This window comes from Pan paniscus, chromosome Y (genome assembly GCF_029289425.2).
Source record: "Pan paniscus chromosome Y, NHGRI_mPanPan1-v2.0_pri, whole genome shotgun sequence".
In the NCBI taxonomy this organism is placed as follows: Eukaryota; Metazoa; Chordata; class Mammalia; order Primates; family Hominidae; genus Pan; species Pan paniscus.
The window spans coordinates 11887668-11959756 of NC_073273.2; the positions used below are offsets into that span (position 1 = coordinate 11887668).

The 72089-nt window shown below is 36.2% G+C and overlaps 1 protein-coding gene and 1 pseudogene across 1 annotated transcript; one reads left to right on the top strand and one right to left on the bottom strand.

Moving 5' to 3' along the window:
• Window positions 1-8376: 8376 nt before the first annotated feature.
• LOC100967633 (XK-related protein 3) lies at window positions 8377-49565 on the bottom strand. Its single transcript, XM_034948476.3, is given in 6 exon segments — window positions 8377-8411; window positions 25375-25459; window positions 25462-26150; window positions 41241-41459; window positions 41462-41490; window positions 49231-49565. Coding segments are annotated over 6 exon segments (1392 nt in total).
• Window positions 49566-69015: 19450 nt separating this feature from the next.
• On the top strand, window positions 69016-70680 carry LOC100967976 (heat shock transcription factor, Y-linked-like; annotated as a pseudogene).
• Window positions 70681-72089: the final 1409 nt, after the last annotated feature.

A 72089-nucleotide genomic window follows, 5' to 3' on the forward strand; every position in this document is an offset into this window, starting at 1 on the left:
TGGTGCCACTGCACTCCAGCCTGGGCAACAGAGCAAGACTCTGTCTCCAAAAAGAAAAAGAAAAAAAAAAACATGGACAGTTTTTTCTTTCACATGGGGAAACACTCGGGCATTAACAGGCTCACTCTTGAAATGCATCCTAAGACATTGGTACCAATTTGATCATAATCCCTGAAAAAGAGGCTATCCATTTTTTTCTGCATTATGGCCTGGCCCCAATAATCTCTCTCTGATGGGTAAAAATGGCCATGTGAGGGAAGTATAAATTATAATACTATCCTGCAGCTTGACCTTTTCTGTAAGAGAGAAGGCAAACGGAGTGAAATACCTTATGTCCAAGCTTTCTTTTCATTGAAGGATAATCCACAACTATGCAAAGCTTGCAAATGAAACTTATACAGGATTACAGGATATTGTTAGACCTTTAAAAGCTCAAGCCTTAGTAAGAAAATGCAGCAGTCCCTGTGACACCCCAATTCTAGAAGTACAAAGACCAAACGATCAGTGGAGACTAGTGCAAGATCTTAGACTCATCGATGAAGCAGTAATTCCTCTATATCCAATTGTACTCAACCCCTATACACTGCTCTCTCAAATACCAGAGGAAGCAGAATGGTTCCCAGTTCTGGACCTCAAGGATAACTTCTTCTGTATTCCCCTGCACTCTGACTCCCAGTTTCTCTTTGCCTGTGAGAACCTCACAGACCACATGTCCCAACGTACGTGGATGGTCTTGCCCCAAGGGTTTAGGGATAGCCCTCATCTCTTTGGTCAGCACATGCCCAAGATCTAGGCCATTTCTCAAGTCCAGGCACTCTAGTATGTAGACGATTTACTTTTGGCTACCAGTTCAGAAGCCTCATGCCAGCAGGCTACTCTGGATCTCTTGAATTTTCCAGCTAATCAAGGGTACAAAATGTCTAAATTGAAGGCCCAGCTCTACCTACAAAAAGTCAAATATCTAGGCCTAATCTTAGCCAGAGGAACTAGGGCCATCATCAAGGAACAAATACAGCCTAAACTGGCTTATCCTCACTCTAAGACATTAAAACAGTTACAGAGGTTCCTTGGAATCACCGGCTTTTGTCAACTATGGATCCCCAGATACAGTGAGATAGACAGGCCCCTCTATACTCTAACCAGGGAGACCCAGAGGGCAAATACTCATCTAGTAGAATGGGAACTAGAGGCAGAAATAGGCTTCCAAATCTTCAAGCAGGCCCTAGTACAAGTTCCAGCCTTAAGCTTTCCCAGAGGACAAAACTTCTCTTTATACATCACAGAGAGAGCAGGAATAGCTCTTGGAGTCCTTATTCAGACTCTTGGGACAACCCCACAACCAGAGGCATACCTAAGTCAGGAAATTGATATAATAGTAAAAGGCTGGCCTGACTGTTTATGGGGAGTTGTGGCAGTGGATATGTTAGTATCTGAGGCTATAAAAATAATACAAGGAAACTATCTCACCATCCGGACTACTCATGATGTTAATGGCATACTAAGTGCCAAAGGAAGTTTATGGTTATCAGATAAGCACCTGCTTAGATACCAGGTGCTACTCCTTGAGGGACCAGTGCTTCAAATATGCATTTGTGCAGCCCTCAACCCTGCTACTTTTCTCCCAGAGGATGGAGAAGCAATTGAGCATAACTGTCAACAAATTATAGTCCAGACTTATGCCACCTGAGAGGATCTCTTAGCTGCCAACAAATTATAGTCCAGACTTATGCCACCTGAGAAATTCTCTTAGCTAATCCTGACCTTAACCTATATACTAATGGAAGTTCATTTCTCAAGGATGGGTTATGAAGGGCAGTTTATGCAATAATGATGTAATAGTATTTGAAAGTAAGCCTCTTCCCCCAGGGACCAGCACCCTGGTAGCAGGGAGCAGAACTTAACTTTAACCAGGTAGCAGAACTACTGGCACTTACCTGAGCCTTAGAATTGGGAAAGGGGAAGAAAATAAATGTGTATACAGATAGCAAGTACACTTTTCTAATCCTACATACCCATTCTGCAATATGGAAAGAAAGGGAGTTCCTAACCTCTGGTGGAATCCCCATTAAATACCACAAGGAAATCATGAAGTTATTGAATGCAGTGCAAAAACCTAAGGAGGTGGCAGTCTTACACTGCCAAAGGCATCAAAAAAGGGAAGAAGAAGAAAAGACAGACAAAGAGGGAGTCAGAGAGAAAGAAAGGGAGATAGAGAGAGTGAGAGAGAGAGGAAAACGCACACAGACAAAGAGGGAGTCAGAGAGACAATCAAAGAAGGAAAGAAAGTGAAATAGAGAGATGTATAAAGAAAAAACAGTGTGCCCTATCTATTCCTTTAAAAGCCAGGGTAAATTTAAAATCTATAATTGATCATTGAAGGTCTTCTCCATAACCCTGTAACACTCCAATACCACCCTGTTGTCAGTGTAAACAAGAGCATAGCCTCAAATCACTGAGGCCAATGACAACCCATAACTTTCCTATCAAAAATCCTTAACCCAGCAGGTTTCCTAACAGGGGATCTAAATCTTAATTAATTACCATACAAAGTTCTGACCAGATCTAGGAGGAACTACCTTCAAGATAGGATGATAGATGGTTCCTCCTGGATAATTAAGGGAAAAAGACATAATGAGTACTCAGTAAGTGATAAGGAAACTCTTATAAAAGCAGAGTTAGGAAAATTGCCTAATAATTGATCTGCTCAAACATGCAAACTGTTTGCACTCAGCCAAGCCTTAGAGTGCTTGCAGAATCAGGAAGGAGCCATCTGTACCATTTCTAAGTTAATATGGACTGAATGAGGTCGTATTAATAGCAAAGAATAATTGAAATCCCAAACTTACTAGGTTTCCAACAAAAGTAAGCTTTGCTAAAAGTTAACAGTGTAAATGTATTATCCTAACATCTAATCTTGTGGAAATCAGACCCTATCAGTTCCCCTCAAAGCCCCTGTCAGCACAAGGCCATACAACTAATACTCCTACTTATAGTGTTAGGAATGGCCACCACTACAGGAACCATAATAGCAGGTTTATCTACTTAATTATCCTACTACTACACAATCTCAAAGGATTTCTCAGACAGTTTGTGAGAAATAACAAAATCTATCCTTACTGTAAATTCCAAATAGACTCTTTGGCAGCAGTAACTCTCCAAAACCACTGAGGCCTAGACCTGCCCACTGCTGAGAAAGGAGGACTCTGCACCTTCTTAGGAGAAGAGTGTTGCTTTTACACTAACCAGTCAGGGATAGTAAACACTTGGTGTTTACAGGAAAAAGCTTCTGAAATCAGACAACAACTTTCAAACTCTTACACCAACCTCTAGAGTTAAGTGGCATGGCTTCTTTCCCTTTATAGGTCCTGTGACATCCATCTTGCTATTACTCACCTTCGGGCTCTGTATTTTTAATCTCCTTGTCAAATTTGTTTCCTCTAGGATCCAGGCCATCAAGCTACAGATGGTATTGTAAATGGAACCCCAAATGCGCTTAGCTAACAACTTCTAATAAGGACCCCTGGAGCAACCCATTGAACCTTTGGCTAGCCTAGAAAGTCACCCTCTGGAGGACACTACCACTGCAGGGCCCCTTCTTTGCCACTATCCAGCAGGAAGTAGCTAGAGCACTCATAGCCCAATTTCCAACAGCAGTTGGGGTGTCCTGTTTAGAGTGGGGATTGAGAGGTAAAGACAGCTGGACTTCTGGGTCAGCTGGGGACTCAGAGAACTTTTCTGTTTTACCAGAGGATTGTAAAATGCACCAATCGGCACTCTGTAGCTCGGATTGTAAAACACACCAATCAGCTCTGTGTGGCTAGCTAGAGGTTTGTAAAATGCACCAATCAGTGCTCTGTAACAACACATCAATCAGCGCTCTGCGGCTAGCTGGAGGTTTCTAAAATGGACTAATCAGTGCTCTGTAAAATGGACCTATCAGCACTCTGTAAAATGGACCAATCAGTAGGACATGGGCAGGGACAAATAAGGGAATAAAAGCTGGCCACTCCAGCTGCCAGCAGCAACTGCACAGGTCCCCTTCCACACTGAGGAAACTTGGTTCTTTTGCTCTTCACAGTAAATCTTGCTGCTGCTCACTCTTTGGGTCCATGCCACCTTTAAGAGCTATAACACTGCAAAGGTCCATGGCTTTATTCTTGAAGTCAGTGAGACCAAGAACCCACCTCAAGGAACCAACTCCAGACACGATTTAACTATATTTGTTTTTTTTTTTGTATACATGTGCAAACATCTGTGCAAATCTATTTCATTTTTCATTTCATATTGAGAACTTCCACACTGGCCTGCCATATAGCATCTTCCATTTAAGGAATGTACAACTCTACTTTCTCCAAATGGTCTGTGACTCAGGGAAAAGCTAAAAACCATTGCTTCACAAATAAGTATGTAATTTTCTTTGCTGGAGGATGAGTCACTGAAAATGGTATTTATGAAATATTTACACAATAGGAATGAGGGGTCAATTTTTACTTAAGAAAAAAAAAGCAAACCATGAGGTAAAAATATACTTATGGGTTAAATTGTATTATCTATTAACAAACCTTAAAAAACGTAACATTTCATTTGGAGTTTGAAGAAGTAGATATGTAATTCATTGGAGACATTTTCATTGTAAGAGACAGAGCTTTGTGTCTTTTTTGGTCACAGATGATCTTGAGGGTGAAGTTTAATAATACTCTGCCATATATGAGAACGTCCTTGTTGTTACCGGTGACACAACCCAGGAATTGGAATACATTGTACATTTTTTGGAGATATATCAACAAATATTTTCATTATTTAATATGCAATTCTTAAAGATTATTAAAATTGAGCATAGCCTAAGCTGAAATTTACTGTTTCATAAGGGAACTGTAAGAATTCTAAACTATGTTAATAAATTTTACAGATAATGTATTTTTCTTTTTCTTTTTTTTGGGGGGGGGGTGGGGAGGGAGGAGTCTTGCTCTCGCCCAGGCTGGATTGCAGTGGTGCAATCTCGGCTCACTGCAAGCTCCAGCTCCTGGGTTCACACCATTCTCCTGCCTCAGCCTCCCAAGTAGCTGAGACTACAGGCGCCTGCCACCAAGCCTGGCTAATTTTTTGTAATTTTAGTAGAGACAGGGTTTCACCATGTTAGCCAGGGTGGTCTTGATCTTCTGACCTCATGATCCACCTGCCTCGGCCTCCCAAAGTGCTTGGATTACAGGCATGAGCCACTACGCCCAGCCAGTATGTGGTATTTTAACTGTCCATCATCACCCACTCCATGGCTTCATGGCAACAGTGAAGAAGACTAAGTTCTAGGTGCAGCTTTTAATGCATGTGGGAAAAATATGGAGCTAATCTCAAAGAATTGTGGTTGTCATGGTGAATCCCTGTCTCTACTAAAAATATGATAATTAGCTGGGCCTAGTAGCAGAAGCCTGTAGTCCCAGCTACTGGGAGGCTGAGGCAGGAGAATCACTTGAACCTGAGAGGTGGAGGTTGCATTGAACTGAGATTCTGTCACTGCACTCCAGCCTGTGCAACAGAATGAGACTCTGTCTCAAATAATAATAATAATAGTAATAATAATAATGGTTGTATGATTCGAACTCTCTGAAGTTCTCTTGAAGATTATTAGCTCAGAATCTTTAGTCCACCTCATAGATTTCTTGGGATGAGAAGTCAACTCCCAAGGGGCCTTTGTGGAAGGGAAATATACCAGTCAGAGCCACCTGGCAGTCAGATCAAGCAGTTCACAAAGAACATGCCTGGAAGGAAGAGGCTGGGGGAGGAAATTGCTGTGGAAAATCAGCTTTGAAAAACTCTCACAGTTTGTTGTTGTTGTTTGCTTAGGTTTTGTTTTAAATAGAGACAGAGTTTTGCCCTGCGGCCCATGTTGGAGTCATGTGGCATGATCGTGGCTCACTGCAGCCTCAACTTCCGTGGGCTCAAGTGATTTTCCCACCTCAGTTTCCTCAGCAGCTCAACCTTTCTGGATTCCGTGATCCTCCCACCTCAGCCTCCCACAGTGCAGGCATGGGTCACCACACACAGCTTATTTTTGTATTTTTTATAGAGATGAGATCTTGCCATGTTGTCAAAACTGGTCTCAAACTTCTCCGCTCAAGCAACTTGTTCACCTCAGCCTCCCATACTGTTGGGATTACAGGTGTGAGCCACCAAGCCCAGCCCAGATAATGTATTTTTCTAAGGTGTCACTTTTTGATTCTGTAAATATTGAGTTTCTCTGAGTGGAATTTGGTTTAGTTTTATGATATGTTTTGACAAATCTTTCTTCATACCAGAATGATATGAGCAGTTATTTATCATAGATCTCCTTATATTTTTCCTTGATCCAGATTATATTTAGACAGATTTCTGCTCTCTCTTTACTCTCCATTTCTCCCATATCTCTCACCCCAATATATAATGATTCCTGATTATTTTTATAGATTTTCTAAATGGACTTCTATTGCATGAATTACACTAATTTTGTATACAAATGCTAAATTGTATTAGTTTTGAGAAATGTGCAGTTTTAAGATTACAATATGTAGGGAACATTTATAAACATCTAAAACTTAACCATTTAAAACACAGGGATGTTTCTCAACTAAAAAGATATTTTTGAAACACAGATGAGGGTAGATACACTCTTGATCTCAACATGAGTTCTTCTAGGGGAATGTTTGGAGTTAAAAGACGTCCATCTTCAAGAATTGGAAGTCCTTCCAAATCATCTGCTCCTTCGACTGTGGCAAGAAGCAGTAGTGGGGCCTGGGCACAGTGGCTCATGCCTAATCCCAGCACTTTGGGAGGCCGAGGCAGGTGGATCACGGGGTCAGAGGGAGATCGAGACCATCCTGGCTAACATGGTGAAACCCCTCTCTACTAAACACACACACACACACACACACACACACAAATTAGCCAGGCAATGTGGCGGGCACCTGTAGTCCCCACAACTCGGGAGGCTGAGGCAGGAGAATGGCATGAACCCGGAAGGCAGAGCTTTCAGTAAGCTCAGATCATGCCACTGCACTCCAGCTTGGGCGACAGAGTGAGACTCCATCTCTAAGAAAACAAACAAACAAACAAACAAACAAACAAAACAATAGTGGGATGAAGGCCAAGATAAATGCTGAAATGTCTGAAAATGAGCTATTTACCTGAATGGTTAACTTTAGCATTGAGAAACATATTAGAATTGACACATACATGGACATATTTATTGATTGATAGCTTTTATTATAATTTCCATCTCACTAGGTGAATTTCAAATTATTGTGAATAAATACTTGACCCTCTAATTGCAGATCAAAGAAGTGATTCCAGTAAGGCAAATATTCCATTTAATGCTTTGTTTGCTAGAGAATTCCTCTTAATTTTTCTTAAAGGTCCTGGCAGTATTCTTTGATGGGAGGCTTCTTAATCTAAGGATTCCTTCCATATCGTAGGTCCTTTTCTATTTGACCGCTGGTGTTTCATGGTAAAAATTGCATGTTTACTTTCTTTGTCAGGTTAGAGTCTTGCTCTCACCAGGCCAGCTTGCACTGGTGAGACGCTGGCTCACTACAGCCTCAAATTTCTGAGCTTATGCAGTTCTACTCTTGAAGCCTCCTGAATGCTGTGACTAGTGGCATGCACCACAATACCTATCCAGTTTTTCTTTCCACATTTCTGTAGAAACAGGATCTCACTACATGTCACTAATGACATATCTGACATTAAAGCCCTGGACTTAAGCAGTCCACCTGCCTCAGCCTTCCACACTGGATAGCAAGGTGAGCCACTGTGCCTGGTCACCCAGTTTCTGTGACCTCGGTAATGTGTATGGGCAAGGCATTCTTACTAATTCTTTGAGGATACTATGAGAACATTTAGCAGAAAACAGTCACTGGACTTAAATACTATTTGTAAGAAAAGTAAGAGTTGAAATGTAGACATGAAGGAGTCTAACATTTTTCAGTTAAGTGGATGTCACAGGATTGCAGTGTTGTGAAATACAGGAGGCTGTATATTTAACATTAAGATTGTACAGGGATGTTTAAACCTTAACAAAGGATCCTTAGTGCAGGATTTGAAATTATTTGAGGAGAGAATTTAGAACTAAGCCATGTGAGATAAGCAGTAGGATTGAATAGAAGTAACAATTTGGAGAAGGAGAAGGGTAAGAACAGACTGAACAGAAGAAGGCAAGACAAAAAGTAACAGTTCTCAGCAAAGAAGTTTAAGCAGAACAAACTACATTTCTTACTAAAGACTGCATCATAATATGGAGGAAATGGAAACCTTCCATTTCAATTTTACATTTCATATTAGAGGATTGGTGAAGTCACGTAGTAATTGAGTTCACAATACTTATGCTAGCACATTTCCACTCAAAGATTAGCCAGTGAACACATCATAGGTGAGAGACTGACCTGTCAGAAATAGCACATGAAGGGTATATTAAAGGAAAAACGGTTCTATTTTGAATGAGGCACAATGATGTAATGATTCTTTTACCAGTATTTCATATTCCATGTAAAATAAATCTTAGCCATCATTAGAAAAGCTTGATTAGCATATTATAATTTGTCCTCATTTAAGATAGAGCCAACTACTTAGAGATAAAGGAGAACTTTTATGTATAAATTTCACATTCAGTAATTCACGGGTTGCAGTACTTGTGTGTGAGAGATGGATTGAACGAGATGGGTAAATTTAGTTTCTTTAGCTGAGATAAGACAATACATGTAAACTTAAAAATCAGTGTAAATTTTAATGGTTTTACACATTTTCCCTCTGTCATTAATAGTCATCAGTAATTCATATGAAAAGGAAAATAATAACTAAGTAGTTATTAACAGTTAAAAATGAACTTTTACCTGAGAATTAATGTTTGGCTTAAGCTGTGTTTAAGAAGAACTGGCCTTGCAGGATCCAAGAGATTATACAAAGCTGTAAGCTGTAATGAAGGTGTAATGAATGTCTAATAACTCAGGGAAAGAGAAAGGGAGTCATGAGAGAAATAATTTTTAAAGTTGTTTTAGAGAAGAAACAATAGCTCTTCAAATTTACTATACTTTACATAATATGTAATCATGTTAAATTAAAGATCCCGTTTCACATGGAAGAGAGAACTATGCAGGTCCTTCACACAGTGAGCCATTCTCTTCCTGGAGAAACAACAATAAGTCACCAAGAGATGATGTTTTGCAACTAAGGATAGGTAGAGGAAAATTGAAAAAATAGTTGATTTTTGTTGTGGTGATGAAATTTACATAACAAAATTAAACATTTTAGGTTAGCAATTACGTGGCATTTAATACATTCTGTGTTGTGCAACAACCACCTCTATTTAGTAAAAAAAAAGTTTTCATTACTCCAAACTACAACTCCACTGCCAGTTAAGCAGTCCCTTTCATTTTCCCCCTTCCTGCAGTCACCAGGAAACACCAATCTGAGTTCTGTTTATGAACTTACCTGTTCTGGGCATTTCCTTGTATTGGGCTCAAACTCTACATGACTTTTTCTTTCTGTCTCGTTTCCTTCTGCCAGATGCCCTGAGGTTCATTTATGTCATTGCACTTCACTCCTTACACAAGCTGTTAACCCATTATTTTGTTTGCGTTGTTTCCACCACAGTATTTCTAGGCACAAATATTAGTTTGAGTACACTTAGTCAATTCTGGCTATATATGTGTGGAGTTGTTTGATCATATGATAATTATGTTTGTTTTCTTGAGAACCCACGATCTGTCTCCATAGTAGCTGCATCGTTTTCCCTTCCAACAAGCACTGTATCAGGGTCCCAGTTTTTACCTACAACTTCTCAAAGACTTGATATTACAGCTTTTCACAATTTATAGGCATTCCAGTATGTGGGAAGTATGGTATCATATTTTGGTTTAGAAATGAGTTTTCTGAATCCCTATTATGAGTATCAGTTCCACATGTTTTGTGGTATTTGCATATATTGTATTTGGAGAAATATCTGTTTAGATGTCTGGCTCTTTACTTTTTTTAGTTGTAAACAGGTTATGTTTTGGATACTAGAAGTTGATCATTTAAAATTTTTTGCTTTAACTAATGCAAAGAGAAATCATCGAAGTTCCTGAGACACCAGGGATTATACTCCACCACATAAAGACTATGCATGGCATGATTATGGTGGTTCTCACCATGATGAACATTCCTCTAGAGGATACAGGTACTATAACATTTTCTGATTTTGTCCAATATATATCTTAAATTGTTCATTCTGACACTAACAAAGTTTTCTTTCTTTATTTATTTAATGTAGTGATCATGATGGCCATGGTAGAGATCATTCAGAATGGCCTGTGGAAGTTCTTACAGAGAAGCATATCAGAGTTATAGTAAGACTCCAGGTATGATTTGTAAATTATAGAATTACATTTAATAGATCAGATCATTGTTTTAATAAAATTTTAAGGAAAATTACAAAGAAAAAATAACAATGTTTAAATATTTGGAAATGTTAACAGTATAAAGCATAGGAATTTTTATGAAGATTAGAACTTCAATTCATTTTCAGAAAAGATACCTCAACCTTTATTTTAGAATAAACTTTCTTAAGCTTCAAAATACTAATCTGACACTTCCTTTAAATAAAACATTTTGAATATTGCAGTCACAATTAATATCCTGACAACAGAGTCAGAGGAAAACAGATATTTCCAAATAGTACTTTAACTGATTCATAGTTTAGTGATATCAGTAAAAATGTTTAAACGTAGTTCAACATAAGTTCTATTATTTTATCAAACCTGCAGGGACCTCTCATGGTGCACCAACTGCACCAGGTCCTTGGATGACTTTCAGTGGAAGCAGTCACCATGATTATAACAATACATAAGATAGATCTGACAGAAGTCAGGAGAGGTACTCAAGGAGCTGTGGTGATTTCTACTCCAGTGGTCATGAGCACGGTGGCAGAAAAGAATGAACATGTCTACCTTCAGTGGATAGGTGCACAGTGATCATCATGAAACATATGGTAGCTTGAATAACAGGGCTTCTAGAAAATGTGATGGGGAAATCCGATGAGAAAAAGGAGACTGAATCAGATATTTAAAATAATAGTTCTTGCATATGAAACCTTGTTTGCATATTGAAAATTAAAATGTTGTTTCTGCATTATTATCTGAGTATCACCACCAGAAATAAGTTAGTTTTATGTGGAGAGGTAGATACTAACTTGCTCCATGAATTTCTTGAGGTATTCGGATGAAAAGGAATTTTTTTTCAAAGTAATTTCATGATCTTTAATGCTATTTGAAAACTATCTCTTTGGGTGTAATGTCTGTAGTACAATTAGCAGAATACATTTATAGATGGAATGCAAAATGCCTGATTTTATTGCTACACATGCTCAAAAGCAAATTCAATAGGAGAGTAAATTGTGTTGCTTGTAGAAAATTGTCTTTGTTACTTTGCACATAAGTAGATATAAAAGTAGGCATATGTGAAGTCTCTGTTGGAAGCTGAACAAGTTTCCTAATTAGGCTGTGTTTAAAAAAAAAAAAAAAAAAAAACTTATCAGCCACAGCCAGGCAATGTGGCTCACTTGTCATCTTGCAAGATTGTACTCTTGCAAGGTGGCTCCCTTCACTTCTAGGTACCCAGGTGGTTGAACCAAGAATTCAGGTTTCAGAAGACTTCAGAAAGACTACAAAACTGTCTGTCTAACCCCAAAATGTTTAGATGTCAGAGGAATAGTAAAGGTCAAAGGAAACAATTAGATATGGTTGATACTGGAGTTTAAAACATCCAGAATATTCTTCTTGAAGCATTCTGTGACTGAAGCAGGACAATGGTAATGAAAACACATTTCCACTGAAATCAAAACTGAACCACCTAAGTTTCCAGGAACATAGCTTAATGAAATTAAATGGTCCTAGTTTACATACTGAAAAATGAGTGTTTAGCTTTGGGAGGTACTCACATTAATATGATTAATATGGTCTTCAAATATTTGACAATGGATGCTCTAAGTGATGTTTTAGCAATATATTTCTGCAAATATGAATAATCTAGGAGGGTTGGGAATTTATCAATTTTATTTAAGGCAATTTTGCTTTATTGCCTAAGCCATGGTGCAGTGACTGGATCCTGACTCACTGCAACCTCCACCTTCTGGGTTCAAGTTATTCTCCTTTCTCAGCATCCTGAGTAACTGGCATTAAAGGTATGTGCCACCACAGCTAGCTGAAATTTTGTATTTTTAGTACAGACAGCATTTGACTATGTTGGCCAGGCTTCTCTGAAAATCCTGATCCACCCTCTTCTGCCTCTCAAAGTGCTCCAATTACAAGCATGAGCCATCACGCTGAGCCTATCGGATAGCAATGAAGATATGAATAGGAATACTTTAAATCTTCTGCTTTTTGGAAAGTTAAATGTATAAAACAACAGCATAAAATTTCTCATAGGGGATGGCTTAAATATTTGAGAAATTATCTAATGATAAAAATATAAAGAATAAGTACCAAATAAGTAAACCAATTAACTTTCCTGAACATAAAACTTACAGAAATGGAATATATGAAGTTCCAGAAGTTTTGTAATTCATAATTCTTATAACTAATGGAGTAATATGTAAAGAGGAAGCATTTTCATGAGAATATGTTGACAAGATCGTCAGTGTTTAAAGAGAAAATCTGCAAATAATTTTAAAGGAGAAGTTAACAACTTTGATTTTCAGATGAGTTATTTATGTTATGAAGTTACATTATCCTTCACTTATAATGTAGGACTGTGAGGATTAAATGAAAAGATAAAACTCCCTAGTCTTGTCTATCTTCACAGTGGCATCTTAAGAAATAATGTCTGTCAAGGTGTGATGGTTCAGGTCTTTAATCCCAGCATTTTGGGAGGCTGAGGCAAGCATATCTCTTTAGCTCAGGAGTTTGAGACAAGCCTTGGTAACATGGAGAAATTTTGTCTGTATAAAATAGACAAAAAATTGCTGGATGTGGTATTGCATCAGTGCAGTTCCACTGCTTTGGAACTGAGGAGGGAGGATCACTTGTGGCCATGAGGACCAGGCTGCAGTGAGCGTGTTTTCTCCATTGCATTTTTGTGTGAGTGATAAAGTGAGACCCTATTAAAAAAAAAAAAAAGACAAACTGTCTATGATACTCTGACCTGGGAGTTTTTAACCCCAATTATCTCCATGAGGCATTCTGTCATAATGGTTTAAAGGAGTGGGAAACAGGGGTATAATCTGTAAGATACAATGTAAGATACAATTTATCAACCTTGGAATAGGGGCTGTGTTTCAGCAAGGTAGAGTAAAAGGTGAAAAGCCTTTATATAACAAGAGCTAAAGCCTTATTCCTTAATTTTCATAGGAAAATTATGCTTTTTAATGAATAATATAATATATTTTATCATCTTTGGCCTCTAGGATTGCTATGAGAAAATACCTGGACTTGGTGATTTATAACAAACATTTCCTTTAAAGCCAGAGCCTGGGAAGCCCAAGATGAAGTCATCAGCAAATACATTGCTTTGGTGAGGGCCCACTTCCTGGATTTTAAACAGCCCTCTTGCTGAGACTACACATTATAGAAGGGGATTGGGAACCCTTGGGTTTCTCTAATTAGGAGGGTGCTAACAACATGTATGAGGGTGCTGTCTTCCTAACCTGATCACTTGTAATCAAAGGCCCTGTTCCCCTTCCAGAGGGCATCCAATTGACATTTCCCTGTGTTGAGCTCAAAGTATATTTTAGATGGTGGAATGATGATGGCAGTGATGATTGAATGAATTCCCTGGCTTGCAGTTTTTAGTGTCTCTGGTGTTGCCATCAAGTATTAACAGCATGAAGATGATTTCTTAAAATGTTGATACCTAGTTATCCAGCTTCAGCTTACAAGGTTTGGGGAAAATCGGGCAGTTTTAGTTTTCAGTGATGCGAAACCATGAAAAGCGGGACACAATGTTGAAATTTTAGTTTAGAGAGATGTAGCTATATATAGAATAAAACAAGAACTGAAAAATGTAGACTAATAAAATTGGTAAAACATCTCACGTGGGTGTCCTCTAATTTTCCATTGAAACAAAATTCTCGCTGTGGTACTTCTCTTCACTCTTGTTCAGAAAATCAGTCTGGCCTTACTAGTTTGGGCATTATTTACCCAAGTGCAATAAGAATGGTCATTGACCACAAATGCCTTCCTTAATTTCTTCATTTATTCATTATACAATTTTTAATTTAAAGACAGTGTCTGGCTCACTGCATTCTGAACCTCCTGGGCTCAAGTGATCCTCCCACCTCAGCCTCCTGAGTAACTGAGATCATAGGAGCACACCATCATGGCTGGCTAATTTTGTGTTTTGTTTGTTTGTTTGTATCTGGATATGGGGTTGCACCATGTTGTCTAGGCTAGTCATGAATTCCTAGGCTCAAGTGCCTCTCCCACTTCAGCCTGTGAGAGTGCTGCGATTACAAGTGTGAGCCACCATCCTGGCCACAGAGGCTTTTCCAGTTTCATTTTTCAAAATTTCTGTAACTAGTCTCAGATTATATTTTTTGAAGCCTTGGGACTAGAAGCCAAGCTAGGAACTTGCCACCAGACTTCCCTATCAGAACCTGTAGATTTGGTTGAATTCCACTCCTCTCAAAGTCTTCAAATATCGTGAGGTTCCAGAGCTTGCCCAGAAGTGACCTTTCTTCTCTTGTAGGCTAGGAACTCTGTAACCAATTACCAGGCTGGTTTTTCCAAGAGGGCTTTATAAGTATTGCCCCCACAGCCAACTTTAATTCCTAATACTACCTGGTTATATCTGATTCTATGGAAATAATTCTTAAACACATTTGATATTTCAGACAAGACTTGGTTATAAAACCACTTTCCATTTATGTTCTATTCAAATGCATTTTTACTAAACTGCAGAAATGCCTTTATTGCCATAAAAATTTTTATGAAATCTTAAATGTCCAATGAGTGTACCACAGCTCAATTAGTACATTAGGAAATCCAATAAGTATACAAATAAAATGTACTCCCTTTTTTCATGGGAATTCCCTTTTTTTTTTTTTTTTTTTTTTTTTTTTAGTTTTGGTTTTTGTTTTTTTGTTTTCTGACAGAGTCGCCCTCTGTCATCCAGGCTGGATTGCAGTGGTGTGATCTCAGCTCACTGCAACCTCTGCCACCTGGGATCAAAAAATTTTCCTGCCTCAACCTCCTGTGTAGCTAAGATTACAGGTGTGCACCACCTTTCCTGGCTGACTTTTGTATTTCTAGTAGATATGGGATTTCAACATATTGGCCATGCTGGTCTGGTCTCCTGACTTCAGATGATCCACCTGCCTTGGCTTCCCAAAGTGCAGGGATTACAGGCATGAGCCACCATGCCTGGCCTGCAAATGTAGTCTTGCCGTTAATAAGAACAATAACTTGTAATATGTGGCTGTGTGCAATAAACTATTTTAAACTAATCTCATTTACTAAACATTTTCATGAGTCATGTGAACTTGATTGTCTATTTCAAGGATTTTTAGGAGTATGTAATTCACAATAGTGCTCATTTATCTCTTAGCCAATTTGGATAGCACCCTTTTAAGTGATATTCAAAATTAACTTGGTACTAACATCCAGAGGTAGAAATATATCACACACAGTTAATCTATATGCTAAAAATATAGATAAAGGCAAGCAGATTTTATAGCCCTGACAAAATTTACTCATGAATAAGGCAATAGAGAAATATAAAACTCACTGGTTTATGTCCATTTTATATTTTATCTAAATTGTGCTTCTAGCAAATGAGACAAGATTACTGATTCTATAGGAGATCTAATACCTAGCTGGAATTACAGGTGTGCACCACCATGCCAAGCTAAATTTTTGTATTCTTAGTAAAGATGTGGTTTCACCGTGTTGTCCAGGCTGGTCTTGAACTCCTGACTGCAAGTGATCCACTTAAACCTCCCAAAGTGCTGGGATTACAGGCGTGAGCCATGACAACTGGCCCTAATAACCTGTTTTAGAGCTTACTGATTTTTTATTGTTTGATCTGTTTTGCTGGTGAGAGTCTCTTGAATTTTTCACTTCAGCTGATGTATTTCTTAGTTCCAGGATTTTTTAATTTTTTAATTATTTCATTTTTAAAATTTTATCTCAGAAGTTTATTGTTCCTTTTCTGTCATTTTAGAGATCTGAGTTTCCTGAAAACCACCATTTTGAATTCTTGATTAGAGAACTCACTGATAACCATCACATTAGTTAGCACTGGTCAGTGGTTTAGTGCTTTGTCCATTTCGGAAGGTTATGATTCCTTGTTTGGTATTATTTCTAGTGGTTATACATCTATATCTTTTTGTTGAAGGACTTTATTTAGTTCATTCTTTTCTCTGTATTATTTCGTGTTTTATTGAGTACATTTGCGTTGAGGTTTTTTTAGACACACCTATTGTGGGGTTTTGTTTGCTTGCTTTGGCTAGGTCAGTTCCTTTGTTTTGACAGTAGTTGGTGCCTTAAGCCCAGGTTTGCCTCAGCCCTAGCAAGTTTAGGATTGCTGCTAGTCCCCTATCAGAGAGATCCTGAAGGGGATATGCTAACAGTGAGGGAAGGCTGGCTATGACTTTGTGCCTAGGGAAATTATGAAATATACCTCCTACCTCATGGTACTGCTGCACAGGCACTCTGGTTTGGCATCTCCTATGGCTGAGATATCAAGGCTGGAGGTGGTATTCCTGCCTTTCTGCCTTGTCCCTGGTTGTCCTCAGGAATTCTTCTTTCAGGCATTCACAAGGCTTCCTGTGGGTTAAGACAGGAACAGGTTTCCTGCCAGGAAATCAAAAGTGGCTTGTGTTGTCCACCTCAACTTTATTTAATCCAGTGTAGTAACCATGAGACAGAGGATTTTTTTTTCACACTTGATTGCCAGCAGACAAGGGGAAGAGTGTCATAAATATAAAAGCCAAATTTTCTTATCACCTTCCTGGTTTCTTCACTTCTCTGTCACCCTAGGAGCTGTCTCATCCTCATATTTGAGTTCTGAGGTATTGCTGGTGATAACCTCTGCAATGTAGATTGGCTTTTGGTTTCCTGTATGTGTTCTTGCAGGGAGGGGGAACTAGGGTTGGTGAGGAAACATGCTAGCTTCTTTTACTATGTCATTTTTTTTGTAAAAGTACTCTTCTCTAGTTTACACTTTTTCTACTTCCCTGTGCGTGATTTATGTTATAATTTTACATTTATTCTTTATGCCTCTATATGTTTGCAACTATATATTTCTCAGTATTGATTTTGCTGCATTCCAGAAGTTTTAATATGTTTTAATTTTTCATTTATCTGCAAGGATTCTTTAATTTCTTGCAGATTCTTCAGTTAGCCATAGGTTGTTGAAGAGTGTATTGTTTAGTTTCCAAATATTATACATTTTTCAGTTTTTAGAAAATGGGGCTCAGGCAGTCACAGTGGCTCATGCGTGTAATCCCAGCACTTTGGGAGGCTGAGGGGGATGGATCACTTGAGGTCAGGAGTTCAAGACCAGACTGATCAATATGGTGAAACTCCATCTCTACTAAAATCACAAAAATTAGCCAGGTGTGGTGGTGGGCACCTGTAGTCTCAGCTACTTGGGAGGCTGAGGCAGTAGAATCACTTGAACTTGGAAGGCAGAGGTTGCAGTGAGCTGAGATTGTGCCACTGCAGTCCAGCCTCGGTGACAGAGCAAAACTCCGTCTCAAAAAAAAGAGGGGAGCAGTCTCTAGTTTTATTCCATTGTGGTTGGAAAAAGCATTATGTGTGATTTCAATAACTTTAAATATGAGACTTGCTTTGTGGCCTACCATAAAGACTATTCTGGACCTATAAACCCATTAGAAGAATATTTAATCCACTTGTGTAATGGAGCGTTTTGTATATGTCTAATAGCCTCATTTGGTTTATAATGCTGTTTAAGACATTTGTTTTCTTATTGAACTTCTGTTTGGTTGTTTCATCCACTGTTGAAAGTGGGATGTTGAAATCACCAACTATTATTGCAGAACTGTCTACTTCTTCAAATCTGTTTGTCTTTGTTTCATATATCCTGAGGATTTTTTATTAGGTAAACATGTAAGGATAATATATTTTTGATGAATTAAACATTCTTGATATTTGCATAGTACCTCTAGCTCTTTTTTGGTTACTGTTTAAATTAATTTTCCCATCCCTTTTAAAACATGTAAAAAGTTATTCTGTCAATCTTTGACTTTTAACTAGAGTTCAGTTTATCTGCATTTAAGGTGATTATTGATAAGAAAGAATTTATTTTGCTATTTTTGTCCTTGTTTTCTACAAGTTTGTTGCTGTTGTTGTTGTTGTTGTTGTTATTCAATTCCTCCAAAAACTGCTCATTTTTACATTTGATTGTTTTTCTAGGGCACCATGTTGACTGTCTCATTTCTCTTTAGTATATTTTAACAGTTATTTTCTTAGTGGTCATTAAGGGTATTATAACTAATATCTTACATTTATAATAATACAGTGTGAATTATAATAATTGTTTACATTATATAAAAATATTTTCCCATACTGCTGTCCCTCCATTCTTATGTTTTTTTTGGTCAAAAAATGCTTCTTATTCAATATGTGCCAACAGCACAGATATATAATTCTTGTTTTATTGTATGTCATTTCTTTATTTTATTATTTTATTTTATTTTACTCTACTGAGACATGGTTTCAATCATGCAGGCTAAACATGTTTCACTACAGCCTCGAGCTCCTGGCCTCAAAGGATCCTCCCACTTCCGCCTCCCTTGTAGCTGGGGCTAGAGGTTCATGCCACCATACCTGGCTAATTTTATTTTCTGTAGAGACAGGGTCACACTTTGTTGCCCCAGCTGGTCTCAAACTCCTGGGCTCAACCAATCCTCCCACCTTGGTTTGGATTACAGATGTGAAATACTGTGCCTTACCACTTGTCATTTAAATCTAGTAAAAAAAGTCCCAGAAACCCCAAATACAATGATATTGGCTTTTCTATTTCCTGGTGTAATTACTTTATTGATGTTATTTATTTATTTATTTATTTGCACATGGGTTACTGTGTATGGTTCTTTTATTCCTTACTTCCTTTATCATATTTTGTAAGGCCAATCTAGTACTGATGTACTGTCTTTACTTCTGTTTGCTTGCAAATGCCTTATTCATAAATAGAGTAATTGAGTTTGGTTTTGCCAGATATTGAGTTTATGACTGACCTATGTTTTCTTTCGGTACTCTAAATATGTCACCCCAGTGACTTCTTTCCTCCATAAATTTCAATGAGAAATTGACTGTTAATGTCATTGAGGATAACTTGCATGTGATCAGTTACTTCTGTCTTGCTTCTTTTAAAGTTCTCTATTAATTTGTCTTTTGTTAGTTTCAGTGTACGTGTTTCAGCATAGATATCTTTGAGGTTATTCTTCTTGGAGTTTTTTTTTCTTCTGGGATTCTTGAATAAGTAAATTTGTATCTATCCGCACATTTGGGAAGTTTCAGCCATTGCTTCTTCAAATTATTCTTTTTATCTCCATGTCTCCTTTTCATGTGGGGTTCCCATTATGAATATGTTGATATACTTGATGTTCCATGGCTACCTTAGTTCTATTCATTTTTCTTGTTTTTCTCTTCTTGTACCTTCCTTAGACTGAATATCAAACAATCCATCTTCAAGTTCCTTGATTATCCTTCCTGCCTGCTCATGCATACTCTTCAGTCTTTCTAGTTACAGGGTATGAATTTCATTTTAAAAAATAATTTGTAGGTATTTATTGGTATTTTCCATTTTTGAAACACTGTTCTCCTGGCTTCTCTTAGGTATTTGAGAATATTAAAGTCAAGTAAATTAAAATATTTGCCTAGTAAATACCATGGCTGGGATTCCTGAAGTACAGTTTCATTATTGAAATGGCACGTTGAGGGTGCCATTTTTTTTGTCCTTTTGAATGTCTTGTATTTTATTGTTGAACACTGAACACTTCGGATATCATTCAGCATATCCAGAAAACATATTCCTGCCCTCCACAATTGGTCAGTTTTGGGGGTCACTTACTTGTTTTGAAACCCTCTAAAGTTATTTTTGTATCCTGTATTCTTTGTCACGTATGGACACTTAACCTGTGTTCTGTCACTGTATTTGCCATCTACTGTTTTTGACAAATTTTTAGAAAACACTCCAAGCAAAGAAAAGGAAAAGGAGAAAAGAAAGAAAAGAAAAACTGCCCAGACTTTGCAGATTGACTCTTTGAGGAACTCCACTTTTTAGCCCGAAGTCAGGGAAAAGTGAAAGCTTCAGGAGCTTCTCTGTGCATACATCCAGTACTGGAAATATTTATAGCCTTCTAAATATACCAGTAGGAGGCTGGGCATGGTGGTACATACCTGTAATCCCAGCACTTTGGGAGGCTGAGGTGAACAAGTTGCTGGAGCGCAGAAGTTTGAGACCAGTTTTGACAACATGGCAAGATCTCATCTCTAAAAAATACAAAAATAAGCTGTGTGTGGTGACCCATGCCTGCACTGTGGGAGGCTGAGGTGGGAGGATCACGGAATCCAGAAAGGTTGAGCTGCTGAGGAAACTGAGGTGGGAAAATCACTTGAGCCCAGGGAGGTTGAGGCTGCAGTGAGCCACGATCATGCCACATGACTCCAACCTGGGCCACAGGGCAAGACTCTGTCTCTATTTAAAACAAAACCTAAGCAAACAACAACAATAACAAACTGAGAGTTTTTCAAAGCTGATTTTCCACAGCAATTTCCTCCCCCCAGCCTCTTCCTTCCAGGCATGTTCTTTGTGTACTGCTTGATCTGACTGCCAGGCAGCTCAGACTAGTATATTTCCCTTCCACAAAGGCCTCTTGGGAGTTGACTTCTCACCCCAAGAAAGCTATGAGGTGGACTAAAGATTCTGAGCTAAAAATCTTCAAGAGAACTTCAGAGAGTTCAAATTATACAACCATTATTATTATTATTACTATTATTATTATTATTTGAGGCAGAGTCTCATTCTGTTGCACAGGCTGGAGTGCAGTGACAGAATCTCGGTTCATTGCAAACTCCACCCCCTGGGTTCAAGTGATTCTCCTGCCTCAGCCTCCCCAGTAGCTGGGACTACAGGCTTCTGCTGCCAGGCCCAGATAATTATTGTATTTTTGGTAGAGACAGGGTTTCACCATGACAACCACAATTCTTTGAGATTAGCTCCATATTTTTCCCACATGTATTAAAAGCTGCACCTAGAACTTAGTCTTCTTCACTGTTGCCATGAAACCATGGAGTGGGTGATGATGGACAGTTAAAATACCACATACTGGCTGGGCGCAGTGGCTCACGCCTGTAATCTCAGCACTTTGGGAGGCCAAGACAGGTGGATCACCAGGTAAAGAGACTGAGACTATCCTGGCTAACACAGTGAAACCCTGTCTCTAATAAAAATGCAAAAAATTAGCCAGCATTGTGGCATGCACCTGTAGTCCAGCTATTCGGGAGGCTGAGGCAGGAGAATCGCTTGAACCCAGGAGGCAGAGGTTGCAGTAAGCCAAGATTGTGCCACTCCACTCCAGCCTGGGTGACAGAAAGAGAGTCTGTCTCAGAAAAAAAGAAAGAAGAAGAAGAAGAAAAAAAGACACATACTGTCTTGCCCAAACTCAGGGGTAAGGTCTTCTTTAACCACTCCCCTGAGTTATGTTATTAGACTCCAGAGCTCCAAGAGTCAAGTCTGAGGTTTCTTTCTCTGCTGTATACCCTTAACTTTTAACCCAATTAAATGTAATGACAGCATAAAATATAAACTTGCTTAAATTTACCTTGCTTTTTAATGTTAAGGCGGTGTTCAGCCTGTTTAGTAAGATTTCATACAAGGCTGCTTCCAACATTATTATGAGACCCATTCTCTCTTTCATGTAATAACAAATAGTTGGCTGGTCACAGTGGCTCATGCTTGTAATCCCAGCCCTTTGGGAGGCTGAGGCGGGTGGATCACAAGGATGAAGACCATCCTGGCTAACACAGTGAAGCCCTGTCTCTACCAAAAATACAAAAAATTAGCTGAGCATGGTGGTGCATGCCTGTAATCCCAGCTACTCAGGAGGCTGAGGCAGGAGAATCACTTGAACCGGGGAAGGTGGGAGGCAGAGATTGCGGTAAGCCTAGATCACACCATTGCATTCCAGGCTGGACATCGAGAGTGAAACTCCTTCTCAAAAAAAAAAAAAAAAAAAAGAAAGAAAAAAAAAGTAATGATACAAGGAGATAATAAATAATAAGTAAATAAGTGTTTTAAGAAGCTGTGAAATCTAAAGCAAAGGTCAAGATGGTCATAGATAGGAGCAGGAAAATTTACACAGATCCACACAAGCTTAATTTTCGGTGACGATTTCTCATCAGAAAAAAAAACATAAAAGAAAGTATGAATAAGAAAATTGTCTACATTGCTTTGGTAGAAAAAAGTAGGAGGAAAAACAAAAACAACAAAATAATGAGAATAATATAATATTAAGTTTTAGTGTTCTTCATCATTTATCATGGTGATTGTTTCCCCAAGAAATAACAGAAGCAAAATAGTCAAAATAGAAGGACACATAGGCATATATTACTGTCTATCAAGCCAAGTTTAATTTTAATTCATTCTTTTAGAAATTTTATTTTAAATTAACAATTGTAAATATTTATGGGACACAAAGTGATTTTATAATACATGTACACACTGCAAAATAATTAAATTGGGCTAGTTAACATATACATCACCTCACACACTTATCATTTCATTGTGGTGAGAATATTTAAACTCCACTTTTCCAACTTTTTTTCAGATGGAGTTTTGCTTTTGTCACCCAGGCTGAAGTGCAGTGGCACAATCTTGGCTCATTGCAACCTCCACTGTCTGGGTTCAAGTGATTCTTCTGCCTCAGCTTCCTGAGTAGCTGTGACTATAGGTGTGTGCCACCAAACCTGGCTAGTTCTTGTATTTTCTGTAGAGACAGTGTTTCACCATGTTGGCCAGGCTGGTCTTGAACTCCTGACCTCTAGTGATCTGCCTGCCATGGCCACCCAAAGTCCTGGGATTACAGGCATGAGGCACCATGCCTGCCTTTTTCAGCAATTTTCAAGTGTACATTTTTTAACTGTGATCACCATTCCATGCAACAGATCACCAGAACTACTTCCTGCCTCACAGAAATTTTTTACCCTTTGACAAATGTCGTCCCTTTCTGTATGTATTCCTATTACTATCCCACACTCCAATCTTTGACTACTTTCTGTGTATTTGTATAAAGAGTGAGGGTCTTGCTGTGTTGCCCAGGCTGGAGTGCAGTGGCACAATTATGGCTCACTGTGGCCTCCAACACCTGAACTCACGCGATCCAACCACCTCATCCTCCCAAAGTGCTGGAGATAACAGACATGAGTCACCACACTTAGCATATTCACTATTTTTATGAGTTCAACCTTTTTACATTTTACATGTAATTGTGACCATGCTATATTTGTTTTTCTGTGCCTGTCTTATTTCACTGAGCATAATGTTTTCCAGTTCCATTCATTTTATCATAAATAAATAACAGAACTTTCTCCTTTTTTTTAAGGCTGTATAGTATATTTCATTGTGTATATGTTCCATACTTTATCTGTTGATGAGCACTTGGGTTGTTTCCTTATCTTGGCTATTGTGAATAATGCTGACATGAATACTGATTTATATCATTTATATCATTATATTTATATAAATACTGATTTATATCATTTGAGTACATATTCAGAAGTAGAGTATGTGGACCATGTTGTAATTCTATTTTTAATTTAATTTTATTTTTGAAACCTCAGTTCTATCACCCCAGAAGCACAGGCTACAAAAGCACAAGAAAAACAGCAATTGGATTGCATCACATCAAACTAAAAAGTTTCTGCACATCAAAGTAAACAATTAGCAGAGAGGGTGATGAAACAACCCCCACACTGGGAGAAAATGTCTGCAAATCATATATATGATAAATGTGAATAATAAATACATACAAGAAACTCACACCACTTAACAACAACAAAAATCAAGTAAGCCTATTAAAAATGGGCAAAGGACCTGAATTTATGTTTCTAAAAAAAGACAAAAATGGTCAAGTCTATGTTTAACTGTGTTTAATTTTATTTATTCATTTATTTTATTTATTTATTTAATTTATTAATTTTGAGATGGAGCCTCACTCTGTCACCCACGCTGGAGTGCAGTGGCATGATCTTGCCTCCCCACAACCTGCGCCTCCCAGGTTCCAGGGATTCTCCTAGCTCAGCCTCCTGAATAGCTGGGACTATAGGTGCATGCCAACACACCTAGCTCATTTTTATTGTATTTTTAGTAGAGACGGGGTTTCATCGTGTTAGCGAGGATGGTCTCCATCTCCTGACCTCATGATCTGCCCATCTTGGCCTCCCAAAGTGCTGGGATTACAGGTGTGAGCCATCAAGCCCGGCCTTATTCATTTATTTTTTAATTTATTTTTTGGAGACAGAGTATCACTTTGTCACCCAGGCTGGAGTGCAGTGGTGCGATCTTGGCTCACTGAAACCTCCACCCTGTAGGTTCAAGCAATTCTCCTGCCTCAGCCTCCCTAGTAGCTGGAATTACAGGTGTGCGCTACTATGCCTGGCCAATTTTTGAACAACTGTATATTTAATGATGCTTCTCCACCAATCATTAGGGAAATGCAAATTAAAACCAACAATGCACCTTCTCTCAAAAATGTTAGAACAGCTATTATCATGAAGATGAAAGATGAGAAGTGTTATTGAGAATGTAGAGCAAAGAGAATCCTTGTGCACTATTGGTAGGAATGTAAATTCATATTTCAAATTATTAACATGATTATTTATTTTAATTGAAAAGTTTTTGTGCTTTAAAATGCATTAATATGAGTTGCTTTCTGTTAGTCAAAGTTCAATGAGAAATACCTTAGTTACCCTAAATTAATATAAATAGGAGCAGTCTCATAAGACTTGCCTTTCGGGTTCTCCTTAAGTACAGAATAAAGCCTGTGGTAAATACTCTTTCTGAAGAAAACATGTTCACTGATAATGTATATGCTACAAACACCTGTTAAAGGCATAGTTTCCAAAAACATACTAGGTGAAAAATGCATTATGGTTATTTTTCCTGCTCAGTTTTTGGATCCAGATGGATTTTTCATTTTGTTTTATTTAATGAATTGTATAATTATAGTTAAGAAAACAAAAATTACGAAGGCACATTCACAGGAGATAAATGAATTTTATTAGAAACCACTTCGAACATTTTGCTGTGTATATATTTTTTTAATTTAAGAGCCTCTTAACAAAGTCACATTCAGCATCTTTACTCATTGTTCTGTGAAAGTATATATGTATATTTTATGAATATGTCTACTTTTTTTGATTGAAAAATATCCAACCCTACTCCAGGAGTGATAGTAATTCCTCAGCTGTTTACTTTTATTCTTTTGAGTTTTTTCTAGATGTTTACATAATATTACAGTGCTTCTGGCTGATTTTCAGTATGTCCTGGCAACACTTTGCCTGACCACCTTGGGCACAAATACTGATAGAAGAGGAGCATAAAGCCAATGGCCAATAGGTAGGTTATGATGAGCTGCATGGCATTTAATGAATCACAACAATTCAGCAAAGTTTTCCCTCCGAAGAACCTAAATACCAATATCACTATCACATTTTCTGAAAACTGAAAGCTGTAGTATAGGATTCTATGGCCCCACCTCTGTCTCCTGTCAATTATTTCCTCATCTGACAACTGCAGTTTCACTGCTGACCAGCAGGAGAAGTTGATGACAGCATATAGTAGTGTGATCAAGACAAGCATCAGTGCTGTACCCACCATGCTGGAATTATTTTCTGTGTTGCTAGGAAGATGAGCTCCACTTTTCCAAAACTCCAGCCATGGTGCCAAGAATGATACAAAATATATGATTAACAAAAAGGGTAGGCTCTTCAGTTTCAGAGATGCAGTGAAAAATGCCAGAGTCACTACACGTGAGATAACCTCCAAAAAATGTCATATCATGACACAGATGAATTCTATAGGCTGTAGCTTAATGGTAGTATCATCATTGCTGATCTGGATGGCCAGTATATTGCAGTGAATGGCCCCATAAGTAACTGATAACAGGGAACATGTCATCAGCAATGCTATTAAAGACAAACATGAAAATGTTAGAGAATATTTTTCATTAGTAATGGCCACTTTCTTTTTTAAATTTGCCATTTTAAGATACATTCTTCCTCACCCGCCTCCTTTAGAAAACCATTTACTTATAAAAAAAAAAAGGTTTATTAATCTTCCATTTTCAGGGATACAGTAAGTATAGGCATGAAAAACATATACTACACCTTGGAAAAACAAATAATAAGCAAATACATACATATCTACATTTATACATGTATATACACATGCCCTCAAAGAGAAGACTGGCACAGATAAAATGGGAGAGACACATTCAGATCTGATGCTATAAGGTGTGACAACACATAGAAAGCAGTCTCAATTTAAAAAATTACCTGAATTAGACATTGAAAAGACAGTTCCATTCTTTATAGAAAGTTAAGAGTGTCAAGTAGGAAGCTAGCATGTGAAATAGGAGACTAATGTAATATAAACTGTGTTTTAGACTATGGTGGTAACAGAAAAGAAGAAATAAGCTGTGGAGTTAAAGTAAATCCTGGAAGTGGAGCTGACAGATTCTGCTGAGTGATGGAATATAAGGTACTACAGAAGCAGAAAAAATAAAAAGTTACAGAAATTAAGAAGTGTGTGTGCATATGTGTGATTGTATGTATCCACACAATTTTATGAGAAACTTTTTCATAAGCAAAATTAATTTAATTTCAACATTGTTCTCTCAGTAATTAGACAAATAAGCACATGGAAGAAAACTAAAATTATGAAGTAGTTGAATAATTGGTTTAAGCACTTTTGTGCTACATTCAGTTGAAAGAGAAAAAATTCATTTTACGTATACATGCAGGTTAAAAAAATATACTCTTCAGCTGGGCACCGTGGCTCACACCTGTAATCCCAGTACTTTGGGATGCTGAGGTGGGTGTATCACGATGTCAGGAGATCAAGATCATTTTGGGTGACACAGTGAAACCCCATCTCTACCTAAAATACAAAAAAAAATCTGCGCATAGACCCAGCTACTCGAGAGGCTGTGGCAGGGCAATTACTTGAACCCAAGAGGAAGAGGTTGCAGTGAAACAAGATAGTACCACTGGACTCCAGCCTGGGTGACAGAGCAAGACTCCATCTCAAAAAACAAACAAACAACAAATAAACACTAACAAAAAACACGCTTCATACACAATGAACTTAAGCCAGAAAACAAAAAGAGGCCAAATAGTAAAATAGTCATTCCTCATCTAAATTTATTATTCACTTTCTAACACCGTTTAGAAAATGAATATTAACACACCATGTATTCCTTCAGGAATACTCAAAGTGAAACTCTAAAACATTAGCATTATAACTGCATTTATGAGAAATGAGACTGAATATAATAAATGATCTACAAATTAAATGTTTGAAAGTAAAATGTGGCCAGGTATGGTGACTCATACTTGTAATCCTACCTTTAGGAGGCTGAGGTGAATGGATCACTAGAGCCCAGGAGTTCAAGAACAACCTGGGTAACATGGTGAAAACCTGTCTCTACAAAACACACACACACACACACGCACACACACACACATACACAAATTTAGCCAGGCATGGTGGCACATGCCTGTAGTCCCAGCTATTCAGTAGGCTGCAGTGGGAAGACTGCTTGAGCCCAGGAAGTAAACATAGGACTTTCACTTGGGTCTTTATTTGTCTGTCCCTTCACCCCAGCACTTTGGGAGGATGATATCAAGGGGCAAACTTCTAGACCCCTCCTGACAGATGAGAAACTGTGGCCTCAGCAGGATGGAGTCGAGTTCCAGTCAATATTCCTACTGGTTGACTGAATAAACCTCAGAGGGAAGACCATGGCAGCTGCAGGCCTTGAGTGCATCCAGTGCTCTACTGTGGGCTACAGGTGCAATCTGGCACTGAGTCAGCTTTGGTGGTCAAATTACTTCAGCCACCAAAGTCTAGGCATTACTTCTTCTACCAGCAGTGAAGCTATCATAGACTTAAAGACCTTAGTTTCCTTCTTCTTCTTGCCATGAATCTCTGGACAGGCTTACTGTAGAAAGAAGTTTCCAAACAAAGCCCAACCATGAACACTGAATCAGGCACCTACATCATTGTGCAGACAACAATGCATAGTCACAAAGATCAGGATCAATGACGAGAACATCATGGCACCAAGTGGACAAAATAAGGTGCCAGTTGTGAGTGACCTGAAAGAGATGGGCATGGACACATAGCCTGACAAAAAAATTCAAAATACTTATTTTAAGACAATGTAGTGGACTTAAGGAAAACACAAACAATTCAGAAATTTATCAGAGAAACTTAGCAAGGAGATTGAACAAATGGGAGGAAAAAACTAACAGAAATGTTGAAGATAAAAACACAATAAAATTTAAAAAATGCAATTTAGAGCAATGACAGAAGTGGTCAAGCAGAAAAACTCAAAGACAGGTCAATTAAAAATATACAGTCAGAATAAAAAATAGAAACCTACAAAGTTCATAGGATTTATGGGATAACATCCAAAGAACAAATGTATTAGTCACTGGTGTTCAAGGAAAGGCTGGGTACAATGGCTCATGCCTGTAATCACAGCTATTTGGGAGGCAGAGGCGGGTGGATCACATGTGGTCAGGAGTTTGAGAGCAGAGTGCCCAACATGGTGAAACTGTGTCTCTACTAAAAATACAAAAATTAGTCAGGTGTGGTTGGTGGACACCTGTAATCCCAGCTACTCAAGAGGCTGAGGCAGGATAATCATGGAATCCAGAACATGGAGGTTGCATTGAGCCAAGATCACGCCATTGCACTCCAGCCTGGGCAACAAGAGCAAAACTCCATCTCAAATTAAAAAAAAAAAAAAAAAAAAAAAAAAAAAAAAGCATATTGTAGGAAAAAAAGTAAAAACCTATTCAGAGAAATAATAACAATAAAATTTCTAAATCTAAATAAAAATATAAATGTTCAGGTAAAGGAATATCGAAGTCTTCCAATAAGATTAAATCCAAATAATATCGCCATGGCTTAATATAATCAAATCAACAAATATCAAAGACAAGGAGAGCATACAGAATTAAGCAGGATAAAAAAGAAAATATCAGGAATATGCCTATATATTTGATATATGCATATATATATATAATGTAAATATTAATAGATGCAAAGGGAGAAAAAAACTACAAGGCATTAATAGAAAACTTCAGCACCTTACTTTCAGCAATGTATAGATCATGCAGACAGAAAATCAGTAAGTAAACATCAGATTAAAATGCACTGTAGGGCAAATGGACAAAACAGTTACAGAACTATCCATCAAAGAGTTACAGAATACACATTCTTCTCTACTGCATACATGGAACATTTTCCAGGATATATCATACATTAGGCCAAAAAACACATCTTGATGAATTTGAAGAGATCAAAGTCATACAGGGTATTTCTTCTGATATCACTAATTCATAAGTAAATGAAAATTAAATAACATACTCCTGAACAACCAGTGAGTCAATGAAGACATTACACAGAAAATACCATATTTCTTGAGACAAAAATAGAAACAGAACACATCAAAACCTACTGGATACGACCAAAGCAGTTTTAAAGGGAAAGTTATGGCAATAAATGTCTTCATCAAAAGGAAGATACCAAATACACCAAACCAAAGAATTAGAAAAACAAAAAGCTAAAATCAAAAGTAAAAAAAGTCCCTAATAAATATAATCAGAGACAAAAAAAGAGATGTCATTACTGACACCCAGAAACAAATTAATGGTAAGAAATCAAATCAGCAATAAAAAGTTACCCATCAAAGAAATGCCCAGGACCTGATAGACTAACTGCTGCATTCTACCTACCACTAAAAAATGACTACTATCAATTCTTTTTAACCTAGCAGAAAAAATAAAAAAAAGAAGATATGTGAACTGTTTCAGTTCATTCTGTGGGGCCAGCATTATGCTCAATACAAAACCAGACAAGGACACAACAAAGAAGAGAAAACTACAGGCTAATATACCTGATTAACATATTATAAAAATCCTCAACACAATACTGGGAAACTGAATTATAATGCACATTTAGAAAATCATTCATGATTTTCCATGATCAAGTGAGATTGCAGGAATACAAGAATGGCTTAATACACAAGAATCATTAAATGTCATACATCAACAAAACAAATAACAAAATCTAGGTGGTCATTTCAATAAATAAAAAAGCCATTTGACAAAATTCATCATCTTCTTATAATAAAATCTCTCAACAAATTATGCACAGAACAACTGTAACTCAACACAACAAATGACATAAACAAGAATAACCAAATAATGCGTTACATGACAAACCCATAGCTAACATCACACTCAATGGGAGTTCAAAGTTGAAAGCTTCTCTCTGAAGATCTGAAAGGAGACTAAGAAGTTCCTTTTAACTGCTTCTATTAACATAATCCTGAAAGTCTTTAGCCAGAGCAACTGGAAAAGAGAAGGAAAAGGTACCCAAATTGAAAAGAAAGAAGTAAAATTGACCATATTTCCTAATGATATAATGTGGAAATCCCTAAATACACCACTAAAAAGCAGTTAGAACTATCTCAGAAAATCAGTTGAGTTTCAGTTTACAAAATCAACATACAAATTAAGTAGCATTTTCATATACTAATACCAAAATGTCTACAAAAAACCCTCAAGAAAATAATCCCACTTACAATAGCTATGGGAAAATGAATGAATAAACAAAAAACCTTTGGAGTAAGTTTTACCAAGGAGGTAGAAAATAATCTGCATTCTGAAAATTATGAAGTATTAATCAAAAATTAAAATAACATAAATCAATGGAAAGATATCTATGCTAATTGATTGGAAAAAAGTAATGTGGATAAAATGTTTATAGGACCCAAATAAGTCCACAGATTCAATGCAATCTCTATCAAAACACCAATGGCATTTTTCACAGAAATAGAAAAAATTTCAAAATTAATATGAAACCACAGGAAAAAAAAGCCCTGAATAGCCAAAGCAATCCTGAAGATGGCCATGGGTTTGGGGAATGAACCCATAGAGCTGGAGGCATCACAATGCTATAAAACAATGCAACTGAATATAGTGAGCACAAATAAATCCACACATGGATAGCCAACTGATATTCTACAGAGGTGCCAAGAACACAAAATGAGGAAAAGTCAGTCTCTTCAATAAGTGGTGCTGGGAAAACAAGAGAGCTACATGCAGAAAAACAAAATCAGAACCCTATCTCTTACCACACACAAAAAATAACTCAAATACACTAAAAAGCCTAGTGCAGTGGCATGTACTTACAGTTCCAGCTACTCAGGGGTCTGAGTGAGGAGGATCACCTGAACCTAGGAGTTCAAGGCTGTAGCATGCCACACTCATGCCACTGCACTAACCCTAGGCAATACAGTGAGACTTCATCTGTAAAAATACATTTTTAAAAACATTTAAAAATAAATATGTAGTGAAAACCCTAAACTGTCAAACCTAATAAAACACAGGGCAGACATAATGACCTTGGTCTGGGCAAGGATTCTTTTTTTTTTTTTTTTTTTTTTTGGATAAAACTTCAAAACCACAAGCAACAAAACCACCAACATACAAATGAGGTTTCATCTACTAGAAAGCTTCCACACAGGAAAAAAAAAAAAATCAGAGTGATAGAATGAGAGCAAATATTTGCAAATTATACATCAGACAAGGGGTTAATTAAAATATACAAGGAACTTTAAAAATATTCAAAAGCAAAACAAACAAATACCACATGTTCTCACTTATAACTGGGAGCTAAATTATGATTACACATGGACGAATAGAGGGAAACAACACACACTGTGGCCCGTTGGAGGCTACAGAGTGAGAGAAGGGAGAACGTAAGTGAAAACAACTAATGGACACTAGGCTTAATACCTGGGTGATGAAATAATTTGTACAACAAACCCCTAGCATACAAGTTTACTTATATAACAAATGTGCATATGTAGCCCTAAAACTAAAATAGAAGTTAAATTTTAAAAATTAGAAAGAAAAAAATAAACAATTCTCTATAAAGAAAATAGATCTCTTAATAGGCCTTTCTCAAAAGGCATTATTCAAAAGAAGAAGTGCAAATCAAAACCAGTATGACAGTTCACCTCATCCTGGTTGGAATGGTCATTATTTAAAGAATAAAAAGAAAAAAGAAACATTGAAATAAAAAACAAAAACAAAAGAATATGGAGGAAGGAAAACTCTTGCACACTATGGGTGATAATGTAAATTATTACACCCATTATACATCACTAAACCCATTTTACTCCATGAACAGTTTGGAGCTTCGTCAAAAATTAGAAGTTAGTACTAATGCATTATCCAGAAATTCCACTTTTGAAAATGTATCAAAATGAATTGAATCCAGTATGTTGAAGCGATATATACACTCTTATGTTTATTTCAGCATTATTCACAGTAAGCAAGATACAGAATCACCACAAGTGTACATCAGTGAATGAATACATAAAGAAAATGTGGTACATATACACAGTGGAATAGTATTCAGCTATAAAAAAGAAAGAAATTCTCATCTGCAGCAACAGGGATGAACCTGGAGAACATTACGTTGAGTGAAAAAAAAGGTCTCACTTTTATGACAAAACTTACAAGAAAAAAAAAAGGCTCTGTGGATACAGAGAGTGAAACAATGGTTACCAGAGACTGGAGTGGTTATAGGAAAAGAAAGAATGAGGAGAATTTTAACAAAAGATTTATAATTACAGTCAGATAGGAGTAATAGATTTAAAGAGATCTATTGTATAGGAGGGTCACTACAGTTAGTGAAGGTATATTGTTGAAATATATACACAGAATGGATGTTAATTGCTCTTACCAAAAAAAAAAAAAAAGAGATAACTGTGTGAGAAAATGCATTTGTTAATTTTCTGGATTTAACTATTCCATGTCATATATATACCTCTAACATCATCTTGTACACAATAAAAACATACAATGTAACCTGTCGATGTAAAAAAAAAAATAGAGAAAGAAAGGAGGCGGGGGGAGGAGAGAGAGGGAGAGAGACAGGCAGTGAGAGAGAGAGAGAGAGAGAGAGACTGACTCTGAGACTAAAGGGGAAAAACAGCCACACCATAAAATTGTATTACACTGACCACTGGTACCATTTTCTTTTTGTTTTTTTCTTGTTTTTTTTTTTTTGCTTTTGTTGTTGTTGTTGTTGTTGTTGTTGGAGGGGATGGAGGTTTGCTCTTGTTCCCCAGGCTGGAGTGCAATGGCACTGTCTCAGCTCATTGCATCCTCTGCCTGCTGGGTTCAAGCCATTCTCTTGCCTCAGCCTCCTGAGTAGATGAGATTACAGGTACCTGCTACCATGTCCAGCTAATTATTGTATTTTTAGTAGAGACAGACAGGGCTTCACCATGTTGGCCAAGCTAGCCTTGAAACCTTAACCTCATGTGATCTACCCACCTTGGCCTCCTAAAGTGCTGGGATTACAGGTGTGAGCCACCGTGCCTGGCCTACACTAACACAATTTTCATATGTTTATAAATAGGTGTCCGTCTACGTTTTGTCAGTTAATAGAAAGCAAATAATTATGAATCTTGTTAAAAATATTAGTGGTAATAGGAAAAGTGAACACACAAATACACACAGTCTACAGATCTCTGCATACAATGAAAACTGCATCTAATGCCATGAAGCTAGTACAACTTATTTGTAAAAAAATTTCCAACTATAGATCCTATCCCATGGGATATGGTTGTGGTTGTATAGTTACAGGTTTATTCAGCCATCATTTGTTTTACTGCTGAAGGTCCCATAAACTTCAATAATTTTGGACACATGTAAACATGTACCTAACTGCTTCTCATTTGGTTTGAATGCCCACTTGTCAAATATCTATTTATTTGACAAACAACTTCTTAGTCTTAGTTTGTTGTTCACATATATGCTAAAAACTTCCCTTGTTATGAAAGAATTTCAAATGACATCTGATGTCAAATGACATCTTTGTAATAAAATACTATATATTCCATGTCTTTTAGTGGTGTTTTGTTCATCTATATTTATCAACTCCGAAAATAAAAAATGATTACCTTCGTTTTACATGTTGCAATCAGCACTTCCCTCTTAAATGCCAAATAAAAATGTTTTGATTTTATTTTACTTTTGCAGATAATCAACATGCATCTATTCAACTAGTTATCTTCCTCTTCGTGTATACTTGAACAACATATATCTAAATGTCTACATTCCTGGTGACTATTTTTTATTTTTTATTTTATTTTTTGAGGTGGAGTTTTGCTGTTGTTTCCCAGGCTGGAGTGCAATGGTGCCATCTTGGCTTACCGCAACCTCTGCCTCCCGGTTTCAAGCGATTCCCCTGCCTCAGCCTCCCCAGTAGCTGGGATTACAGGCATGCTCCACCACACATGGTTAATTCTGTATTTTTAGTAGAGGCAAGGTTTCTCCATGTTGGCCAGGCTGGTCTCTAACTCCTGACCTCAGGTGATCTGTCCGCCTCAGCCTCCCAAAGGGCTGGGATTACAGGCATGAGCCACTGCCCCTGGCTCTGATGACTATTTTTTGAATTTGACATAATAGGGTACTGAAAAGGTGCAAAGACAGTGCAGACATGTTCAATGTACACTTACATATTCCCCCAAAGGCTGCATTTTAAATAATTTTGCATAATTCCAGTACACAGTTTAAGAGAAAACTGATATTGGTTCAGTGTTTGTGTTGGGGGTTCTATTTCATGTTATTTAGGTGTAGACTCAGGTAACTGCCACTACAATCATGTTATTGAGGAGAGCAGAAATCATCTGATGACCATAAAACAGACCTCCCAGAGACAAAACTTCTTATCTGAGGAATTTATATGGGAGCAAAGACCACCTGGTGACCATCAAATAGGCTGTCAAAGAGGCAAAACTCCTTGCCTGAGAATTTACAATCAAATTTTCTGAATATCTAAAGTCAGCATGTCGTTTTGGGTCTCCTTCAACATTTACTGTAAGTTATTAAAATTTCAAAGCAACCCAAGAAAGCCAAGCAATGCAATAAAGAAATTCAAGAGCTGAAAGATGAAATAGCCACTTAAAGAAAGACCAAAAATTGACTTCTTCAGCTGAAAACTTCTCAATAAGAACATTATAATACAAATGGAAGTGTTAAGAGGGGAATAGACCAAGCTGAGGAAAGAATTTCAGAGCTCCAAGACTGGTTCTTCAAATCAACTTGGTCAAACAATAATAAAGCAAAAATAATTCAAAATGAATAAAACATCCAAGAAATAGTGGAGTTATGTAAAGCGACCAAATCTATGACTTGACTCACCAGCATTCCAGAGAGAAAAGGAGAAAGAATAAGCAAGCTGAAAAACAAATTTGAGGAGACAGTCATGAAAGTCTTCCTCATCACACTAGAGAGGTCAACATCCAAATCCAAATAAAATAGAGAACCCCAGCCAGATGCTATGTAAGATGACCATTCCCAAGGCACAGAGTCATCAGATTCACCAAGGTCAGTGCAAAAAGAAACAAGCAAACAAACAAAAGAAAGAAAGGAAACAAACATGAAAATATAAATACAGCTAGAGAGAAGTGGTAGGTCACTTATAGAGAGAACATCATCAGGATGGCAGCAGACCTCTTAGCAGAAACCAGAGACTGGGGGCCTATTTTCAACATTAAAAAAAAAAATCCAATAATTTTATATCCCACCAAACTAAGATTCATAAGAAAAAAAGAAATAAAATTCTTCTCAGACAAACAAATGCTAAGGGCATACACTTGAAGTAGATTAGACTTTCAACACATCCTCAAGGGAATGCCAAACATGCATTTGAAAGAATGGTATCTGCTCTCACTAAAGCACACTTAAGAGCAAGGACACATGCACTTTAAAGCAGCTGTACAACAAAGTCTACCTATCAACCAGCTAACAACATAACAGGATCAAAATCATACATATCAATACTAACCTTGAATGACACACAGTGGTAGGCTGAATAAAAAGACAAAACCCAACCATCTGTGGCCTTCAAGGCACTCATCTCACATCCAATGACACCCATACCCTCAAAGTAAAGGAGCAGGTAAGATCTATCATGCTAATGGAAAACAAAGAGAGCAGGAAAACAGATGTGAAACCACTGAAAATTGAAAAGGACAATGAAGGTCATTACATAATAATAATGGGTACAATCAAGCACTGTCCTAAATACACATACATATAAAAATGGAGCACCAATTTGTAGAACAAGTTCTTCTTGACCTATGAAAAGACAGCAAAGAAACTCTGGACTTAAACTCAGCACCTGACCAACTGGAACTAACACACATCTACAGAATGAGCATGCCACCCATGACAAAGAATTGTCATTCTTCTCATCTGCACACAGAATATAGCCTAAGATTGACTCTGAGCAATTTACTAAGGCAAGCCTCATTCAATTCAAAAGAAACAAATCACACAAAGCACAGTCTTGATCCATGGTGCAATAAAAATAGAAATCAATACCAAGAAGATCTCTCAAAATACAAAAATACAGGGAAATCAAACAACTTACATTGGAATAACTCCCAGGTGAACATAAAAATTAAGGCAGAAATTAAAATAATTATTTGAAATAAATTAAAATAAGAAAAACTTTCCCAAATCTCTGGGATGCAGCCAAAGCAGGGTTAAGTGGAAAGTTTATAGCCCTTTAATGCCTTCATCAAGAAGTTAGAAAAACCTCAAATTAACAATTTAACTTTGCACCTAAAGGAACTGGGAGGGAGGGGGAACCAACACCAAATCTAGCAGAAGAAAATAACTAAAGCTAGAGAAGTTAATGAAACTGAGATGCAAAATAAATATGAAAGATCACTTAAACCAAACCAAGAGTTGGCCTTTGAAAATAAAATAAATAAATAAATGGATAGTGTGCTATCTAAATTAACAAAGACAAAAAACAAAACAAAACAAAAAAAAACCAAAAAATAAATGCTGCCTATGATGACTCACCTCTGTAATCCCAGTACTTTCAGAGGTTGACATGGGAGGATCCCTTGAGATTAAGAGCTTGAGATCAGCTGGGACAACATGGTAAAACCCTGTCTCTACTAAAAATACAAAAATTAACCAGGCATGGAGGTGCATGCCTGTAATCCCAGCTACTCAGGAGGCTGAGGCATGAGAATTGCTTGATCCTGGGAGGTGGAGGTGTCAGTGATCCAAGATCACGTCACTGAACTGCAACCCTGGTGACAGAAAAAAACTCAGTCTCAAAAAAAAAAAAAGGGACAAGAAAATCCAAAGAAGCACAATCAAAACAATATAGGCAGTATATGACTGATCCCACAGAAATACAAAAGATCCTCAGAGACAACTGTGAACAACTCTATGCACACAAATTAGAAATTCTAGAGGAAACAGATAAATTCTTGGAAGCACACAATCTCCCAAGACTAAATCAAGAAGAGATTGAAACTCTGAATAGGCCATTATCTATGCCTTAAATTGTTTAGGTGCTAAATAACCTACCAATACTTTTTTTAAAAAATCCCTGGAGCAGATGAATTCATAGCCAAATTTTTCCTGATGTACAAAGAATTAATAACAATGTGATTACAATTATTCAAACAAAAGGTGAAGGGGCCTTTTTCCCATCTCAATCTGTGAGCCCAGATTCTATTAGCCCAGCATCAGCCTGATACCAAAACCTAGCAGAGACACAAGAAAACTTCTGTCCAATATCCCTCATGAACACAGATGAAAAAATCCTTAACAAAATCTCAGCAAACTGGATCTCAAAGTGCATCAAAAAGCTAGTACACCATAATCACAGTAGGCTTTATTCCTGGAATGCAAAGCTGGCTCGACATATCCAAATCAATAAATGTGATCACCACATAAACAGAATCAAAAGCAAAAAACCAAAACAGAAAAAGGGATTGATAAAGTCAAACATCTCTTCATGATAAACTCAACACATTAAGCATCAAAAGAATGTACTTGAAATAATAAGAGTCTTCTATAATGAACCCATCGACAACATCATACTGAATAGGCAGAAGCTCAAATTATTTAATGCAATTCCTGTCAAACTGCCAATGTCATTCTTCACAAAATTAGAAAAAATTCTATTCTAAATTTCATGTGGAACAGCAACAAGAAGCCCAATTAGTCAAAGCAATCATAAGCAAAAATAACAAAGCCAGTGATGTTACTCTACCTGACTTCAAACTACACTTAAAAGCTGCAGTAACAAAAACAGCTTAGCACTGGTGCAAAAACAGACACAGAGACCAAGAAAACAGGTCATGGAGCCCAGGTATAAGGCCACACACCTACAACTATCTGATCTTTGACAAGGCCAATGAAATAGGCAATGTGAAAAAGATTCCCTTTTAAATAAATGAATCTAGGATAACTGGCTAGCCATATATAGAAGAATTAAACTGAACTCCTGCCTTTCACCATATACAAAAATTAACTCAAAATGGATGAAATGTTTAAATGTAAGACCTCAACCTATAAAAATTGTGGAAAATAACCTAGGAAGTATTATTTTAAACACTGATAGTGGCAAAAAGAATTTAGCTAAGTCCCCAAATTAAATTTTGCATAAAACACAAAAATAGAAAATTGGGACCTAATTAAATTAAAAGTTTTCTGCACAGCAAAAGAAACTGTAAACAGAGCAAACAGACAACCTACACAATGGGAGAAGATATTTGCAAACTATGCATCAAGCAAAGGCTTAAGATCCAGAATCTACAGAGAACTTAAATCAACAAGCACAAAACAAATAACTCTGTTAAAAAATATGTAAAAGTAGCCAAGGGCAGTGGCTCATGCCTGTAATCCCAGCACTTTGGGATGCTAAGGCAGGCAGAATACGAGGTCAGGAGATCAAAACCATCCTGGCTAACACGGTGAAACCCCATCTCTACTAAAAATACAAAAAAAAAATTTAGCTGGGCATGGTGGTGGGCACCTGTGGTCCCAGCTGCTTGGGAGGGTGAGGCAGGAGAATGGCATCAACCCAGGAGGCGGAACTTGCAGTGAGCCAGGATTGCACCACTGCACTCCAGCCTAGGCCACAGAGTGAGACTCTGTCTCAAAAAAAAAAAAAATAGGTAAAAGAAAATGAACAGACACTTCTCAAAAGAAGACATAGAAGTGGCCAACAAGCATATGAAAAACTGCTCAGCATAAGTCCATGTGCGGTGGCTCACCCCTATAATCCCGGCACTTTGGGAGGCCGAGTTGGGTGGATAACCTGAGGTCAGGAGTTCAAGACCAGCCTGGACAATATAGCAAAACCTTGTTTCTACAAGGTTTTACAATGTAAAAATTAGCTGGGCATGTTGGCACATGCCTGCAATCACAGCTACCCGGGAGGCTGAGGCAGGAGAATCACTTGAATCTGGGAGGTGGAGGTTGCAGTGGGTCAAAATCATGCCAGGGCACTCCAGCCTTGGCAACAAGAGTGAAACTCCATCTCAAAAAACAACAACAACAACAACAACAACAACAACAAAAACCCCCACAATTTCAGCATCAGTAATCACCAGAGAAATGCAAATCAAAACCACAATGAGATAGTATCTCACACCAGCAAAAATGGCTACTATTAAAATGTCAAAAACCAACTCATGCTGGGTGAGGATGCTGAGAAAGAGGAATGCTTACACACTGCTGATAGAAGTGTAACTTAGATCAGCTATTGTGGAAAGCACTCTGGAAGTTTCTCAAAGAATTTAATACTGAGCTAACATTTCAACCCAGCAATCCCATTAGTGGGTATGAACCCAAAGGAATATAAATCATTCTATGTCCAAGACACATGCAGTCGTATGTTTATTGCTGCACTATTCACCATAGCAAAGACATGGGATCAACTCAGGTGCACGTCAACGGTACATTGGATATGGAAAATAATTGATTAATTTCTTTCATATGGTTGCATAGTATTCCATGTATGTGTACTTGGAATACTGTGCAGCCATACAAAATAAATAAATCATGTCGTTTGCGTCAACATAAATGCAGGTGGAGGCCATTATCCTAAGCAAATCATTTCAGGAATAGAAAACCAAATAGATGTATTACTCATAAGCAGAAGCTGAACATTCAGCACATCTGAACATAAATATGGAAATAACAGACCTTGTCGACCACTATTGGGTGGAGGGAAGAACAGGGTGGGCTAAAAAAAAACTCCCTATTGTATACTATGCTTACTACCTGGGTGATGGGATCCACACTCCAAACCTCAGTATCTCAAAATATTCCCATGTAACAAACCTATATGTATACTGTACATATACTCCCTGTATCTAAGGTAAAAATTTAAAATAAAATATACAGAACTATTTGCCTGGTGACTTTTAAAAATTTTATAGTCTTAGGCAGATTCTAATTTTCATGCAGTTTTGACTTCTATTAAAAGCAATGCTGTTTGGCTGGGTGCGGTGGCTCATGCCAGTAATCCCAGTACTTTGGGAGGCCAAGGCAGGTGGATCACAAGGTCAGGAGATCGAGACCATCCTGCCTAACACAGTGAAACCCCATCTCTACTAAAAATATGAAAAAATTAGCCGGGCGTGGTGGCAGGCACCTGTAGTCCCAGCTACTCAGGAGGCTGAGGCAGGAGAATGGTGTGAACCTGGGAGGCGGAGCTTGCAGTGGGCCGAGATTGGGCCACTGAACTCCAGCCTAGGCGACAAAGCAAGACTCTGTCTCAAAAAAAAAAAAAAAAAAAAAAAAAGCAATGCTGTTTATACAAGGCAGATTATAACAAAAATATGTTTTAGATAAAAACTTATTCCTCCGCTTCATCTCTAAATATTATATCAAGCTTAATTTAACTCTTCAGGGTCAATAAAATAAATTGATGCTAACTTTTATTTATATTAAATTTCTATGGATTCCAGCAGCATCTTTTTATAATCTGGTAATCAAACAAATTCATAGAAACTCAATCTTATAAAAAATTTAGTGCAACTGTAATTTGGGATTACATATTTCAACTTCTCAATTTCTGTTATATTAGTACACCTTATTCATCTCGTGTGTCTTTCAGCATCAAGTAACTCAACTTACCTCTACCCAAAGGCCATTCTTGTATAGTGAGAGTGATAGATATCTGAAAAATTAACTGTGGAACAGAACCAAGAAAAGCCTGAATCACTGACATGTACTTGAAAGCCTGCTGCAAGAAATTATCCCAGATTGAGAGTGCAATCTCCCTTTCCAGCATCATGTTTCTCTTTGTGATGCTAACTTGACTCTCTTCCTTCTCCTGTTTAAGATTTTCAACAATTTGTGGTAATTTATAATGGTCTGCAAACACCTGTTAACATGAAGTAACATCCGAGATTAACATTTATTGGTGACAGATATCTAGAAATATTTGAAAGTTTATCAGGAGAGGAACTCTTAATTTTGAAATTATACCATCAAATGGCAAATAATAACTTAATCATACTGGATAAAAAATAAGTTTCTAACAGTTTCTAATATTATTATTTATGGTAGTTCTTCCCCTCATTTTCAACTTCAAATAACACATAACTGCAGTCTGATAAACAAAAATTCAAACAGCAGATGAAAAACTAAAAATTCCATCATTCATACACAATTCAATTCACTTTCTCAAGGTCAGTTTGATTAAATAATATCACAATTTTTTTCTAATGCATTTATATTCTGACACATACAAAAGCTATTTCTCCAGAAACATACTATTCTGACAACTTTCTAAAGACGTCAATGTTTTTAGGTGTTCTTCCCATGATACAAATGTCAACTGCCTCAAAGGGAGGACCCCAAATTTTCACTGGAACATATTTTGACTTATGATTTTTCTCTAGTGGTGAAATTTAGCTCATTTAGCATTATTTTAAGACAGCAGTCTAAAACAACTCAATGAATGCTTAAAACAGCCACATGTAAGTGACAAAAACATACATAGATATGATCTATAGTGGACCTTAACTTCAAAGTAGTCCTCAAAGAACTTTCACAAATAAAAATCTATGGGAAATAAGCAGATCTTTATTAAAAAAATCACAAAACATGAATAAAAACAAGATACCATGAATAAGAAGCACAAGATGACCCCAACATATTTCCTATGTAAAATTTACCAAACCAAAAAATATTTACTTTTTGAAGAAATAATGCAGTACTTCAGAAGTATGAAAAAATAATGCTTCTCAATGATGAGCAAGTATTAAAAAGAACCAACAGAATATCTAGAAAACAAAATATAAAAATCACTGGGTAAATTAGTTGAAAGCTAATTAGATAATTGAAAAATAAATAACTTTAACAAAATTACAAAAAAAGTAGCAAAGAGAGAAAGAAGCATCTAATATATTATGGAGATTATAGGGCATTTAAGAAAAGAATGATAAAGCCTACACTTCTGATCAGAATTTTAAAAGAATACAGGAAGTGGCAGTATTTTTAAATTAATGACTAGAAAAAGAGTTTCAAATTGTTACAATCATGAATTCTCAGATTAAAGAAGTCTTATATATCCTAGGCAGAAAAGATTTATAAAGAATAAAATTAAATAAGTGTGGCCAGGTTCGCTGGCTCATGCCTGGAATCCCAGCACTTTGGGAGGTCGAGAAGGGGCGGATCCCTTGAGCTCAGGAGTCAGAGACCAGCCTGGGCTACATGGTGAAACACTATCTCACCTAAAAATACAGAAATTAGCCTGGTGTGGTGATGCGTGCCTGTAGGTAGTCCCAGTTATTGCTGAGGCAAGAGTATTGCTTGAGCCTGGGTGGCAGAAACTGCAGGGAGCTGAGATTACACCACTGCTCTCCAAGCAGCACAACACGGCAAGATGCCATTTCAAAAAAATAAATATATAAGTAACTGTAAGTTTTAAAATAACGCAATGCGGGCAAATAGACTAAACATACATATTCAGAACTACAAGCTGTCAGGTGTTAAAGAGTTATAATTCAAGGATAAGAACAAGAAATAAAAGCTAACAGCAAAAAAAAAAATGTAAACAACAGAAAAGGCAGAAAAGTTTGTGCTTTTATAAAATCAGAAGAAACATTTCAATGCAAAAAAAAGCATCATCAGCGTAATAAAGCTCAGTGCAAAATAATATTTTGTTAGAAAATTGTATTAATTTTAAGCTTCTATACACCCAATAACTTGCAAAAATGAACAAATCCAGCATAAATCTAAAAGAAAATTATGTGACTAAATGGTCTGGAGCCCATTTTCTCTAAAACAAAATGCAATTTTCCAAAAAGGAGACATTGTTAAAATTTATTTAAAAATCATTAATGTAAGTAACACCCTTCTTTAAACAAACAGGATATTTTCAATATCTCCAACATCTCCTCTGTCATTGTCTACTACTGTACCTCTCTCTCACCACATAATCCAATGGCCATAACATATCATTTCATTAGACCCTATTAACTAACTCTTCTTTAGCAATTATGAAATGTATGATAAATTAAATAGAAAATCATATCACTATACCTTTTAGCTACTTTTGACTTTTAAGTACACACTATCATTTATTATTTCTATCTTCTGACCAAATAGAAAACAGTTTTTCTCCCATTCCTTGTCTATCATTATCTTACATGAAGAATTTTATCAGGGTTTGGGGAAGGAAAAATTTACAGATACTTGATTGAATTGTCTTAGATTCGAAAAGGAAAGAGAAAGAAGACAAGGAGTAAAGGAAAGAAAGAAGATAACTGAGAACATTTAGAAGTCGAATGTCTAATATTTAATCCTAACAGATAATTCATGAAACCATCTCAGTCTTTCTTTCTTTTTTTTTTTTTTTTTTTGAGACAGAGTTTGCTCTGTTGCCAGGCTGGAGTGCAGTGGTGCGATATTGGCTCACTGCAACCTCTCCCTCCCATGTTCAAGTGATTCTCCTGCCTCAGCCTCCCAAGTATCTGGAACTACAGGTGGGTGCCACCAAACCCAGCTAATTTTTGGGTTTGTAGTAGAGACAGGGTTTCACCATGTTGGTCCAGATGGTCTCGATCTCTTGGCATTGTGATCTGCCTGCCTGGGACTCCCAAAGTACTGGGATTACAGTCACGAGCCACTGCACCCAGCAGTCATCCCAGTCTTTCTACAAACTCATTAATTGACACCAAAGGTGATGCTTGTGAAAACAAAAAAAGGTTTTTCCTTCATCCTTTTCTTTTTATTTATTTTTTGACATTAAAATAAGACATTAAGACAGCTTTGCAGAAATAAAATAGTCACACAAGTTAAAAAGTTGGCCATGAAAGTAAGACTTTCTAAAAACTTGTGGAGATCGTGGAGAGGATATTAAGCTGTAAAGTTATGTTAATCAGGGACTTCCATGTCAATCCATCTTAAGGTTGGTAGTGTCCTCAATTGACATATATATACACAATTTTCCTCTTAGTTACAGTAGACTAGAATTTAACAATCATTATGTTTTCATAAATTACCTTTCCACTTTTGCATATACTTGTTTTGTTGTGTTAAGGCATAAATATAATAAAATCTATTAAAAATGCTATAGCCTATCAAAAATGAGAAAAAAACTAGAAGAAACTGCAGACCAATATCCTTTATGAACCACAGACACAAAAGTCCTCAACACCACACTAGAAAGCCACACTCAGCAACACATAAAAAATGATAATACACAACAACCAAATAGGATTTATTTCCACAACAAGAAGAGATTTGTCAGAGGCATGTGAACTAGAGCAACTCCATCTTAAACAGGAGGCAGGAAAAATGAATGTGAATCATACTGGGCTGCATTCCCAGATATTTAAAGCATTCTAAGTTACAGGATAAAAAGGAGGTTTTATAATGGCTGCCCTTAGAGAATACATGGCAAATGTGTTCTAAAATGTGTGTAATAAAAACTACAGATCATAAGGAACTTGCTAATAAAACAGGTCGCAGCAAAGGAGCCAGCCAAAATGCACAAAAACCAAAATGGCCAAAAGAGTGACCTCTGGTCGTCCTCACTGCTGCGCTCCCACCAGTGCCATGACAGTTTACCAATGCCGTGGCAACATCAGGAAGTTACCCTATATGGGCTAAAAAGGGGAGGCATGAATAATCCGCCCCTTGTTTAGCATACCATCAAGAAAGAACCATAAAAATGGGCAACCAGCAGCCTTCGGGCATGCTCTCTCTATGGAGCAGCCATTCTTTTATTCCTTTACTTTCTTAATAAACTTGCTTTCACTTTACATTGTGGACTTGCCCTGAATTTTTTCTTGCACACGATCCAAGAACCGTCTCTTGGGGTCTGGATCAGGACCACTTTCCTGTAACAGATTCAACATATAAAAATCAGTGAAATATATCATGTTAATAGAATAAAGAACAAAAATCACAGGATCATCTCAACAGGCAGAAAAAATCATTTTGCAAAATCCATCACATCTCAAAATAAAAACACACAACAAACAGTACTTTCTCAGACTAGCAAAGACCATCAATTAAGGAAAAAAAAGCTAGTACAATGTTTCATGCCAAAAATGAGAACTAAGCTATCATTTTGTAATCTTGCCCAAATTCCTATATAAGGGGTCTGGGTACTAATGCCCTACAAACCATAAATTCTCATCAGATGGATTTTAATTAACCCTATATATTGTGACTTACTTTCCACTCTGACTCTGGCATAACAAAACAAAATAAAGAAGAAAGTAAAAATATTTTACCCCAAAACAGGTTTTTTTTCCCCCCCATGTTTTGAAATGGCCCTGCAAAGCTGTCCTATGTGGGGGAAATTTTGGATCTGCATGGAATCTCTATTAATTTCCCCAGATCTTTTATTTCCAGGCCCTTCCAAATCTGAAGAGGTTAACTGAAAGTCTAGCACTTTTAAAAGGTTTGAATAGAACACATTTGTCATGTATTCTCTAAGGGCAGCCATTATAAGTCTTCAAAAGAACCTTGGTCTCCGCAATATTTTATCTTAACCTATTTCCTTTCTATCATCCCAGCTGTTTAGACAAACTCACCCAGTTGTCAACCAGAAAATGTTTAAATTTACCTATAGCCTGGAATCCACCCAACCACCCCACTGCTCTGAGCTGTCAAGCCTTTCTGGAATAAACCAATGTATTTCTTAGTTTATTTGATTGATGTCTCATGCCTCCCTAAAATGTATAAAACCAAGCTGTATGCTGACCACATTGGGCACACGCACTCAGGACTTCCTAGGAAAAGTATCATAGCCCATGGTCACTCACATTTAGCTTAGAATAAATCCCTTCAAAATATTTTACAGAGTTTAACTCTTTTTGTTGACGGAAGACTGAAAACTTTTTCCCTTATGTCAGAAATAAGTGAAACATGTGAACTCATTTTTAATATAGTACTAGAGGTTCTAACCAAAACAATTAGTTGTTGGGTTACCAGGCAAGATGTGAAAGGCAAACAGATTTAAAAAAGGAGATGTGAAACTAGCTCTATTCAAGATGACATAATTTGTATATAGAAAATCTGAAGGAATCCACACAAAAAAAACATTAAAGCTAGTAAATAGTTTCAGCATAGTTTCAGTACACAACATCTGTATGCAAAAACGATTTGTATTTCTACATACTAGCAATGAACGATTGAGAATGATGCTTTAAAAACCTTTTTTATAATAACCTAAAAAAGAAAATATTTAGAAATAACTTTAACAAGTAAGTGTAAGACCTGTACATTTAAAACTACCAAACACCAACAAAAGAAGTTAAAGACCTAAGTAAATGGAAATACATCACAGGACCGTGAGTTGAAAGACTTCATATTATTAAGATGACAATACTCCCCAAACTTATCTACAGATTCAATTCATTCCATATCAAAATTAATTGCCTTTATTGTTGTTATTATTATTAACAATATTTGGCAGAAACAAACATCTGATCAGTTGGGAAATGCAAAGGACTCCACATAGCCAAACAACTTTGCAAAAATAATATTATCAACTTAATTAATTTGTTAATTAATACTTTCTACTTAAAAACTTATTACAAAACATTATTCATCAAACTGGTAATAAGGATTAATACATAGACCAATGGGATAGATAAGACACTCCAAAATATACACTCATATTTACCGTCAGTTGATTTTCAACAAGGCTGCCAGGACCATTCAAAAATGAAATAGAAACCAAAATCACAATGAAACTTTATTTATTTGCATTAGGAGCTATGATTTAAAGAGACAGTAGGAGTGGAGAAGGATGTGGAGAAATAAGAACCCCTAATAATTGCTGGTGGGAGGTAAGGGTGAGGAAGTAGTTACTTTGGTAAACAGCCTGAGAGTTTCTCAAATGTCAGTCTGACAGTCTGCCAATTGCTCACTAGAGGTCAGGAGTTGGAGACCAGCTTGGCCAACCTGGTGAAACACTATCTCTCAACTACTAGTTGAGCATGGTTGTGGGCACCTATAATTCCAGCTACTTGGAAGGCTGAGACAGGAGAATCTCTTGAGCTTTGTAGGCAGAGGTTGCAGTGAGCCAAGATTGTGTCAATGCACTCCAGCCTCGGCATAAAAGAATGATAGTTTATCTCAAAAAAAAAAAAAAAAGAAAGTCAATTAGGCAATACTTTCTAATTTAGCTCATGTGAAAAACCTTTTTAACAGCTGACATCAGATCTGGTAATAATTCAAGGCTCCCTTTATATATTTATATTTTTAAATTTATATGTTTATATAATTCATATATAAACATGTATTTCCATTTTATAATGCAGATCACATTTTGTGATGAAATATATTTAAGTTTTTTGTTTGTTTGTTTTTTTGTTTGTTTGTTTGTTTTTTGACAGAGTTTTGCTCTGTTGCCTAGGTGCAACTTCTGCCTTCCAGTTTCAAAAGATTCTCTGGCTTCAGCCTCCCAAGTAGCTGGGATTACAGGCATGCACCAACATGCCTGGCTATTTTTTTTTGGTATTTAGCAGAGATGGCTTTTCGCCGTGATGATCAGACTAGACTCTACTCCTGACCTCAAATGATCCGCCTGCATTGGCCTCCCGAAGAGCTGGGATTACAGGTGTGAGCCACCATGCCCAACCTACAGTTAAGTTTTAAATCAATAACAAAACAGTTAACAATAATAAAAAGTAAAATGAAAATATACTTTGCATAGTATTAACCTAAAATGTAAATCCATGATGCAAGAATCCTAAAAAATATAAAAACTTCAATAAAGAAAACACATCAAAAAAAAAAAAACACTTAAGATAGACCAATCTTAAATAAATATTAATTCCTATGTGGTCCATAAATATGAAGAATGGTTCTTTTAAACCACGTTAGTCTTTCCTAAAGTTTATGTGTAAGTTTTATTGGATAAAATAAAATTTATCAACATCTAGCTCTGAAATTCATGCAGAAAAATAAACTTGAGTTTACCTAAAACACTCAGTGAAAAGAAGTTATAAAAGAAAGAATTTACCTGCCAAATTTTATGTTTATTCACATATATAGTAACTAAGAATTTAGAACTATGAGTAAGACAGATTAACATAACAAAATTTACAGTACTCATGCAAATCAGTGTGGTAACAGACTGAAGTGATATGGAAATGAATTGCTAAGCTATGTTTTGATACTCCAAGTAACAGCTACAAATTCCAGGATGTCTGGAAAATCTACCACTAAAAAGTTAAATTCGCTTCAGTTGACAAATAAAATTTATGAGATTATTTTCAAGCCTTTCTCTCTTCTCACTCACGCTACTCTCTCATTCCTTAATTTAAGGTTATATTTCTATGCCTCATCACTATTTAAAATGCCCATTCAGCCGAATGAGAAAAATAGTAAAGACTGGACTACAGCACATGCATAGAAAGAATAGAAGAAATGACTGACTTATTCCCATTTGCATTTTTAAAAATCTATCATTTCTTTATAACTGATGACAATTAAATAGGAACAGTTACAAAAGTGTGAAAACTAAATAAATCTAAAGAGGGAAATATTTCAATTCCGGAAACGATAATTATGGCGTCCTTAATCTTTTTAGCCATCTACTTATATTCAATTTACTTGTTGGAGGCAGTGAATGAGAAATATTTGTGTCACTTACCTCACAACAGGTCCTAAAAGAAGAATGTGTCAAAAAAGCAATGCAGCCTTATTTCTCCTCGAGTCTTTGTTGAAAAACATCAGGATAATTTGATCCAAAATTACCCCCACAATAATAAAGCTGATGGCAAATGACATCCAGAATCTGTCATTGGCTTTTCGGTAAATTTCAAACATATATAAACCAAAGGCAACCTCACCACAGTATAGAACAGTTGAGAAGAGAATGCTAAAAGAAAAGCTTATATGGGGTCTCTGGCCAAGGACTATTTCTTCTTCCAAAGATGAAACTCCTCCTGTGCTTTCTTCATCTGTCTCTTCAAACACTGTCTCCATTCTCAGGGTGCTGCTAATTCAAAGTCGTCTTGTCAGTGAATACAGTAGAGTTCAGTATTAAATTTAAACAGAAGTAAACAAGATTCTCTATAATTCACTATTCATAGAAAATGTTAACAGGTAGATATGGATCACTAATCACAATAGAAAAATCTATGTCTGATTTAGGGAATATTGAACTACAATGTCTAACTTGACATACTATTTCTTCAGAAAACATTGTTTTAAAGAAGTAGATGACCAAACTTCTATGAGGCATCAACTACCGCTTAGCACTGAGATGACAGTCCTATCTCCATGTAGTATGAAAGAAATGTTCATTTCTCATAAGTTTTCTTTTTGTGCTTTTCAGCCAATGTCTGCAGCTGACATCCACTAAAATAAAATGCACAATCTAAGCCAAGTGTAACCATGATGACACTAAGAAAACTATCCCCAGATATTCGTGATTAGTAAAGGAATACAGAATAGTGAGGCCTCTAAGTTCCACTTATTGCTAGATGTTGGTTATTTGCATTTAAAATACTGTTTCTTGGCTGAACTTAACTCTATGAAGTTATTAATCTAGTAAAGTTTCAATTTAAATAGATGTAAAATCCAGACTACATGGCAATAGTAGGTCTAAACTCTATTTTATTGGGGGGGGAAAACAGCTCATTTTAGGTTCTCTGTAGACAAACCACCAGAAAAATTACTGACATACTGTGAGTGTCAATTAGTCACTATGTGTGGGAAGCAATATAAAACAAAATGAATAAGAAGGAAAATAAAAGGCAACAGTACTTTTAAATCAAGTAAATATTAAAATGAAATTGTTTTAGAGAAATATTTTTCTGACTAAAAATGCTGTTAATGTATTGAAAGCACAAAAAATGAGTAAGCATCTAATACAAATTTCCAGAAAGAAAGACAATATTTCCCCAGAAGATGTTGGTCATTTTTAAAAATATATTAATGGGAAAAGTAAAAGTAGTAGTTAAAAAAAGTGAGAGGGAAGAAGCAGGAAGTTATCTATTTTATTTGATAAGTTGTTCATTTCTTGAAATTTCTTTGCATTGCTTTGTCATAATTTATCATAAATATTCCTCAAATTCTTTAAATTTTATGCTTCAGAATATTAATTTCCTCACCTTCTTTTGTTTGTTATTCTGATCTAAATCACACCTTTATCTATATGCACTTATTTATTCAAATTCAAAACCTTCATCACATTTTGAAATATGTCCTCCTGGACCCAATCCATCAATATGATTGATCTTTTTCTCTTTTGTGTAATTTATTTCATTTTCCTTGTCAGTGCCCTGATTTCCTTATCACACGAGTATTAAAAAAAACATATTTTACAATTCAAAACAAAAACTGTCTCTGATGGTGCTGAACTTTTTCTCTGCTTTTAATTTCCACAGAGAATTTCTATTAGCTATTTCCTTTCCATCACTTCTTATTATTTCTCAGTTTTATCCCACAACAGTGAAGTCACAGTCGTTTCTCAAAAGTCATCAGTGACACCCTAATTGCTAAATTTAATATGTTACCTTAAACTTCAGTTGAATATTTTTGCCATTGATAATATGCTCTCATTTGAACATTCCACTTACCTTAAACAGTCAAGCTTTCATCCCCAACCGTCCACCAAAAGTACTATATTTAACTTCCTTTTTGCCATATAAATATAATAGTTTTTTTTTTTTAATTCTTATCATTGTTTCTTTATTGAGACAGGGTCTGGTCCTGTTGTCCAGGCTGGAGTGTAGTGGTGTGATCAAGGATTCACTGTAGCTCAATCTCCCAAGCTCAAGCAATCTTTCCACTTCCATGTTCTGGGTGATTGTGACTGCAGGCCACCAGGCCTAGCTAATTTTTATATTTGTGTAGAGACAGGGTCTCTTCATATTGCCCAGGCTGGTCTCGAGCTCCTGGGCTCAAGCCTTCTGCCCGCCTCAGGCTCCCAAACTGCTGGCATTGGAGGTGCAAGCCACCACACCTGGCCAATTATAAGAGTTATTTTTTAGTCTCCCTCTTACTTGAATTATTCCTGATGCTTTTACTCTCAATCTCCTGGTTATCTTTTCCTGTACAATGGATTTCTGAATGATACTATAAGTCCCATATTTATATCTCCAGTCAGTCTCTTACCAATCCCCCAATCTTATCGGAGTCTGTTGTACATATTCAAGTTTAATAGGCAATTTGAACTCAAGGCTACAAACTGAATTCTAATCCAGTTTCCAAACAACTTTCCCCAGATGTTTCCCATTTCACCTGATAGTAATTATATCCTGTTGCTAAGGCACATAAGGTCATCCTTAATGCTTTTCTTTTCATTGCATCATTTCCATTAATCCTCAAATTCTGCAGGTTTTACTCTTAAGAAACATCCAGAATCTAACCACTTTTCCCTATTTCTCCTGCTATCACCCAGATGCAGGCCATCCACATTTCTCAGGTGATTAACTCAGCCTCTTCAGTGATTCCCTACCTTCCTCGATTACCTCTTACATTATGTGAGTTATATCTCAGATACTGTAAAAGTAACCAGTTTAAAGTACACATTTAGTGATTTTTAGGGTATTCCCAAAGTTACAGGAACCATCAACACTATTTATATATAGAATGTTGCCATTACCTTAAAAAGAAACTACCCATTAAGCATTCAATCCCAGCCTCCCCCTTTCCTAAGCTAAAACCATGGTCCTTATAATGTAACAAAAACACATATATAATTTTATTCTTATTATCTTTTACATATCTTCTTCTAACATTCTTTTTCTTGGTCAGGGCCCCAATATATACTACAACCTCAGAGGTTCTGCTCTCCTTGCCATTTCAAAAAATTTGCTCAAATCTCCTTTAAGTTTATATTATGCACCTGCATATACATGAACCCACAATCCTTACGCTTCTTACTTAAAAGTCACTAGTTGTTGTCACTGCTTCCTACTAAAGCCAAAATGTAAGTTCTGTCAGTACACGGATATTTGTCTTTTGTCAGATGAACTGTGGAAAACAATACATGATATATTTTCAGTTCACTTTGATCTTTTTTTCTTTTTCACTTTCTTCTTCTTTCTTTTTTTTTTATATAGGAAGTAACAAAGTCTTGCTCTGTTGTTCAGGCAGAAGTGCAGGATCTTGGCTTACCACACAACCTCTGCCTCTTGGGTTCAGGCGATTTCCTGCCTCAGCCTCTCAGTAGCTGGGACCACAGGCGGCCACCACCCAACCTGACTACTTTTTTTTTGGTAATTTTAGTAGAGATGGGGTTTTGCCATGTTGGCCAGGCTGGTCTCGAACTCCTGAGCTCAGGTTGTCCACCCACCTTGGTCCTACCAAAGTGTTTGGATTCACCCTGAGTCCACTGTGGCTGGCCTGATCTTTATTCTAAAAGGTTGACAGACTTAATTTATGTAACAGGCTTACTATTTGGTCTTCTTATTAAACTAAGGAGACTAAAACAAGAAAAGATTAAGTAATTTGACTTGATTCTTTATCCTGTGGTTTTGTTATCAAAATAGAAAATTCTGTTTGCTTATATGTATGTACAACATGAACTAAAATGTAAGTTATATTCTTCACGTGTACGCTGAACAATTTAAAATTTAATGATGGTACTGCCAACTCCTTTCTAGATTCTGAACTTCACTTTCTTATTAAAAAAATGATTTAATATGGCCAGGCACGGTGGCTCACACCTGAAATCTCAACACTTTAGGAGGCTGAGGCAGCCGGATCACGAGGTCAGGAGATGGAGACCATCCTGGTGAACAGGGTGAAACCCCGTCTCTACTAAAAATACAAAAAAAATTATCCCGGCATGGTGGTGGGTGCCTGTAGTTCCAGCTACTCAGGAGGCTGAGGCAGGAGAATGGTGTGAACCCGGGAGGCAGAGCTGGCAGTGAGCTGAGATCATGCCACTGCACTCCAGCCTGGGCGACAGAGCAAGACTCTGTCTCAAAAAACAAAACAAACAAAAAACAACAAACAAAGACAAAACAAAAAAAGGTTTAATATTTAGGGGCATATTTACAGGCATTTGTTATAAGTGAAAAATTATCCAACTACATGGACACTTCCTCTAGTTTTTCCTACATAGACTGGAGAAAGCATTCTTTCATACTCAATGCCAATTTTGAGTTTAGCTCTCATTGTTTTCCAGTTGTTCACTTCCCTGCACCTTTAGGTCACTGGGGCACATTCAGTACTTTTGTTTGTGTGTTTAACTTGCATATACATTCCTGTTAATGCTGGTAGTGCACACAACTTTAATCAAGATTTAAACACTTTTTGGATTGAGAGATAAATCACATAGTATAACATTAACCATTTTAAAGTACATACTTGCTGGGCGCGGTGGCTCACGTCTGTAGTCCCAGCACTTTGGGAGGCCGAGGCAGGCAGATCATGAGGTCTGCAGTTCGATACCAGCCTGACCAACATGGTGAAACCCCATCTGTACTAAAAATAAAAAAAAAATTAGCTGGGCATGGTGGTGTGCACCTGTAATCCCAGCTACTCAGGAGGCTGAGATAGGAGAATCACTTGAACCCTGAAGGCAGAGGTTGCAGTGAGCTGAGATTGCACCACTGCACTCCAGGCAGGGAGACAGAGTGTGAATCCGTCTAAAAAATAATAATAATAAAATAAAGTACACACTCGGTGATTTTCAAGGTATTCACAAAGTTGTACAAACATCACCACTACTTACATACAGAAGATTTTCATCACCTTAATAAGAAACTCTGTACCATTAGCATTCTATACCAGCTTCCCCCTTTCCTAGAGCCCTTGGTATCCAATAAGCCATTTTCTGTCTCTGTGGAATTGCCTATTACAGACACTTACTATAAACAGACTAATACAATATGAGGCTGTTCGTGACTTACAGCCTTTTTTTGTAGATTATCTTCACGGAGCTGTGTATAACAATCACTGTAGAAGATAAAGATAATGGGCCGGGAGCGGTGGCTCAAGCCTGTAATCCCAGCACTTCGGGAGGCCGAGGCAGGAGGATCACGAGATCAGGAGATAAAGATCATCCTGGCTAACACGGTGAAACCCCGTCTCTACTAAAAATACAAAAAATTAGCCAGGCGTGACAGCAGGTGCCTGCAGTCCCAGCTACTCGGGAGGCTGAGGCAGGAGAATGGCGTGAATCTGGGAGGCGGAGCTTGCAGTGAGCCGAGATTGCGCCACTGCACTCCAGCCTGGGCAACAGAGCAAGATTCCGGCTCAAAAAATTAAAAATTAAAAATTAAAAGAAGATAAAGATAACACCTCTTTCTAAGGCAGAAGTTAAGCAGCTTTGCTGTTACCTCCCTTTAAAAGGCTGGAGTTTCCTAAACTCGAGATTTCTATAACAGGCTTGCTATTCTGTCCGGTTTTTAAGCCGAGCATACTGAGGCAAGAAAGTTTAAGTACTTTGTCCACATTCTTTATCTTGGTCGTTTTATTGTAGAATATGTGGATTTGCATCAATTAGATCAGATATATGGTGAGTGAATATATGATGCAAAACCACTGCAAGGGTAACATCAACCTAGGCCCACCTCCACATCTGGAGTTGATGGAAACATTTATATTGTGAATAATGCTGCTAGTAACATTCATATAGAAATGTTCATAATTATATCTTAATTTTTAGGAACATATGGTGAATGTATGTCCAATCTTTTGAGAAACTACCAGACTGTTTTCTAAAGAAGCAACCTCAGTTTACGTTCCCACTAGCAATTGGATGAGGTTCCCAATTTTTCCTTATATTAACCAACATCTGTTATTTCTTTCTGATTACACTCCATTCTATTCAATATATCTCATTGTGGTTTGAGATTCATTGTATCTCATTGTGGTTTGATTTTCATTTTTCTGAGAGCTAAATATCATTTCCTATGCTTAGCTCTAGATATGATGTGACAATATTTTTCTCCCACAGTGTCATTTTACTTCATGATCTCTTTGAAGCACAGAAGTTTATTTTCAATGAAGTTCAATTTAACTGATGTGTATTATTTGTGTTTTTGGTTACATATTGAAGAAACATTTGCCTAATCTAAGGTCAAAAAGATTAACATCTACATTTTTTTCTAGAGTTTTATTTTATTGTGTTCAGCTCCCGAATTTAGATTTTTGATACATTTTGAGATAATTGTGGTAAAAGACAGGGTTCCAAATTCACATGAATATCTAGTTGTCTCAGTTCCATTTCTTGAGATTTTGACTATGTTTCCCCATTCATTTATCTTGGTACCTTTGTTGGAAATCAATTGTGCACAGGTTGGGAAGGCTTCTTTCTGAATTCTCAATTCTATTTCATTGGTGTATTGTGTCAGTACCACACTATCTTTACTGCAGCTTTGTGGTAAATTTTGAATGGAAAGTGTATTGTTTTGGCTATTCTGCATCCTATGAAAGTCCATAAGAATAGTAGAATTGCTATACCTATTTTTACAAAGAAGCCACCTGGGATTTGGTAGAGACTTAATTGAAACTGTAGGTCAATTTTGCAGTGTTGTCATTTAATGTTATCTTCCAATCCATGAATATTGGATATCTTTCCATTTATTTCAATTTTCCTTAATGTCTTTAAACAATATTTTAGAGTTATTAGATTATAATGTTTGCACATTTGTTAAATTCATTCCTAAGTATTTTATTCTCTTGCTAACTTTGTGAAATGTTTTTCTTAATCTCATTTTATTTTTGGATTACTCTTTGTTACTGTGTAGATATATAATTGACTTTTGTATACTGATCTTGTCATCTGCAACTCTGCTGGACTTAATTATTAGTTCTGATTTATCAGAATTTTCTGTATACAGGATCATGTCATCTGCAAACAGAGATAGATTCACTTTTTTACTTTCCAATTTAGATGGCTTCTTTTTTTATTTTCTTGCCCAATTGCCCCTCATCAAAATCAAACTCCCAGTAAAATGTCAAAGAGAAGTGGCAGCAGTGGCCATCCTAGCCTTATTCTGGATAATAAGGAAAATGCATTCAGGTTTTTGCATTAAGTTTCACGTTAGATTTTGGGTTTGTGTAGATGCCCTTTTTCAGGCTGAGTTATTTTCTTTCTATTCCCACCTAGTTGAGTGCTTTTATCATAGAAAAGTGTTGGATTTTATAAAATATCTTACCACATCTGTTGAGATTGTCATATGGTTTGGGTTCCTTAATTGTATCTGTATTGCATAGCTGATTCTTGAATATTAAGCTAACCTTGCATTCCTGAGATAAATCCTACTTGGTTATGGAATGTACCTCTTCTCATATATTGCTGGATTTGATTTGCTAGTATTTCCTTGGGAATTTTTGTCTGTATTCATGAAAGATATTTGTCTGTTACATTCTTTTCTTCTACAATCTTTCTCTAGTTTTGTTATCAGAGTACTACTTGCCTCATAGAATGAGCTGGAAAGTCTGTTAATTTTATATTGCTTACATTTAACCATAAAATCAGATCTATATGAAATTATCTATCTAAAACTTGTTGAGATCACATTTTTGAACCAAGTAAATCATCATTAAAAAAGAATGCTTTCTTGGTAAGTAGAAGATATATAGTGGCTAAGACACATATTTACTTTTTAAGAGTGAAGGTTGCAACATTTATATACATATAAAAGTTTTGTTAATTGTTAATTGCAAAGTATTCCTATTAACAACTAAATGTCTGTATACTCATCAGTCTAGACGATTGATTTATTAAGCACCTCTCACTACAATTGTGATTTGTCAATATAAATAAATATCCATCAAATTTGATTATGGCATATATTGTGAGAATGCTACTGAGGCATTTAAATTTGTGGCTGTTATATATCTTTAAAATTTTTTCATATTTTGATATTTCATATTTTGTCTGTCACCTCTCATGTTATCTATTATAGTCCTTCCTTATTGCTTGCATTTTTTCTAAAATTCTCTTCTGTCTTATACAATTGTAGTGGCCTATCTTTTTAAATAAATATTTGTTAATTTTCTCTAAACCTTTGTTTTAATATTTCAGTGTAATTATTCCCAGGTAAAAGCATATTTTCTCAATCCAGTGTTAGAGTATTTAATATTTTAACACATAATTTGGAAGCATTTACATCTAATATGATTACTCTCTTATCTACATAACTGATATCTGATTAGATAGCTTTTTATTTACCCAAGATTTTTTGTCTCTGCCTTTGCCGCCTCTCTTTCAGTCTTTGTTGTTCAATCCCTCTCCCTACCCTGAACCTTTTCTTCTAATTGTATTAATTTATTTTTCTGGCAGAAATTTATTTTTTCCTGCTTTTGACATTAATTACCATATTTTTACACTTTCTGTAGTTATTCATTGTTTTGAAAAAATATTCATATTTCCTGCTCTTGATATTAACTACCATACTTCTACACTTTCTATAGCTAATCAAAAGGATGCAGTTAGTTGACATTTTTTTCCTAAAAAGGTAAAATGTATTTCTAGCCCCCACAAAAAAAATTCACACAAATTCCTACATACCACTTTAATTTTGATATTTGTTTTTGCCCTTGCTAAAAAATAAAAATAATAGGTTTCATACTTCTTTTCCTTTGGCTTTCACTAAGTCTTCAATATTTGCTTAATCTTTGTGAGTTGAAAAATGTATTTTTATTCAATGACAACTTATGTGGAATAATACCCAGTGTAGAATTTATTTTCATATTCTGCCTTTTAGTCCTTCTATACATGTTTTCCTTCTGGTGTATCTTGTAATTTAATATGAAAGTTGTCTACTCTGAGCTCAATTTTTATTAACTTATCTTTCATGTATGGTCATCAGATATAACATGGAATTCCCAGTTGCATTTTCATTTTAAATAAACAATAAATAGCATTTTAGTATAATTATATTCTCAATATTGCAAGGAAGAGACTCATACCAAAAATAAATTATATGTTGTTTGTCAGCAAACTATGAAATTTCAAAATGAAATGTGACATTTACATTTATGTATTTTCCCCCAAAACTGGCAAACTTACTTTCAGATTTACTTAGAAAAGTACTTATTGTTGCTATATTTGTGCTGAATCTACTATACAAGAAACAAACAAAAAAAAATTTATTTGATTTTTACTATATGGTTCATTTTTCAACGAGGTATAATTCTCTATTTAAAACATTTATTTTTGTTCTCCTACCCACCTGTTTTGCCTTTAGATTCCATTTATTCATCTCAGAGAACACCAAAACCTACTTATTATGAAGAATCTTTTAATTCAACTTTTTATCCTTTAGTTCCCCTTAGTGTGTCTTTCTTGGCTATTTATTAGGGCATCGAATGCCCACCAATCAATTAGTTTCTGCTTTTGAGGTAGTTATATCTTGTAGGTAATATGAAAAATATGACCTCAGTCTTGAGTATCACATAGGATGGAGGTTGAGATATGAACTTTCCCCTCATGGCTTTGAATAAAAACCTCATTCTGTGTTAGATCCTAGTATCTGTGGTCAATGGCTTTCTGTATTGGCTCAAATATTCCAGCTAAATGTCTGAACAACACTTTCTTTAACAAATTATTTAGGCAGGAAGCCCAACCCCACTGGATTCAGAAATGGTCTCTTTCCTGGGAATATATCCACATTTACTCATCAGTTGACTATTTCAATGAACTATCAAGTTTATCTCAAATTAATGATATTGGAGTTCAAATCCTACAGATGTTTTCTTTCTTGACAGCCATTTTTTTAAAAGAATATAATATTACACTTTTAATCTTTGGCTTCCATAAAATTTGGTTTTGCAACTGCTCACATTGCCCCAGAGAACTAGAAACAAATGCTTGATTTCAATTAAATTATTTGTTACTTAACAAATAAAACCTATGAGAACCCATTATTACTATATCCCTTCTGCAGTTGAAAAAGAACATATTTTTGGTAATATTTTCTGGAAGCACTGCCAACTTTATTTTTTTTTCCAAAGTGTATGGCAGGTATTTCATCTGTTTTTCATTGACCTATATTATTTATATGCTATAAATCATTGGCTTTTTCACATATATTATAAAAGTTCTTTGAGATTAATTTTAGTGAAAAGTTTATTCTATAAAATCACTTTATTATAGGTAAATCATATCATTTCATTCTCTGCAATCATACCTCCCCATGTTTTGCTTTATGAGATTTGGTTTGCTTGGTACTTTAAAGCCATCCTCAAACTTTGACTTCCTAGGACTTCCAGGTACAATGCGACACCCCAGTGTTTCCTCTGAACAACTAAAACACCACGGACATAATTACAAGAAACAAAGACAGACTCTGAAAAGTCTTGTCTAGGGATTTCAGGACTTGAAGAGTGATACTACGGTAAAGATACTGGGTTTTCTTATTGCCTTCCATGTATCCCACATAATGGACTATAGAAGCTTCCAATTCTGAATCTCCAATAGGCACAGACAAAAAGAGCTTCAAGAAAATCCTGTTCTCTCCCAGCCAAAGGACCAGGAGAGGATAACCTAACTACAAACAAATACACAAAACCGTTCTATGGAGAATAACCAAACTACTCCAGACGAACACCACAGAAAAAAACGACTACTTCAGTTTCTCTGCAGCCATGTACAGAGATAAGCTTCTCCCAGGTCAGTGATGCCCTGAATCCCTCTAAAGTCAGAGTAGGCAGCTAATCTTCTATTTCCCACCCAGCTAAATAAAACAGAGGATAGCATTCCAATTCCAGTTCCCTAACTAGTGTCAGCAGAGTCTAATAGCAAGCTGAGCACCCAGGTCCACCCAACAGCAATAGTGGTTAAAGAGCCAGATCTAAGTAGAGATGATTTCACTGTGCTTCTTGACTGCTCTCTCCACTACCCTACTCTGTTCTGTCAGTGGGCTCCACTGGGGAGTTAAGCATCTACCACCACCCAACCCCCATCCTCTGAACCGTTGAAATGAATCTAAACTAGTCAGCAATCTGCTATTTCCCTATGCGACAGGTCAGGAGAACCCCAAATTTGCAACAGAATCATCCACAACTGCTCCAAAAAAATGTGATATACTCTGATATACATTTTAAAAAACCAGGTATGGGCTTTGTATGCTGAAACATATAAAACACTGGTGAAAGAAATCAAAGTAGTAATAAAGAAGGATACATTGTGTTAATGGATTGGAAGACTCAATATGTTGTGTTAGTCTTCCCCAGCTTGATCTATATATTTGGTGCAATTCCTATCAAAATCTCAAAAATAATTTTTTTAGATAAAGCAAAGTTACATCCTTGGATAGCTAAGACAATTTTGAAAAAAAAGTATATAATGGGAGGAATCTATCAACAATGTTTTAAAGACTTATTACACAGCCAAATTAATCATGACAGTGTAGTATTTCCCTAGGGATAGATTCATAAAAAAAATGTAGAAGAGAAAGCCCAGAAATAGAGTCACACTGGTTTGGATATGATGCAATATGTCACAAAGCTGGCAAACACAAATCAGTGGAGGAAAAATAGCCTTTTAACAAATTGTGCTAGGGCAAGTGGACATCCATAGGTTAAGTAAAAATAGCCTTAACATAAAACTCACCCTACAGAAATTAATGCAAAAGGGTTCATGAACTTCAATGCAATCTGATATTCTAACACTTTTCAGGAAACTTTAAAAAATAATAAAGAAAATTCAACCCTCTTAGGCGTGAGAAAGATTTATTGGATTTGATACCAAAAATACAAGCCATGAAAAAAATCTGATAAATTAGATCAAATCAAAACTTAAAACTTCTGCTCTGTGAAATAACTTATAAAGAGACTAGAAAGCCAATCTGCAGATGGAAGAAAGCATTTATGAAATGTGTACCCAATTACTACACCTAGGTAAAAATTAATTAGCTAATGGACAAAGGGTACAAAGACATTTCATTAAGAAGTATATAAACATGGGAAATAAATGCACAAAAAGTCACTGAACATTATTAGCTACATCACTGCATCTATTAAAACATCTACAATTTTAAAAAGTAATGACAACACCAAATGCTGGTGAAGATGTAGAAATAACAAGCCACTCATGCATTGTTTGGTGGCGTGTAAAATGGTAGGCTCAGTCCAAAACTGTTTGCCATGCAGCTGTTAGACAACCTTGCAATTGAGTGCAGTTATACTACAGAAAATAAAACTTATGCAAAAAAAACTGTACATGAAGGTATAATGCAACTCAACTAAAACATCCCTTGTGTTCTTCAAATATGAATGTTCAAACAAGCTGTGGTACATTTATACCATGGGTTGCTACTCAGCAATAAAAATGAAATTAGCATGTATAATTGGAAGAATCCTAGGGAGTTAAACTGAGTGAGGAGTCTTGGCAGGGAAGTTTTCCTCCTGTTTCTGCCACACTATGCAACACAGGGAGATGGAAACAGATCTACTGACAAGTAAAATGACATGAATGTTCATACTCCTTTTGCTGGATTCCTTCATATTTAACATGGACCTGGGTGCTGCAGCTTCTCAACTGGTCTCTGGAGCTCTCACAAAGGTATTGTGGTCCAAATATTGTTATTAATTCACTGACTCTGTGAAGGCATAAAGGCCTGACACATCCTAGTAAGGCATCTCGTTGACATCCCTCTCCAGTACATAATACTGAGATCATTCTTTCATTCAATCACTTACTATGCTTACTTAAAAAAATGGTTGCATAATATCTAAGAAATGACAGAGTAATCAGGAAAGAATTGTGGTGACAGGTAAATAATATATTCATTTTTTAAAACAGATTTGATGTTACTCCTGAAATGTCATGCACAGTTATAGATGAGAAAGCAAACCTAACAGATGCTAGAAATAGGGTCACTGTTTCACAATCTCTTGTAAGTTATAACTCCTTTATGAATACCCCTCTTTTGTGATAGAATACCCTTTTTCCCATTTTAAAACTAAAACACAAACAATTATCATCCATAAAAAATTATGACTAAGACAAACAGTATATATGACTGACATAGATTTCAAGTAAATGGAAATATTATATAAAGATGTTAGAGTTAAGTCTTCAAATCTGATGTTATCTGATGCTCAAGTTTAAGACTAATAATATTAAGCAATATCTTCATGTTTAAGAGTCACGGATTAGACTTTCAACCCACAATTTAAAAATAAAATGTAATTTTCTATGATAGCATTGACCTTAACTAAAAAAAGTATATATCAAACCTGTTAAGCCACTTTACTTGCTTTCCTTCTAGAAAGCTCTATTATGACAGTACAGCCAAACTTAAGAAAAACATCAATAGAAAGAATACTTAAAATAATTCTAACAGGTTATCTTAAAAGTACTATAGTAGATAAAAAAAGCATCTCAAAAATCAGGAACCTAATTATAAGGAGTATTTTTATTGGTTACTGTGTTTTAAGTACCTGGAAACAGCTGCAACTTTGTACACAAAGTGAATTTGCTTTCCAGGTATATTGGCAATAAACAAGTACAACTGATGAGAATTTTTTTTCATTTGTTGAACAGTAATACTAAGCAAGATTTGGAAGGTTAAAAAAATAAACACAGCAGAAATTTTTTTTACCTTATTTTTTCTCGTTTCCTTGAGGCTAATACAAGAGACAGTGGTAGGGAGTTTCACTGATATGTTCTGCATCGGAATTTAGAATTTCAAAAGATTTTGTTACAAGAATAATCAGAAGAATTAGATTCTAATTGTGTAGACAGCAGGTATCTAGGAAACCTCGTGCTTCAATTTTGTATAAATTGAATTTACACTACATCTTTAAATTTTTTGGATGTCAATATGATTATTTTATGTGAATTTCAGTTCAAATGAACTATGCTATAGCTGTTACATGCAGTTACAGTTTAGTTTTATAACATACTCATTCTGAGCATTTATTTTTATTATTTTTTGCTACCTAATAAGAAATTTAAAAATCATTATTAAAAACTTTAATAAATATATGACATTCTTACTGTATCTACAAATTAATTTATCAAATGGCTGTGATAGGTGCCACAAAGATATAATAGATCTTATAAAATGACAAAAACTGAAAATGGCAATTTTGTATGTAAGTTTTAGACTTTTTTCTTTAATCAAATCTTTGAAAAATGCAATTGACTGTTGAAATAATAAAATATTGTGGTTATATAATTTTAAAAATGCATGTAGCATAGAGGCTAAGAGGGGAGAATGGTACATGTTATTTTAGTGTTTTAATATTGTCCATAGAGAAGTGTAATACCTCTTCAGGATAGGTTGTGGTAAATTTGAGATGTACACTACAAACCTCAAAGCAAGAACTAAAGTAATAGTAACAGCTAAGAAACCAACAAAGGCCATAATAGGAAATTAAAAAAAATAAATAAATAATAGAAAAGAAGACAGATAAGAGAAAATGGAACAAATAACACATGGAGAAAACAGAAAGCTACATCAATCAGCACATTAAGTGTAAATGACTTATATACCACAATTAAAAGGTAAAGCCTATAAGAGAAATAAAAATAGTAAAATCCAGTTATATGTTGCCTGCTGGAAACACACATTTGACATAAAGACACAATTACTAGGGAAGAGATGGAATAAAGCTGTGCACTACTAACCCTAGTGATAAGACCGCCAGAATGGCTATATTAATATCAGACAAAGTAGAGCAAAAAATGGAAAATATCAACTGATGCTCAAGTTGTTCTGGTTAGGAGTACAAACTCTGGAACCAGACTTTCTGAGTTACGATACTGTCCCTTCTTTCTATTTTTTTCTTTTAACTGTAAAATAAATGTCCACATTGCTAACAAGCATATTAGCTAGCTTATTATGCTTGCTTTCTTTGTGCTTGGTTGTGGTGGGCATTTATTTGTTCTTTTTTTAAGACACGGTCTGCCCTTGTCACCCAGGTTGGAGTGCAGTGGTGTGACCTAGACTCACTGAAGCCTCAACCTCCAGGACTCAAGTGATCCTCCTGCCTTAGCCTCCCAAGTAGCTGAGACCACAGGAGCATGCCACCATGTACAGCTAATTTTTGTGTTTTTTGAGGAGATAGGGTTTGATCATCTTCCTGTTCTCAAACTCATGAGCTAAATTGATCCACCTGCCTCAGCCTTCCAGTGTTGGGATTACAAGCATCAGCTACCACACTGCCAGAATCCTGTCATTTCCTTGAACTGCAAAATTAAAACCTCATAAGCTACAGTTTCCACATCTGTACAATAATAATATCATTAGAATCTTCCTGGGGAGATAGCAGTGTAGAGAAAATAATACATCGGCAGCAGGAAGAAGAGTTTGTGGTACATAGTGAAATTTGGAAAGGTGTTCCTATTGATATCATTAGAATCATGACCACTATCATCATTTCTTAGAAACACAGAATTGACAGGACTCACTGATTAAGAGTATTTGACAGTGAAATATGAGAGAAGAGATTGCCTTGGTCAATTCTTGAGTATCTATCTGGTAGAGCTTGGAAAAGTAGTGGAAGCAGAATTTTTGGGAAAAACATTTAAAATAAACACCTTACTTTTGATCTGTGTGATGTACATAACTGGTGATGAACAGGGAAACCTTGTCACTTTAAAATATATCTGATTACCAATTTGCAGTATCACAAGAGTAGTAAACATTTACTCTGAAACATTCAGAAAACAGAAATTACCAAAAGAATAGAGTTTACCTATTGCTTAGTTTTCTCCAGCAATGGAGAGATCAATAATAATAAATCTGACACCAATTCAAAATATGAAACTTTAGGGTACTCAAGTACTAAAAGGTTTTTTTTTTTAATATAAACATTAAAACTCACAGGTAACAGAGACTTGAACATTAGAAATTAGAGATTCTTGATGTAACAACAGGTCATGGTGATGATAATTCAAGGCTGCTGAAACAAGTGAATGAAATCTTGAAGGGATCTTAATGATGAGAACTAATTCTTGCTTGTTGGAGTGATGAGACTCCAACTAAAAATAACAACAACAACAACAAAATAATTTGTTACTTGCAAATAGGCCCTAGAAGCAATATGAAAGGAAACATTCTTCAAATGAACAGATGAGAAAAATTGCATCTGACCTAATTAATTCAATGTCACAAAAAGAGAGACAATGTGTTATTTAAAGGGGTGAGACAGAAAAAAACACTGTAAATAAAGAGAGAAGAGTACAATGAAGTACCCATTTCCACCTACGAGGAACGGGCATGTAAGAAAATATGGGAATCACGTGCAGATGATATAATTACTTATCTAGAGGCACTATAAAAATGTTTTTTCCCCAAATAATGTCCATTAGGGATAAAATTTTAAGAAAGAAAGAATGTTACTTTTAAAGACAATTGTTAAATACCTAGTAAATAGAGTAAGTGAGTAAGAAAAGCAGAAAGAAAATAAGTTGCAGCTACCAGATACCCACAAAAAGAAAGAAAAGGGAAAAAGAAGGAATGGAGCAAGAGAGCACAAATGGAAAGAAAAAGGGTGGGAAGGAGGAGGGAGAGTAGAGAAAGAAATTACAGAAGTAGGCGAGGGGTATAAAGGAAAGCATGGAAAGACAACTGCAGAGACATCAGAGTTTCTGGGCCTCGGGATAGGCGAAAAATACATCCAACATTATAAGAAATATATCCCACTCTCTCCCCAGCAATCCATACATCGAATACGATATTAATGCAGACTGTACCTTCCTGGCTGCCCCAACCACTTCCTTCTCCTTTGGACTCACAGAAGGACCTCTAGAATTTATTTCTGGAAAACACTTATGAAAATATGCACATATGAAAAGGGCCACAGGGTTTGGATGTGGGTCTTCCAGAGTCTAAAATTCAAGGTAGAAAGTGAAAGTAAAGTCACTGAACCAAGAAATTTAGGCGTGTTTCTGATTAAGTGAATTTGTTTCTCCTACTCACATAGCCAGTGCCTCACTGCATCTGAATAACAAAGAATATGGTAGATTTCTGCCCCTTTGAGATTTCACTTAAATACGAAGCACTTTCTCCTTCTGATGTTTAAAAACATGCTGAAATTTGTAATATATTAGTAACAACCACTGTCCCACCCAAATGCTAATCAGCTGCTTCTCTTCTCTGAAAATCAGAATCAAGAGAGGGAGTTTCTAGGCTCAAGACTCCGGAAAAGCCACCCCTGGTATCAAGAGATTTATGTTAAGATTCCCAGCTGAGACAGGCAGAGGTCAAGGTAGGCTGAAGTAGCTGATTTGAGATGGTTGAGGGCTGCTCTTGCCTATCTTTTCTATTTGCTACCCTCACAGTTTGGAAACTTGTTCAAAAAGTAAATGCATTTGTTCACCTCTTTTACAGCACCATTTCTGGTCTTGTTTTCAATACTATGTCCTTGGCTTTTCAGGTAAAATTGCTTATTTTCTTGCCTTTTTATGACTAAAGTAGCCTTGCAGTTTGGAGTCAGGTGACGGTACTAGCTGAGCCATATTCCCCTCAAAACACCAAGGCATTCTTCCTCCCTACAGAGTCACACATCTTAGCTCCCCAAAACGTTCAGCCACAATTTGACTTAGATTGTCCTACATTTAGGGTGATATTTTTCTGATTCACCCATTAACTCCTTCTTTTCTTCACACCCATGTCTCATCTTTTGCTGCTGTCAGTAGCCATTCCTACCCTCCCATCACAAAAGAAGTCTGTACTCCCTTCAGACAGAGCAACAGGAAAATTCCCCAGAAAGCAAACAATTAAACAAATTTTAATTTTGCATTTTTTAAATGAAAATACTGTCAAAATTGATGAACCACATCTGGTAGGAGCACCTGTTTTATTTTCACAAACAGTTTTCTGATCTGGACATTTTTGTTAGTTACTGCTAATATGGAAAATTTTGAACTAAACAAGCAAAATACACCCCCAAAACCTAAACTATATTAAACCAAGACAAGCTTCTAACAATGATACCTCTTTCCAGTATGAGAGAACTGCCTCCTACAGTATAAGAAATATCAAAATTATCATTTCTTTATTCCACACATATTGAACACTTACCAAAGCCAAGGCATTAGAATTTTAATATACCACCTCTCAACTGTGAACATATAAAAATTCTTACTGTAAATGGGGCATTATTTTTCAAAGAGAAGAAATATTTTATTCAATACTGAGATTACCTCACAAATTTGACTCCTGTTTTACAATGATAACTTTACATTGCAGGACACAAAGATTATTCCTTAAGAAATATTTTTTAATAGATATTTGGCTCTTGGAACCAAATAATAAAATTTTCTGCTTAGACACACATACAAATTTACTTTACTTAAAACACTTTCTTGTTATTATTACATTTTTAAATCTCCCACTCTTTGGGATCTTCTTATAAGTAGGTCACTTGCTTTTAAAATCTTACATAATTAACATGTCAGATATTTACAGACATAGCAAGTGAAAGTATTATTTATTCTACTGATATGAATAAAAAATGTTTTGAATAGATACTTACATGAATAACTTTTTATTCTGAAATCTAATCAGTTTTTTTATATTTGATTTTATTTTGATTTTTTAAGGTACATTTCACATAATATAAAATTATGTTATTCAAAATTATATTATTAAAACATTTCTATCATCAAACAAGAAACCCCATATCTACTTAACAGTTCTTTCTATTCCCCAGCCCCTGACAGCCATTAACCTACCTTTTATCTCTATGGCCATGTCTTTTTAACATATATGTTTTACACTGCATCAGTTTTCAATCCAACATGCCAAGCTGAGTGAGTTTTTAAAATCATTTATTTTTATTGTTTGCACTGTCCAATTACCAGGCCCTATGCTCCTCGCACCAATCTAGTAAGACTGTGTGTGTCAGGAAGAAAATTATGTTTATTTCAAGGATTGAGGATATTATTTATTTTCTTATTTATTTATTTATTTATTATTTTTTGAGATGGAATTTCACTCTGTTGCCTAGGCTGGAGTGCAGTGGAGTGATCTTAGCTCACTGCAACCTCCACCTCCCTGGGTTCAAGCCATTCTTCTGCCTCAGCCTCCTGAGTACCTGGGACTACAGGCACATGGACCACACCTGGCTAATTTTTGTATTTTTAGTAGACACAGGGTGTCACCATGTTCATCAGGCTGGTCTCGAACTCATGACCTTGTGATCCACCTGTCCTGGCCTCCCAAAGTGCTGGGATTGCAGGCGTGAACCACCATGCCCGTCCCTCCTTATTAATTTATCAGATTCTGCAGGCATGAAACTTTTGCAGAATAAACTGTGTAAGTAATCATTCTGCATTTTATTTTTACCAGATACATTTCTGAGACTGGGAAGTAAACATTCTTGGCCAAATTTTTATGTTTGTTGCTAGGTGACCAAAGTCCTCTTGTGATGCCATTGCTACTCAGGTTGGAAACCACTGTGGTGATCTAGATTACCTTACCTGAGTAGACTACTGAAGCAGCATTTGAAGCTGCAGTCTTGAAACATACGCAGGCTGAAAAAGTAGCTAAAGAATTACTTATTTGAGATGGCACATGTTTCTGCAGAAACTCAAGATGTTTCTCCTAAAGATGAATCAAATGGCTTGGAAGCCTCCACTTGGTCTCCATTGTGTGAACACATAATGCCTGGGGATTCAGAATTAAAGTAAATGACTGAATAAATGATTTTCAGGTCTTGCCACAAGGATCCTTGATAAAAAGCCCACATTACACATTGTGTCTCTGAACTAGATACAGATAATGATTTTCCTTCTCTGACCTTTCCCTGTAAACTTTGGAAAATAGTTGAAAGTGCCAAATTCAAGTCTAAATCATGGGATAAGAATGAAACTTGCATAGTGATTAATGAAGAACTCTTCAATAAAGAAAATTTGGAAATAAAGGCTCCTTACAGAATATTTGAAACTGACAGTATGAAAAGCTTAACTCGACAGCTCAACCTTTATGGATTTAGTAAAATTCAACAGAATTTTCACAGATCTGCTTTTCTAGCCAAATTTCTGGCAGAAGAAAAATTTCTGTTTTAAGCAAGGTATTCAAAATATTTCAGTTACCACTTTGAGTATATATGTAATTTCATTTTGTACATCAGTAACTATGTTAATACATGCAGTAAGATCAGATTTTTAAAATTATATCAAATATTGAGGTAAAAATTACTTAATTTTTTTGAAATTATTGAGTGCAGGTTGAGCATTAAACTTTCAGGTTTTAGGAAATATTGCTAGCAACTTTGAGTATCACCAGTGAACTCCAAGTAAAGATACCAAAGCCACTTAGTGAAATGTTACTATTAAATGTATAACATGTTTTCACTTGAGGACTTCAAAACTTGAGTGTTTTTTTTTTTCTCAACAAGCATGTTCTTAAAAATAGTAAACAATGTTCATTCATTATTTGATGATATTAACTTTGTGTTGATAAAACAGAAATCTGAGATTGTATGTGTTATGTTTGTTATTGTTACTTGTCTCTTGGTTTAAAATGGCACTGAATTACCTTCTCCTTGGTTTTAGTTAAAGTTGTATTATCATCCAAAATTCAAGCATGGCTGTCCCCAACTTTTAATAAGAACAAAAAGAAGAATTAGGATTAAAAACACTTCTCTTGTATCTACTTCACTGAATATTTCAAGAAGCACTTTAGAGCAGAGGCTAACACAGATAAACATAATTCTGTCTTAGCTGCTGAAACTAGTGAAGAAAGTTCATTTTCCATATCTACAAATTTAAATATGACTCTAACAAGGAAATCTTCTGTCAGCCAGGGAATTGATGGTTCACCTGACCCATTTAGAAGTGGTTTCCCTCCTCTTCCATTTCAACCTCAGTTGGACAATCAGAACAAATTACAACAAATCAACATGCTATTTTAAATCAATTGACGAATATTCATATGCACTCTCATAGCACCGACATGTAAGCAAATGGCCACATTGTGAATTTTGTTAAAACCACAGCTTCTCAATAATACATCATATCTCCCTTCTTTGGGGCTGATAGTGAAACCTTCAACTTTTTCCAACCAGATCTCCTGAAGTATTAGCCAATGAGGCTCCTCGTTATAACCTGCTACCAGCAGGCAATCTGTGGTTGTGAATGAGTGCGATAGCTGATACATCAGTTGCCTTTCGTTACAGGCCAGCTCTTCAACCATCTTTACTGGAAAAATATCACCCTAGTTACAACTGATCTTCCACCAAAAGAGTACCAGATTATGCACGACAACAGAGACTGAAATTTATGTTGACAAGAACATTAAAAATTCCTGCAATTCTCTTACTGAACAATAAAATTACATGTTGACTTTTATGGTTGCTTTTCCTTTATTTCTAAAACTATGGTTAAGAGTAAAATGGGGCTTTGTTTTAGTGGCAGGCTATTGTACTGCATTTAAAAAAATATATGGGCTTTTTGATCATTTGATGGGAAATTTGGCATGGCCTTTTCTAAGTTAGTTTATTTTGTTATCTAAAGAGGAAGAAATAATAGTGTTTTAGTCCATTTGCTGCTGCAACAACACAATACTGCTGACTGGATAATTTGTAAGATGACTTATTTTGCTCATTATTCTGAAGGCTGGGAAGTCCAAGGGGCTGCATCTGGTAAGATCTTCTTTCTGTGTTGCAACGTGGCAGGAGGGCATCCTATGGTAAAGGACATGTGATAAACAGAAAATCAGGGCCAAACTCATCCTTTGTTCCAAAGCCTACTCACACAATAACTAACCTGTTCTCCAAATAATGCTATCAATCCAGCCATGAGGGTGCACACTCATGATTATATGGTTTCTAAGTCCACAGTCAATATTGACTAATTCATATACATATGTTTATATATTCAAAACCATGGCAGCAGGCAAGGGAAAAAGAAGCAATTGGAGTTAGAAAAGAGTAATAACTGACTTCTAAAGTAGTCTGGCATAAATCAAATGAGGGCCTAAATTAGGATGGCACAAAAAGAATAGATGTGCACACACACACACACACACACACACACACACAGAGAAAATCTAGAGAAAGGTTAAGACACACTATATACTTCAGTATTTTCTCGCTTTTTCTCAGTTATTTTAAACTTGGATTTTAGTTGGCAAAGATTTTCTTCATTACAATTCATACCTAGTGAGCTCAGTAACCATGATCACAATTATTTGTGTCATCACTTATGTAATAAACTTCACATGATATTTTGCTAATGGATTGTATTACTGTAGGAACATTGTAGAATTTTATAGCTGGCATTATCAATGACCTTTTTGATCTTCCATCAAAGCCTTCCAACAGGTTTGTGCCTTTAATTACATCCTGTAAGAATCCACCTTTCATGTTTTCTAATTCACAGTTTCCTTCTTTTCCTTTGAGACAGAGTCTTGCTGTGTTGCCCAGGTTGGAGTGCAGTGGCATAATCTCAGCTCACTGCATCCTCAACCTCTGAGTTCAAGCAATTCTGTGCCTTAACCTCCTGAGTAGGTAGGATTAGATGTGCATCCACACTGTGCAAATTTTTGTATTTTTAGTAGAGATGAGGTTTCACCATGTTAGTCAGGCTGGTCTTGAACTCCTCGCCTCAGGTGATCCACCCACCTCAGCCTCCCAAAG